Source organism: Agelaius tricolor, unplaced genomic scaffold, assembly GCF_023055355.1.
Source record: "Agelaius tricolor isolate 1412-34295 unplaced genomic scaffold, bAgeTri1.0.p SCAF_40, whole genome shotgun sequence".
Taxonomy (NCBI): domain Eukaryota; kingdom Metazoa; phylum Chordata; class Aves; order Passeriformes; family Icteridae; genus Agelaius; species Agelaius tricolor.
Window position 1 is genome coordinate 2,787,078 of NW_027269300.1, and position 60,948 is coordinate 2,848,025.

A 60,948-nucleotide genomic window follows, 5' to 3' on the forward strand; every position below is an offset into this window, starting at 1 on the left:
CTGTTAGCCTTGGGGACACACCAGTGGATGCTGTCAAACATTTTGCCAAAGTGGGAAAGAGTAAATGTGAACGATCACAAATTGGTGATTGATGCACTCAGTGCTGCACAAAATAATGTTTCCTTAGCCCTCAGCTGTATCCAAGCACAATTGTGGATGCAGTCAGTTTCTGCCTCAATTATAAGAGAAGGCGAGGAAGGCACTTTCCCCACAGAAATTCAGAAAATAATCTGGGACAATGCCAACGATTTTGAAAGAGAATTCCAGTCCTGGTGGAAACTGGTGAATTTTACCTATAATGCTATTTCAAATTCAGCTACTGCTTTTGTCTTGACCATACACAATGCCTCTGTACATCTAGTTTTTCCTGTTATTGCATTAGGAATAAACCATGACGGAGCTGTTCTCTATCCTATAGAACATAGGGGATGGGCCCGTCAGTTTGATGACACATGGCAAACTGTTGATTTGGAATCTTGTATTATCCGAGAACAACTGGGGTTCATCTGTGAAGGCAATGTAATTATAGCTCAAGATATCTGTTTAGACACGGAGCAAAACATCTGTCATTTTGAGATTCGTCCTAATGAGACTTCTAAAACAGTTCTTACATCCATAGGCAATGGATGTGCGTGTTTTAGAACTATTTGTGATTCTGTGCTTGTAGATGATATTGTGGTGGATACACAGAATCACTCCAACTTCTGTGCTTGTAACTTCACTAAGATTACAGGGTGTGATTTCGCTTATGAAGCTAAAGTCACCTCTCACCACCTATTACAATCCAACTACACACTGCTTCACAAGCTAATGCCCACCCCGATTGGGATGAACTTCACTCTAGTGAGACCACTGATGCTCCATCAAGACCTGATCCAAATCCTTGAGAAAATCAAGGAAAGCGGACAGAAAACCCTAGTGACTGTTCATCATGAGGTAGGAAAAATACACCGGGTTATAGAGAGGGTAAAGCAAGATGGCGAGCACAGGTGGTGGGATACCCTGTTCGGGTGGGCTCCTACTACCACAGGTGTCCTAAACAGTATATGCCATCCCATTGCTGTTCTTTTGATTCTGATTGTGCTTGGTTTTATTTTGTCAGCAGTTCTATTCGTTCTGAATTGGAATATGATGAAAAAGCTAAGGAAATTGGCATCTATAATTAGTGCACATAGCTTAACTGATGAGGAAACTCAGTTAACGCTTGCTAGTGTTAAAAACGCCAATCACTTGTTTCCAAAATTTTAAAAGTTTAATAGTAATAAAATGGTTATAAAAATAGTAATACAATTAGAGTAATAATAATTTGAACAAACAGAATTAGGACAATATGAGACAATAAAGACAAAGAGTTACGGACGTCCGGGTACCTTTTTCTGGGCAGCACAAGCCCGAAAAGGACCCCCGTTAACAAAGGATTAACCCTTAAAAACAATCCCCTGTTGCATATTCATACACTTCATATATGATGCATCAATTCCATTCAAATACAGGATTCTGTCTGGTCATCGTCAACTTCTTCCTCCAAATCCAATAGTGCCTTCGAGGCGGGAAGAAGTTGGTTTCTTCTGATAAGAGGGCCATAAATTTTTCTTCTCTGAAAGATTTAGGTGTCAGGTGGCTGCTATCTCGCTGCGAGTCCTTTCTTTTTAAAAAAGTATCCTACATAGCATAGTTTCTATTTTAACAATTTTTATAACCTAAAACTATATTTAACACAGTACTTAAGAAAACTAATACAGCATTACTTTCTAACACAACACATATAATATTCATTTTAATATTTGCGAAAAGGCAATCATAAAATACATGCATTTTTCACACTAGGAAGGAACTAAAAAGATTTAATGATCAAAACTGGTAAAAAAAATGGGGGATTGTAATAAGTAGCAATACATTTGTTCATTAATTAAATCAATAGCTAAAAAATTATACAATATCAAAGCAATAACTAAATAGCTAAAACTGCTTGATTCTTAAATGCGCAGCCACACATGGTTGCTTGGCTTGCAGGAATCCTATAGTGCTTTGGGAATTCCATGGTAAAGATATACCTTATAAGGGAAAGTTCACCCAGAGGTCACAGAGGAAGGCTGTAACAACAATCCTTAAACTCACAAGAATTGCTTAGGCTTGTAGGAATCCTATAGTGTTCTGAAAATTCCACTGTATAGGTATGCCTTATAAGGGAAAGTTCACCCAGCGGTTAAAACAGGAAGACTTGGAGCCTTCATCCCACGACCAGAAGGCAGAAAAAGACCCCCTAGCAACTGAACGAGCAAGTGCAAAAGACAGACCACGTCATCCCTGGACCTGGGAGAAGAAGGCAATAAAAGGCGAACCTTGGGGATAGGAACGGTGCGAGCCTAGAGGAGCGGAGACTCCCGGCCGCCCAGCGCTGAACTTTGCTTATTCTTGCTTGCATAATAATAATAATAAAAAATTAATAATTGTATGATCCTTAAATCCAGTGAACTCGTTTATCACACCCATGAAATGTTGCGTCTCACGCAAAGAAGAAAGAAGCCACAAGCCAACACTCTTCTTTATTGCTACACTGTTTTCTTTGGTTACTTCTCTAATAGGAATGACTTTGGGGTGTGATTTGTTTGTTTCTCTCTTTCGTTCCTTGGGGCGCGCGGCGGCTCCTCCGTTGGGTTCGCGGGGCAATGGAGGAACGGCCGCGAGCTCCGGCGGCTCCGCAGCAGCAGCAGCAGCAGCAGCAGCAGCAGCAGCAGCAGCAGCAGCAGTGCTTTTCTCAATCGATTTTCCGATCGACTTTTCCCTCCCTTCGCATCCCCTTCTCCCTCCCACTCACTATATTCCCGTCCCGTCCCGTGCCAGGCCGTGCCGTCCGTGTTCCGCCTCTCCCAGCCCGGCTGATGCCGCGTCCCGCAAGGCGCCCCTCGGCGGGGCCGCCCCGTGCCCGCCCCTGCCCGGCCCGCCGTGGTTCCGCCTCGGCCGGGCTCTCTCCGTACCGGCTGTGGCGCCGATGGAAGAGCCGCTTGCTCTGGTGCTGGCGGAGCATCGCGGTCTTTTGGCTCGGCCTGGCGCGGGCTCTGGCCCAGCCCCGGCCGAGGCCCCGGCCCCGAACGAAGCCCCTGCCGCGGTTCCGCCCGCAGCCGCTCCGCTGCCGCCCGGCTGCCGCCCCGTGGCCGAGAGCGTGGCCGGCAGCTTCCCCGCTCCGAGCTCCGCCGCTCGCCAGCTCGGCCGCCGGCCCCGAGCCGCCGCAGCCCGGGGCGGCTCGGCAAGCAGCAGCGCGCCGGGCGGGCGGGTGCCCCGGGCAGAAGAGCGGCAGCGCGGTGCCGCCCGCACGGGCGGAGAAGCCTCCCCTGGAGCAGCTCTACCGGCAGGGCCCGCTGCTGGGCAGCGGCGGCTGCGGCAGCGTTTACTCTGGGACCCGGCTCGCCGACGGCGCCCCGGTAAGAGACGGGGCCGGCTCGGAGGGCAGCGGCGGGTGGCGGGCGGCGGGCGACGAGCTCAGCCCGCCGCTCGCCTTGGCTCGCAGGTGGCCATCAAGCGAGTGTCCCGGGAGCGCATCTCGAAGTGGGTGCGGCTGGTGAGTGAGCGGGGCCAGCGGGAGGAGCCGGCAAGGCAGGGCCGGGCGGGGCTGAGGCGAGGCCCGGCAGGGCGGCAGCCGGAACGCTGCGAGGGCAGCGAGCGTGGAGTGAGCGGGGGCCGCGCAGCGCCCCGGGCCGGGCCATGGCGAGCCGCGGCGGGGCCGGGCAGGGGCTGCCCGAGGCGCGGCGCAGCATCGGCCCCGCTGACGGCATCGCGGTCCCCCCGCAGCGCAACGGCGCCCTTGTGCCCCTGGAGCTGGCGCTGCTGTGGATGGTGTCGCGGCCTGGCTTCCGCGGCGTCGTGCGGCTCCTGGACTGGTTCGAGGTGCCCGAGGGCTTCGCGCTGGTCATGGAGCGTCCGCAGCGCTGTCAGGACCTCTGGTACTTCCTGCACGAGCGGCGGTTCCTGATGGAGCCCGTGGCGCGGGGGCTGTTCCGCCAGGTGCTGGAGGCCGTGCGGCACTGCAGCAGCCGCGGCGTCCTGCACCGCGACATCAAGGCCGAGAACGTCCTCGTCGACCTGGCCACGGGCGAGGCCAAGCTCATCGACTTCGGCTGCGGCACGATCCTCCAGGACACGATCTACACCCGGATGTCAGGTGAGCCCAAGCCGGGGCCCAGCCGGGCAGCTGAGTTCCCCGCTTTGCTGGCAGAGGGGGAAGAGGGGGGAAGGAAGGAGGGGGAATCCTTCTTCAGCCAGCTGCAGCCAAGTTGCTTTTTGGCAGGGCAGGGGCTGGCTGTTGTGGAACGGGAGCTGGCTGGGAGGGAGGGAAGGAGGGCAGGAGGGAGCAGCATGGGCCTGATGAGCTGTGCCCGTGTCCCATAGGAACGCCGGAGTACAGCCCACCGGAGTGGATCCTCTTTGGCTGCTACCATGGCCAGCCAGCCACTATCTGGTCCCTGGGCATCCTGCTCTATGAGCTGGTCAGCGGGCACCTTCCTTTCCACACCAACGAGGACATCGTCCGGGGCCAGCTCGTCTTCCCACCCCGGGTGTCTCAAGGTGGGGATGGGCCTCCAAGGCACGAGGGGAAGAATGGGGATGGGAGGGGCAGCTGGCACATAAGCATCCTGCTCTTGCAGCTGGTGAGGAGGTGGATCTCCTGGGCTTAGCTGGAGGAGGTGGCACCAGTGCCTCTGTGCTGGTGTCCTCCGCAAGAGAGGATCAATAGGAAGCTTTTGGGTGCAGCTCTGAGCACTGCTGGTGTTGCCTGGGCACTGTGGAATGTGGGAGAGCATGGACAGGAGCCTTCTGGTTTCTCTCCGCAGAATGCCAGCACCTCATCAGGTGGTGTTTATCCATGGACCCCACACACAGGCCATGCTTGGAGGACCTTTTTGAGCATTCTTGGCTGCAGGAGCCCTGCCTGGCCCAGGAGACAGCAGAGATGCATCCCTGAGCACAGTAGGATCCAGGAGCCCAGCAAGCAGCAGCGGTACGCGTCTCGTGGCACTGGAAGAAAACCCCGGAGCGTTTCCCTGCGGCCGCGGCGCGGAGAGAGCGCAGCCGAGGAGATGCTGCTTCCACTGGTCCCCACGAGCTGTGGAGGGAGCGGCTCTGTGCTGCCCGTCCCATTGGAGAAGTGGTTGCAGTGCAGTGAAGGTGACACGGATTGGGACAGAGGAAACATCCCCCTGCAGCTCAATGGCATCGTGATGTCCCCACAAGCCAAGGCACAGCTGGCGTGTTCTTCTGGAGCACGACGTGGAGCTGGGAACACCATCCTGGAGCTGGCCGCTGGCGGGGCAGAGCCAATTGGTTTTGGCTGCGGCCCCTGCCTGAAGGACACGCTCTGCACTCCGATGAAATCAAGATGAGTCCCCAGCCGGCGCAGGGGCGGGGGGATGCTGGTGCTTCCAGGCACGGCAGGGCTCGGCCTGGCCACGTGCCGGAGGTTCCCTGCTCGGCGGCGCTGGGGAATATTAATTTTTCTGCCGGCTGCTGAGCTGCTTTTTGGCAGGACAGGGGACGGATATTGTGGAAGGGGGAGCCGGCTCCTGGCCTTGCTGACAGCTTCTGCTAGCCAGCCTGGCACGGGCTGGGGGTGGCAGGGGGGGGTGGGTTCTGAAGCCGTGCCCCAGCTGGTCTGCTCTGCAGGCCCTTGAGGAAGGGGTGCATTTACGGGCCGGAAAGGTGGGGATTTTCCCCACCCCTGGACAGGTTTAATTCTCACATGGAGTGGTCAGACCCTCCTCAGGCCTGTGAAACGGTGACAGGCTTTGTGCTTTTTCTTGTTTCCAGGTCTTGTTTTGAATTGACTTTCATGCAAGTGTTCTTTTGTTTTCCCAGGAGGATTACACCTGGTACCCAGACCGGACAGTGAAGCGCCTGCAGCGTCTGTGGAGCATGTCCAGTGCCAGCGCTGCCCCAGGGGCCACGGTCTGCAGGGACAGCCCCTTCCAGAAGGACGAGGACCTGGTTTGGGATCGGCTCCTCTCCTGGCAGCAGCTCTCCAGAGGTGGGCACCCGGCTCCACAGCTCGGCTGGCAGAAGGGCTCCGGGCAGACGGCAGCGGGCACACGGGCATCCCGCTCTTGCAGCTGCTGAGGAGGTTGCTGTGCCATGATTAAGCAGAGGAGGTGGAACGTGGCCTGCCACGCTGCCCTTCTCTAAAAACAGAGAATGGGTCGGGAGGTTTGGGCTCTGAGCAGAGCCAGCAGCCTGGCCCGGGCACAGGCCATGGCGGGACAGGGGGACAGGAGCCTGCTGCCACTGACCGTGGCTCTCTGGTTTCTCTCCGCAGGCTGCCAGCACCTCATGCCATGGGAACGGCACCGCTCGGCCTGCCAGCCTGGGAGGGCTGGAGGGCGGCCGGTGTTCATTTGCTGTCAAAATTAATTTGTTTGGGTTTTTTTTTGTCATCGTCATCATCAGAGCGTTTCTTTCCTCCTTTTCCAAGCTTTTGGCCTCCCTTTCTCCAGGGTAATCTTTTTGTGTCCTTCCTCAGCCTCTTGATGGTATTTGGCAGGGGGGGTTAAGCAACGTGAAAAATTCAATAACATCTCCTGTTGCCAACTGCAGCAGCTCCTTCAAGAGCCCCTTCCAGTGAGGTCTGCATGTGCCTTGCAAAAGGAAGTTCTTTGCAGCGATGGGGTTGTCGCCCTGCTGCAAAAGCTGGGAGGAAATCAGAAATGGCAAAATGCCAATTTGGCTCAACCACCACCCAGGTTCTTCATCTTTTCCCTCTGCTCCGTGATAGGCAGGCAGGGCTGGACTCCAGGAAGGTTCAAGTTCTTGGTGCTCCCTGGCATCAAAGTGATCAAGTAAACTCTTGTATGCAGGGACTACAACAGGGCTACTTGTCAGAACCCAGGAAATTCCTCTGGCTGCCCTGGAGGACTCGAGCCCCTGTCCAGGGGGCTCAGAGACCTTGGCACAGAGCCCAAGACCCCTGTGCCTTTGATTTAGCCCTTGGATAAAACGATTACCAATCTTATATGAGGAATTGCAAGCCATGAAAGTTTAAGTAGAATGAAAATGAATTTATCACAGGGTGAAAAATAGATTTTTGGGGTTTCTAGAATGGGGATTCAGGGGGCAAGATGGAGCAATCGGGGCGTGTCCAGCCTTTCTCCTCCTTCTTCTTCTTGGCCTCCAACTTCTGCTGTGATGTTGGCACTTTTAGATTGGTCTAGAGTAGAAGCTCACTGTCTAACATAGGTGATAGGTATTGGAAAATAATTGTAAATATCGTACATATAGTTTTTAGTATAAAAAGATAACACCGCCTCAGGGCAGGCAGAATGCCTCTGACTGTCTTGCTGAGCGAACCTCGTCAGGACAGGAGAAAGAATTTTATAGATAAGATACAAGAAACAACCTTGAGACCAAGAACAGAAGAGCTCTGACTCCTTCTTTGAGCACTGGGCTGGGAAGAGAGACTTTCTAACGTATATCAGGGTCACTCTGACCAGCTAGAGATCCCGAGATCTCCTAAGAAATATTTTTTGGGTCCTTTTAAATGTTGTTATTTTCTTATATATGTTCAGCTGTTCTAAGAAGTTACTTGCAAGGTCTCTAGGAGAAGATTTTTTATTAAATAAAGAAGGGGGAGTTGTGGGGGCCAGAGATCCAGCCAGAGAAGAGTTTGCTGTGCTCCCTGGAGGGCCAACTCCTGACTCACTGACTTTTAGTTAGGGTGAGCAAATATGACCCCCAGCTGCCTTTGCAACTTTATGTTGATCCCCCAGTACTCATTGGTCCTTCCCTTTGTGTTCCGCCCCTGAGCCCTTATCCCATTGGTTACCAGTTTTGTCCCGCCCCTTGCCTTCCCTATAGAATCCCGTTTTTCCCTGGTTCTGAGAGTTTCTGTCCCTGGCTCCCTATGCAGAGTGCCCTGCTCTTAATAAAGGCTTCTTCTCTGTGGAATGCCATGCAGAGCTCCAGCCTTTTTTCTCCGTGTCACCTAAAGAAGGAAGCTGAACATCACACGCTGGTCTGGGAGGAGGATGTGCCTGTGCCCCTGAGCTGTCCTTCTTAGGAGGCTCTTCAGGAAGGTTGTGGCACCCTTACCACGGCCACCCTGCCGCCACAGCAAGCAAGAGCCTCAGCAATGCCCTTGTTCCTAGAGGCTGTTCTTGTTCACTTGCTACTGATGAGTAATTTGGGATCACAGCCACCAGGACAGTCCTGGAAGCCCTGGAAGTTCCCTGCTGAAATACTCAGCATCAGTCAATTAACAATACAGAGTGCAATACACATACTCCAGCCACATGGCTCTGTCCCATCAGCTTCTCCGTGACTGGATGTGACATGTTTGGGGATTTCTGCTCTTTGGGCATTTGTTTCCTCTTGCATTTCATTGGATTGAGGCAGTTGTTGCATATAGATTTTATGGGCAATTTTTTTTCCTCCATAGGGAGAGTAGAAAAGAATACAGGGAGAGTAGAATAGAATACAGCACCATGCTTAATTGGTTTATTAAAATCAATGAGTTAGAAAGGAGTAAGCAGCTATGGAACTGAGGGAAAGGGAATATTAATGGACTATGATAAAACACTCCACAGAAAACACAATTATGCTAAAGAGTATCCTTCTCCTTTTGCAGAAAGGCCCCTCACCGAGGACATAACCAGGGTGGGACAGAAAGCTGCATCAAGAGCTTGTGGGGGGAAAGGGAGTTCTTTGTGTTGTAATGCCTGTGGAAATTCTGTGCAGTGACAGAGCTCTTGTAAGAGCTGTAAATTGGTACAATGCCTTCAGGCCTAAATTCAAGCTAGAAGCATGCTCCCAGAGCAGCAACCTTTCTGTCACTGCTCTTGGACTGCAGCTTCAGAAACAGGCAAAACAGACCTCAGCTTAGAAAATCTAAAAGCTCCTTTTCGGTTCCTTGATCAGATTCAGGATATACTAGATTGCCAAGCAGTATGGATTCTATTTGCCACCTGTATGCCAGTTGTCTTCTGTTAATTGGGCAGTTTTCCTTATCTCTTCCACAGCCAATCCTCCCTCCAGGGGTCATCTGCTGATAATGGGCTATTGAAAGTCACTGCATGGCTGATAAGAACTACAGCATCCCATTGGGAGATGCTCCGCCCAGAGGGAGGAGCCAAGCATTCCTACCCAAATATAATCTTGAAATTCTGGAACACCAGCACAGCTTCTCCACTGGATTTCCCAGAAGAACAGCAGCTGCCTCTTCCACTGGATCTTCAGAGGAAGACTACACCTTTCTACAGGATCCCTGCTCCAAGAGAACCACAACTGACACTCCAGGAGGGCTGCAGCCACAATTCCAATTGGACTGCTACCAACACCCTGACCCACAGGGTGTCAGGTTGTATTCTGACTCTGTCAGTGCTGTTTTGGTTTACTGCATTGTTTATTTTATCTTTTTATTTTCTTCCCTAATAAAGAACTGTTATTCCTGCTCCCATATTTTTACCTGAGAGCCCCCCTTAATTTAAAATTTATAACAATTCAGAAGGAAGGGATTTACATTTTTCCATTTCAAGAAAGGCTCCTGCCTTCCTTAGCAAACACCTGTCTTTCCAAACCAAGACAGAGGAGCCACCTGTGTTAGACATGTAAATACTTAAAAAAAGTAAAAGCCTCAAAAAGGCAAAACAGCTTGGTAATTTGTAGAAAGTAACTTTGATCAAAAATAAAATGTGTTAATAGATCGGTCTGAAGATGACATTCACAATTTTCCTGGTGATATTGTGCACTGTACTGTAACAGTGGATAGTAACTGGACATAGCCAGTAGGATAACTGGATATGCTTTTCAAACTTAGTATTCATTGAATTATTCATTGAATTCTCATCCTTCTGTACACTTCAGCTCTTCTGTAAACTTCAGAGACATTTTTTCACAAGCTTCTAACAAGTTACTCTGGATCCATAATTCCTGAGACCAAAGGGAGTCCAAATGCCAAGTGGGATTACTCTTTCTCAAAGCCTGGAGTCACACAGAATGAAGCAGTACTTAAATCACCGTGTGCATCCCATACACATAACAGTCCAGTTACTGACCATCTGCAATAATTTAAAAAAAAAATTACCTTCAAGAATAAGCTACAAATAATATCTTGAACCTGTTTAAATTCAGGGGTGGCATTACAATTGCCCTAAAAAATTCGAAGGGGACCTAGTGCTGTTGCAGTAATACAAGAGAACTGTAAGTGTGTATTACTAGTTGTTATTCATATTAGGTAAAAATGGATCAGCTCAGCTTTGCAAAGCAAGAAACAAGTCATGGAGAGTTGAAATGATGGAGTTGGGACAGTGTAGCCAGTCTGCTTTTTGTGAGAGATGCTCTTAAGCAGGGGCAGTAGTAATGTACTCATCTCCTGTAACTTTGCTCCTTGTGATCTACGATCCACCTCTCCATTTTTTTCTGCTTTTTTTTTTTTTTCTTTATTTCTTCAGCTGAGTACCAAAAGGAAACACAGAACTGCAATGTTGCTACCAAAATAATAGATCTTTTTTTCAAACTAAAAAATACATGGAGCTTTTAGAAAACACAACAGAAGTGTTGCAAAGCATAAACAATAGAAGATAGTGAAGAGTATTTTGACATTACACTACATCAGCCAAAGAAATGGATAGTAGGGCTTGAGGAACAAGGATAGAAATGAAGTTTTGTTAAAAGGGCTTATTTTGGTCTCTATGTGGTAACTGTCATCACCCTGCTCTGTAAATACTTCACAATCTATTTAAATTTTCCTAAGTTGTATTATTTTGCAATCAGCTATGATTTTTTAAATTTCTCCTGCACCCATAACTGAATGATCTGAGCACAATCTCCAAACAAGACAAATGGTAAAGTAGCAAAGGGCTGCAATAACTGAGCAGCCAACAGGATAAGCCACACTGGCATCTCTTTTGTTTCTTTTCCTCTTTGGTTTAAAATGCAACACATTTTCATTCCTTCTGATGACTCACCTCTGAAAGAAAAAGGCAGTAGCTGTTTTTGGCAGGGTAAGTTGCATTTGCAAATTGGCTCACCCTGTTGGCAGCAGAACTGCATTTTTTCTTATCAAAGCTGCTCATCAGCTTGAGTGGGGAGAAGGTGCAAAAGGATGAGAGAGGCTGGTGGAGCTCTGATGGTGTGAGGATCCAATGGTGCAAAGAGCTGGAAGGTGAAATCCCTTTTCTTGAGTTCAGGGTCATTAGGGAAAGGGAGGGTGTGCCTGAGAGCTCAGTTCTGTCAGCCATATTCACCTAGTAAAAGGTTTTTTTCCTGCACCTGTGTGTGTGGCCAATGCCAAGGGAGGGCAGCTCTTTCTCTTGTGGGGGCATTGCAGCCTCCAACTGCAGCCTATGCAACCTGAGCTGCATTGAAATGTGTTCTCCAGGGCTCCGTTTTGGGGCTGGTCCTGGTTAACATCTTTATTGATGATCTGGAGGTGGGCATTGAGAGCACCCTCAGTAAATTTGCAGATGCCCAGTTGGGTGGGAGTGTGGATCTGCTGGAGAACGGGAAGGCTCTGCAGTGAGACTTGGACAGACTCGATCAATGGGCCAAGGACAGGGGCGTGAGGTTCCACAAGGCCAAGTGGCACATCCTGCAGGTCCCCAGCCGCCTCAGGGTGAGCCAAAGTGTGCCCAAGGGGGCAAGAGGCCAATGGCACCTGGCCTGGATCAGCAGCAGTGTGGGCAGCAGGAGCAGGCAGCGCCTGCCCCTCTGTGCTGGGCACTGCTGAGGCCACACCTCGAGTGCTGTGTCCAGCTCTGGGCCCCTCAGGAAAAAGGACATTGAGGGGCTGAGTGTGGCCAGAGAAGGGCAGCAAGGCTCACAAAGGCTCTAGAAAACATGGCCCATGAGGAGTAGCTGAGGGAGCTGGGTTTGTTCAGTCTGGAGAAGAGGCTCAGGAGTGTTTATAAGCAAAAAATCTGCCAATTTTTTTTGTGAGAAAAAAGTTGCAAAAACTAGTCAGACCAGTGTTGCTGCTAAAGTGCTACCTGTTTGTTATGATAATTATGAGTCGTTGTCATTAATGGTTCTTCTTTCTGTATCAGTAAAGGCCCTGGCTAGGGCTAAGTTAATGGCTCTTCCACTGAGACAGTGAAGGGAGGGGACCTCCCCAGACAGTGAGGAGAAGGGATGAGAGGTAGGAAGGGGGCATGCAAAATAACCTCAGGACCAGCATGCCATGAGAGGCTACTACTCCAAACTTACTGAAAAGACCCCCAAAACAACGAGCCAATATAGAGTTGGGAAATTGGAGTGATGTCTGGACGTGGGGAACAGAGTTCTGAGCCTGCAGAGATGCTGAAAACCTTCGTTGCCCCTCACCCTGAGCAGAAAATCCTCTCAAACCGGGACCCAGAGAGAGAGAAAGAAGCTGTAGAGATCAACATCTGGGTCATGCCCAAAAGGCTCCCACAGGGGCTGGACCCCCAGCTCTGCCCCTAATGGAAAAAGCTGCGCAGATCCTCCTCCTCTGAGTCACCCTGGGAAAGACGATGGAGACTGCAGACCTGTTGAGCTTCCCAATCTTGAGCTGATCACTTTTAATAAAGGCATTATAAGCAGAAAAAGTCTCCTGCCCTGTTTATTTCAGCTGGGGTTTTGTCCGGGATAGCCACGCCAGAAGAGGACACCGGGAGTGGCCATCTTGGACCTCGAGGACAGCTGGCCATCAGGACCAGAGAGATCGGCTGGGGACCAGTGACGCTGAGGAGCTCCGGACTGGTGAGAAATCCGGTGGCGGGAGTAGGAGAGGAGCGAGTGTGTGTGTGAGTGAGACGAGGGCCAGACCCTCGGAGCGAGAGTGGACCCCTCAGTGCCGCGTTTCCGGACTCCTGCGAAGGGCCCGGCCGGGAACAGGGGAAGCGCATGGAATCAGCGTGAGTGAGTCGTCTCCTAAGGGGGAGAGAGGGCCCCCCCTCCGGGCGTGCGGAGGAAATAGTTGTATGAGTGCCACGCACCCCCAAAAGGCCTGACAGAGGGAAGTCAGGCAGATTGCAAGTCCCGAGGAGGGTTCGGGCAAGCTCACAAGCCCTGCAGGCAAATTCAGTCCTGACAAAGGGGTCAGGCACAAATCCCAGCGAAGGAAGCTGGGGTTTGTTTTTAAGTCCTGATACGGTGAGGCCTGACATTTGGAAGGTTAGGCAAACTAGAAATCAGGCAGTTGTTTTTCCTGACAGAGGGGAGTCAGGCATGAACCGGCTTCTTATGCCAGGGTTTTGTGTTTTCAAGTCCTGATAGATATAAGACCTGACATTAGTAAAGTTAGGCAATCTAGAGATCAGGCAGTTTCAGTGTAAAATCCTGAGCATCAGGAAAATAAATTTTTCTTGAGATTACCTGTCAGTAGAGGCACCTTTGGGATTTTTTTCTGTTGAGACCTGAAAAATGGGAGGGTGTAATAGTAAAAAGACAGGCAAGAGACTGAGGAATATACCTCCCAATAGCCCCTTGGGGGAACTGTTAGAGAAATGGCATTCTATAGAGGCCACAGAGGGATTAGATAAGGTGAAGATGATCCACTATTGTGTAGAAGTCTGGCCAGAATTAGAGGTGCAAGGAGGATGGCCTTGGTGTGGGACAAGGGACAAGTGGATGTGCCAACAACTGAGTCATTGTCTGACAGCTCGAGGAGATACCGATCCTGAGCAATTATTGTATGTAGCTTGCTGGTTAAAGAACGCTGTTGGGGATGAAGGGGTGCAAAGGTACAGAAGAAGAAAGAGGGGAATGAAGGAGAGGATGCTGGAATTGGTAAAAGATGGGACCCCCTGGATTATTTGCTTCCTGCCCCTCCACCTTATAATCCTCTTCCTCGGGCACCTCAAATGGCAGGTCCGGTTCTTCCCCCGGCTGCCATCTCATTACCGCCTGCTCAAATTCCTCCTTCTACCTCTTAGGCTTCCCCTATGGTAGGCCCAGTATCTCCCCTAGTAACCACTCCCTCACCACCCCCTTTGGCTCCTCCAGTTCCTTCTGCACCACCACAAGTGCCTGCCTACTCCACCTGCTGCATTCTCCACCCCTTTTCCAGCTCCACTTAATATGTACCCAAGCTCTTCTCCCCCTCCTATTGCTGTCCCTTTACCTCCTCCTAGCTGGGACACAAATGTCTCCTTGCCCAGTAAACAGCTATCACCAAATACACCTGCTGATCTGCAGAAAGTTCAGGGTAACCCTGATATCCCTCAAACTAGTAGCATGGTGCCTGAAGATGGGCTGTACTGTAGTACCAGATCCAAGACCTCCAAGGCAGAGAGACTTTTTCCCCTCAGAGAAGTTCCTATGGGAGGAGTAGTGGGAGGTGTTTGCTATGTGGATGCTCCTCTAACAGCTTCTGAGGTGAGAAGATTCAAGAAAGAGTTAGGGCATTTAGTTGAGGACCCAGTGGGCATAGGCAACCAAGTGGATCAATTCTTAGGCCCAAATATCTACACTTGGGGGGAGATGAATTCCATTCTAAATATATTCTTTTCCCCAGAAGAGGTCCAGATGATTAGGGCAGCTGGCATAAGAATTTGGGAGAAAGAGAACTGTCCCAAATGCCATCAGGTGAACAGAAATTGCCACTGACAGATCCCAGCTGGAACCCTAACCAGGAGGAAGGGAGGAAGGCCATGATGGAATATAGGTCTTTGATAATTCAGGGATCAAAGAGTCAGTTCCCAAAGGAAGTAATACCAAATTGGCATTTGAGGGGGCACAAGAGAAGGATGAAACTCCTGCTGCTTGGCTTAATCGCCCAAAGCGGAACTTCCAGTTGTACTCTAGAATAGACCCAGACACCACAGAAGGTCAAGTGCTACTAAAAGTCCAATTTGTTACCAAATCTTGGCCAGATATATGGAGAAAACTAGAAAAAATCAAAGATCTGCAAGAGAAGGACAGAAATGGGTTATTAAGAGAAGCATTGAAAAGTGTATTTAAGGAGAGACGAAGAAAAAGCAAAGGCCAAGGCCAAGGCCAAGATCATGGTTGCCGTAGCTGAAGAAAGTGTGGGGTGGGTGGGTCCACCACCAGGAGGAGGCAAAGATAGGCCAGGATTGTCAGGTACAAGAGAGATAGAGAGACCTCAAGTCCCTTTGAGTGAATGACACTGCTATTATTGTGGAGAGGCAGGAGACGTCAGGAAGTTTTGTAGAAAGTTCAGTCTCGATGAGGCAATAGTCAGGGAACAAGAAGCCTTGGAGAGGGTTCTTAGAGGTGATGATTAAAGGTGTCAGGGGATTTACACTTTAGGGGACCCGATGCAACATCTAGAAAAGCCCTTGGTAAACATTGAGGTGGGACCCCTAAATGAAGAATTTGAATTTTTGGTTGGATACAGGAGCAGATAAGTCCTGTTCTCAACAAAGTACCAAAAAGTATAGTAAAATACCCAAAAACATCTGAGGTTAGACAAAAACAGCTAGGTAGAAGGATATCCAATAGCACTAGGACTGGACAGTAGCACTAAACTTGTAATAAGTGATGTGAAAGTAAAAGGTACCTTATTGTTGTCTTGTTGTGTGTGTGAGAGTGAGTCACAAACAAAGTCAGCCTCAACTTCCCGGGCAGGTAGGAAGGGGGCAGTAGAAAGAGTGTGTGTGACCTGCAAACCAGACCAGTGTTCCCCGGCGTGTGAGGGGGCCGTAGCTGTAAGAGCGTGAGTGACACGCAGGCAGCCTCACAGGTGAACGGGTACCGGAGGCAGCCAGAGCCAGGGCCCTTCCAGAAGGCCCGGAGATACTGAGAGCTGGAGGCCAACCCCAAGGCGAGGGGGGGCCACAGGGACCCGTGATTTTCTGGCAATAAAGATCCACTTTGTGTCTTGAGGGTGTGAAGGAATGTGTGAAGGTGAATGAGAAATAAAAGTGAGTGAATGTAGACGAATTAATGTATAGGTAATGTGGATTGTGCATTGTAAGTTTTACCACATCTCCCTGGAGGGAGTATTGTGTTGAAAAGTAGTGTGGGGAAAAAGTTTGGTTTAGATGCAAGGGATTGAAAGAAAAGTGGTATTTAAACTGTTAGTGAAAGTGAGAAACAGAGGCAGGGGATGAATAGATAAGATCTTGAAAATTGAACAGAAACCCAGTAAGTTAGATGCCAAGAAAAATGGGAGAATAAAAGCATGCTAGAAAAGATACCCCCAAGACAGCCCTTTGGGAGTTAAGTTAGCTAACAGAAATACAACTCCTTGCAAAATACAGAGTAGGCAGAAATTGATGAGAGAAACATGCAAGCTATGGAAAAAGGGAAATTAACAAATTATACATAACATTAACCCAAGAAATTGGGTTTTGATAAAATCATAGTAGACCATTAATGCCTATATTTGAAAGCCCCTTTCAGGTACTCCTCATTGCTAATTCGACTGTGCGGACCAGAGGAAAACATTGGACCCACATCATCAGATTCCACACCACTCTCACCCCCTGGCACTGGACCAAGATTCAACATCAGTTTCACGCCCTGGCATTGGACCAGACTCCACACCACTCTCCCTCTGGGATTGGACCAGACTCCACACCACTCACCCTCTGGGACTGGACCAGACTCCACACCACTCTCCCTCTGGCATTGGGCCGGATTCAATGTCAGTTTCACCCCCTAGCACTGGACTGGATTCCACATGGCTCACCCCCTAACTCAGGACAGGAGTCAACCACATCATGAGTTAATTCACCTGAGTATACCATTATAAAAGGACCAAAAGACTTAAAGCTGACTCTCAAAAGGAAGAGCCCAAAAGACTGATGAACTGAATAAGAAAAGAGTTTGGTATCAGAACCATACCTTATCTTAAAGTGTTATAAGACAGTTCTGTGTTTAAAATAAGTTTGTAAAAAGTTAAAGACTGTTAATAAGTAATCCTGGTTAAGTTCCCCCAATTCAGTTCCAAAGACTCCAGGTTAATCCTCTACAGACCACTCCCCTAAGAGAAACCAAAATGAGTAGGGAACGGACCAAGAGAAGTTTAACCAGAGAAGTGGGTAGAAGGGACTCTAAAGAGCTTGGAAGCTTCTTCTTGGTAAAGTTCCCCAAGAGGCAAGGCCGGGTGGGCCGGTTGTGCCAGATGACCCACACCAGATTGTTGGGAAGAGCAGTAATGATGGCTCTAATTGCTGATGGTGCTCTGGGGAGCCCAAGAGAGCCGTGCAGTGAGTGCTACCAACCCCTCTATGAGGAGGAAGAAGTGAGCTCCTTGTCCAGAGTCCACACCAATTCTAACCTGAATTGTGATAACCTCCCCCTATGTATTGGGTAGTCCAGAATACCACCACTTTTAGGCAGCAACTCCTGGGAGAGTGCCCTGTAGGAGAAACCTGGTTGTGCTTGAATGTGATGCTACTGAAGCAAGCCTGGTACATCAGGTCAAAGAGAAAGAGACAGTACAAGCAATAAGAGAACAAGACCATTTAGAGATACCCCAAGATAAGAACCTATTCATAGATTCAGTGAAAAAAGTTAGCCACAAACTAAATTTAATTGATTGTCGAGTTTGTACCCAGATGACCAAAATTTGGCCATGGGAGAAGATTAATCTAAGGCTATTAGAAATCTGTAACTGGATACAGAATAACTCAGAATTTAGTATTAATTTAGTATTAAGGGGTACAGTACACCAGTAAAAAGAATGGTCTGAAAAAGGCATTTAGCAGTAAAGAACTCTGCTACCCGGTGGATCCCAAGAGATCCAAATAGATTTTGGTCTGTTGAAAGAAAATAAAAGAACAAGTATATATCTACCATGAAGCATATGAATTTTATGAGTATACTGAAGAAGGGATAAAGCCCTTTAGGGGAATGAAAGCCATTTCTAAATATTGGAAATGTCCAACAGAACCTAAGCATACATTTTGGGGGGGCCCCTAAACACCTGTTTTGGATCTGTGGTACTACAGCATACACTAAATTGCCAGGAGACTGGTCTGGCAGTTGCACCATTGGAATGATAAAACCAGCTTTCTTTTTATTACCCAAAGAATCTGGATCAAGTTTAGGAGTTCATATAGATGATGATTTAAGAAAAACCAAAAGGAGGAGGCAAAGTGCAATTGAAATTGGGGAAATCCAAAATTGTAAGAGCCAGGTTCGGACCCCAAGAAAAATTATCAAGACTTATGGCCCAGCCACCTGGGCTCAAGATGAGTCCTGGGCTTATTGGAACCTGATATCTATGTTAAACAGAATCATCAGGCTCCAGGCAGTATTAGAGATGAAGAGTGCAATCATTAGAAACATCTCAAATGAAATAAAAGAACTAGCATATGTAAGTAACCAAGAACAGACTCCTGCACTTGATTCCACTTGGTGGGATAACCTATGGACTTTCAAAGGAGATTGGTGGAAAAAGGTAGCTTTCTTCACTGTGTGTACACTTGCTGGTTTGCTCTTTTTATCATGCTTACTTCCCTGCTTAATTAAAAATGGTAATATCTTCCATGCAGACCAACCTAGGGATCTCTGAAGAAATTAACCTGAAGAAACCAGAAAAGGTAATAAAGTTAACAAAGGATTAACCCTTAAGAACAATAGCCCGTTGCATATTCATACACTTCATACATGATGCATAAATTCCATTCAAATACAGGATTCTGTCTGGTCATTGTCAACTTCTTCCTTCTAATCCCAACAGCGCCTTCAAGGTGGGAAGAAGTTCATTTCTTCTGATAAGAAGGCAATAAATTCTTTTCCTTGAAAGATTTAGGTGTCCTGTGGCTGCTGTCTGGTGTGAGTGCCTCATTCCTTTCTTAAAAAAAACCACTAACATAGTTCTTATTTTAAATGCCAAAGATACCTTCTAATTGCAAAACTACATTTATTATTAAAATGCCAATACAGCACTACTAATCAATACATCAAAATATATATTCATCACTACTAATCAATACATCAAAATACAGATGGTAAATATCTGTGTAGAGCCATATAATAGGCACTTTTCACAATTCCCTTCATTAATTAATTAATATCTATAGGCTATTTATTTCTTCCTCTTTATGCTAACAAGTTATATTTGTAGTCTTTTTGTCATCTTTTTTATCATATTTTTCTTCGATATAGTCAAGAGGGGGAACTTTGGGGTCCATGGAGACATTTCTGGGGCTCATTTGGGGCAGTTCTGGGTCTGGGGAGGGAATTCAGAGAGAACTTGAGGGTCTAGAGGACACTTGGGGGAGCCGGGTGGGCACTTGGAGGGGCACTCAGGGATTCTGAGGGACAGTTTGGGGTCCAGGGGGGCCCTTGGAGGTCAGGGAGGGGAATTTGGGGCCCTTCGGGGGCCGGGCGGGCCCTTGGGGGGCTCGAACAGGGCTCTCTGGGCCGCAGGGGCTGATGGGAGTTGTAGGCGCGGGTATCATACGGTTTAACAGTGCCGCGGAGCATCACGGGAGTTCTTGGCGCAGCTGCAATGGCTCTCGGAGGGGCGCGGGGCATGACGGGAGATGAAGTCCCGGCTGGAATGGCGCTGGACGTGCGCCGCAGAGCATGATGGGAGCTGTAGTCCTGAAAGTGGTTGGAACGCGGCGTTTGGGGGTCCGGGAAGGCTCTTGGGGGACACTTTTGCGTCCGAGCCGCGACTTGAGGTCCTCGGGGGAACGTAAACGGTTCGGGAGCCCTTGGGGGGAGTTCAGAGAGTTCTAACCGGCTCTTTAGGGCACGGGAACGGCAGGAGTTTTAGGCGCGGGACTGTGTTCTGAGGTGCTCTGGGGCCGCGGGGAATAAGAGGAGATGAATTTCCAGAAGTGGCTGTACCGGGCATCTGTGGGGTTGGGAGCACTCAGGGGGTACGGGGACGCTTTTGGTTCGTCCCGAATGGGCGCTGAGGGGGCACTGAGGGATCCTTCAGGGTCTGGGGGACACTTATGGGACAGATGGGGGCGGATCCCGGGGTTCTGTGAAGCGCGGGGCATGACGGGCGTTGCAGTCCCGGCTCCAATGGGGATCGATCGGGCCGCGGGGCATGATGAGAGTTGTAGGCAAAAAGACAAATGGCGGCCCCACCAGGCACCGCCCCCGAGACACCCATCCCGGTGCTGAATGGCTGCGGGCAGTGACAGGCGGGAGACTCAAAAATGGATATGGGAAGAGCCCATTCAACCTCTCCAGTCCCTCCCAGTACAGACCAGTTCATCCCCAGTACAACCCCGTTCATCCCAAGTAGAACCCAGTACAACCCCAGTGTCCCTCCAATCCCTCCCAGTACAGCCCAGTCCCTCCCAATACACCTGAGTCCATTCCCAGTCCCTCCCAGTTCCTCCCCAATGTCATCCACAGGATGCCCCAGTGTCTCCAAGTCTTCCCCACAATGTCCCCAGTCTCCCCAGTTTGCACCAGTAGTGCCCAGTATCACTCCCAGTATGTCCCAGTGTCTCCCACAGTGTTCCCAGTGTTCCCCAGTATGTCCCTGTCCTCCCCAGTGTTTCCAAGGACAGTTTAATTTCTCACGGTGGCCGTGGCAGCCAAACCCAGCAGTGGGGTCAGTGCAGTGCCCACGGCCACAGCCCCTTGCAGTGGCCCAGTGCAGCTTGGGCTGATGATCCACCCTCACAGCTGGCCCAGGGCAGCTCTGCAGTGGCTTTGGTGGCACCTGGGGCTGGCACACACCTTAGGAGTGTGTCTGTTTGCAGTGGGGAAACTCAGGAGTTTCAGATTGCTTCAAAAAACCCCAAAAAGTGGAAACCCCTCTTAGGCTGGGTACAGCCAGCTCTCCAAGCACAGCAGGTCCCAGGGGAGTGAGGACAGACAGGATGGGGCTGGGCAATGTGGAGCAAGGTTGTCCACACTGGGTCAGAGCTCCAGGCACAGCTTCTGTGAGCAGTCCAGAGCTGCTGAGGAGAGACCCTGGGTCAATATCAATCACAGAATGCTGCAACCACCTCTGCTCTAAAGAGAAATAAAATAAAAATACATCATTTAAAATAGGAATGTCTGTTTCTGACAAATTCTTTGAAATCTTTCTCCATTGCGGGGCTACAAAAACTTTAATGACCCTCTCAGGGCTTTGGTGTTGTTTACATCAGACTCAATCCCTGAGAGTGTCTTCAAAAAACTTCTCGAGAACTCAAAGATAAATTTAGACTCCAAAGTTCCTTGAAGTTTTAATGGCTCCCACTAAGGGACACGAGTGGGGAAGTGTCCCCAGGTTCCAGTTAGAGCAGAACACTGGAGGCAGTGATGACAGCTGGGGACAAACAAGGCCAAGGTGTCTCTGGTGCTGAGCAAAGCTGGATGTGTTTGAGGAATGCCAAGGGCCAAGGCCTGAGCCCCAAGGCCTGGCCAGGCAGATCCTGTCCCTCCCTCCTTGCTCAGGGCTCTTGCCGGGATGGGCTCTGGCATGTGGGGATGTGCAATGCCAAGGGCAGGAGCATGGGGCGGCCCCTGCCAGGCTGCTGAGCAGGGACAAGGAGGCCATGAGGCCCCAGGCCTGCAAGGGTCACTTGTCTCCTGCTCCTGCCTCAGGCCCAGGCCCAGCAGCCATGGCCAAAGTGCTGCCCCAGTTGGCTCTGGCAGGGCTGTCTTGCAGCTGCTGCCCATGCCTGTGCCCTGTGCAGCCCAGGCTGTCCTACGGTGTCCCTGCCCTGCGCCTCCGTCCCTGCAGGCTGTCGGCATCCCCCGGCTGCCCCACCTGGCTGGGCCCTTCCTTTGCTGACAGCTCTGCCTCCTGCCTGCCTCTGCCTGCCCACACAAAGCCTGGGGCTGATACCAAAAGGGTTCATTCCATTTTTACCCTGCCTGGGAACTTTCAGCACAGGAACAAGGCATGCAGGGGCTGCTTTCCCAGCAAGGATGGTTGGAAGAGAAGAAGACGACATCTGGCTCAAGGGTGCAGGGATAGAGAAAACAAGGAGTGAATCTGGGAACTTGGCGTGGGTTTTATGGAAACGGATAAATTGTAATTTGCATTTAGTGACTGTGTATTAGCAACACACTGGTAGAATTACATTTCCACATAAGGTTAGGAGTTATCCCATGTTGGAACTCACGTCTTGATAAATGATACCTTCTCAAACACCAAATAAGTGTTATGGAGCCTTATTCTGATATTTTGGACATTTGGTGACAGCAGAGGCTGACAGAACCAAGGAGTCAGCTGTGACACTGTGGAACCCCATGGAACAAAGGGTCCATTGTGATGCACTGGAACCCCATGGAACCAAAAGTCCATTGTATCAGAGCAAGGCCTCATGGAAACAAGGAGACCATTGCTGACAGTGTGGAAGCTCCTGGAGCCATGGGGTCATTGTTACAGTGTGGGGCTGCATGGAACCAATGGTCCATTGTGACACTGCAGAACCTTCTGGAATCAAGGGGATCATGTTATGCTCTGGAACCTCATGGAACAAAGGATCCATGATGACACTGCAGTGCTCAGACCATTGTTGACAGTGTGAAAGCTCCTGGAACCAAAAGTCCATTGTGACACAGCAAGGCCTCGTGGAACCAAGGGTCCCTTGTGGCTCTGTGGGGCTTCCCAGAACCAAGGAGACCATTGGGACACTGTGGGGCCTCATGGAACCACCTGGCACTGTGACACAGCGGGGCCACACGGAGCCAAGGGGCCACTGAGACACTGAGGAACCTCATGGAACCAAAGGTCCATTGTTACACTGTGGAACCAATGAGACCATGGTGACACCATGGTGCCCCATGGAACCAAGGAGCCATTCTGATTCTGCTTTGCCTCATGGAGCCAAGGGGCCACCATGACACTGCAGGGCCTTGTGGAACTAAGGCAGCCTTGTGACACAGCGGGGCCCTTGGAACCAAGGGTCCATTGGGAGATTGCAGGGCCTCATGGAACCATGGAGAACATTATGGCCCTTCAGAACCCATTGGAACCAAGGAACCATTGTGACACTGCAGGGCCTCGTGGAATCAAGGGGACCACAGTGACACTGTGGGGCTCCATGGGACAAAGGGGCCATTCTGACACTGTGGAAACAAGGAGACCATTGCTCTGCTATGGGACATCATGGAACCATGGAGGCCATTGTGACACAGCAAAGCCTCATGGAACCAAGGGCACAATAGTGACACTGTGGGGCTCCATGGGACCAAGGGGGGATTCTTAAAGTGCAGGACCAAGGAGACCACTGTGACACTATGGGGCATCATGGAACCAAAATCCATTTTGACACAGGAGGGTCTCATGGAACCATGGAGGCCATTTTCACACTTTGAGGCCTGATGAAACCAAAGGGCCATTGTGGCACTTTGTGTCCCCATGGAACCAAGGAGTCCATTGTGACACTATGAGGCCCTGTTGGGCCAAAGGGCAATTGTGGCCCTGTGTGGCACCACAGATCCAAGGGACCATTGTGACCCTACAGGGCCCCATGGAACTAAGGATTCATGGAAAAATGTGGGACTCATGGAACCAAAGGTCCATTGTGACATTGTGGGGCCTCATGGAACTAAGGGGGGACAATTGTGACGCTGTGGGTCCCAGTGGAAGCAAGGGGCCAATGTGACACAGCTGGGCTTCATGGAGCCAAGGGTCCACTGTGATCCTGAGGAGCCCAAAAGAACCAAGGGGCCATTTTGACACTGTGCAGCTGTGGAGACCCTGAGAGGCTTCCCTGGCTTAGGGAGACACAAGAAGCTTCCCTCAAAAGCTGTTTGACCCCATTGGCTCCTTCCCCTTGTCCCATGTCCCTCAGCCACTCCCTCTTCATTCCCCATTGGCCCCATCTTTGTACTGCCCCCATGGCACTGATCAGCCCCTTCCTCTGGAGATACAGGAACCTGGACTCCCCTCAGGAGTCCTGCCTTGTGACCCTGAACATCTCACTGCACGGCTGAATCAAACATCTGTGGGTACCATGCAAAGGCCCTTTGTGCTTCCCTACCCTGGGATTTATTAGCAGCTATTCCAGCTGCAACAATGGTCCATCATGGCAGTGTGGATTCAAGGACACCATGGTGACACTGTGGGACCTCATGGATCCAAGGGGCCATTGTGACACTGAAGAACTTCATGGAACCCAGGGTCCATTGTGACACAGCAGGGCCTCATTGGAACAAAGGAACCATTGCTGACAGTACAGAAACTCATGGAACCAAGGGGCCCTGGTGACACAGCAGGGCCACATGGAACCCAGGAGACCAGTGACATTTAGGGACCTCATGGAACCAGGGTCCATTATGGCACTGCAGAAACAAGGAGACCATTGTTGATGCTATCAAAGCTCACGGAACCAAGCAGGCATTGTGACACTCCAGGGCCTCATTGAACCAGGCAGACCATTGTGACACCACAGAACCTCATGGCACTGAGGGTTTATCGTGACACAGCAGGGCCCATGGAGCCAATTGTCCATTGTGACAATGTGGAACCAAGGAGATCATTGTGACATCATGGAACCTTGTGGAACCAAGGAGACCATTGTGACATCATGGAACCTCAGGGAACCAAGGAGACCATTGTGACATCATGGAACCTCTGGAACCAAGGGTCCATTGTTACAGTCCAGAACCAAGGAGACAATTGTGACAGTACAGAATCTCATGGACCAAGATTCCATTGTTATACACTGGGGCTTCATGGAACCAAGGACCCATTGTGACACAGCAGGGCCACATGGAACCAATGGTCCTTGGAGATACTGCAGATCCAAGGAGACCATGGTGATGCTGTGGAACCTCATGGAACCAAGGGGCCATTGTGACACTCTGGGGCCCCATGGAACCAAATATTCATGGTGACACAGCGGGGCTGCTTGTGACCAATTGTCCATTGTGACCCTGCAGATCCAAGAGACCTGGGTGACACTGTGGCAGTTGATGGAACCAAGGGGCTCTTGTGACACACCAAGGCCTCGTGGAACCAAGGAGAGCATTGTGGCAGTGCAGAACCAAGGAGGCCATTTTGACAGTACGGAACCCAATGGAACCAAGGGGCCATTGTGAAACTGTGGGGCATAATGGAGCCAAGGACACCACTGATACTGAAATCCACTGGATAGAAACTTCTGAAGAGAGTTTGGAGTATTTGAAAGCAGGTATTATTTATTACAGCATGGTGGTCACTTGGGCCATCCTTCCTCCATTGGAGTGCACTGAGCATTGAATGAACAGAGTTTTTATCACACACACTCATTATGTATCCATTAGCTATCCCCATGTCTTTGAGTTTATTTGACATAGTTGCACCCCTTATCACAAGTCCTTACATGGTTCTTTGGGCTCTGTCTTCAACATCCAGTGTCCTTTTCAGGTGGGTGTTCCTAACCCCCCTTTGAGTAAGGGCAATATTATTGTTCTGCATAACTTGTGTTTTGTCAGCCTTGCAGAGCTGAGCTGGCATCCTGCTTGCATTTTGTGTGGCTTCTGTTTGCCAAAGGCACATCCTCAATCAGTTTCTCCAAGGCTGTGCTGTTCTGTTCTACTGTCCTTGACAAGAGTAAATGTTGTTCAGTTCTCCTGTCCTTGTCTCAGTGCTCACCCCACATGAGGCGTCTGCAACCCCCCCAACCGATGGGCCCGGGGTGGGCAAGTGTTCCTGGGGAACAGGGATGGGAGAGCTGGGCTGGACTGACCCAAGGGATGTTCCACTCTATGTCACACCATGATCAGCAATCACCTGAGAGTGATTCCCTACCCCCCAAAGAGGGGGGTAGGGAATAATTTATTTTTAAGACATTTTTCTTTCAATACAACACCAACACATACAGAATCTTCTCCTGCCACAAGGTGGTCAATCATTTTCTGCTGATAGGAGATTTCCTGAGGATTTGCTTTTCTTCTGTAAGTGGGTCTTGCTGTGCCTTTGTTTTGATTGAGTTTGGAGGTTTTTTTCATTGGATTTGGGTTTTTCCGTATTGAACTGCCTTTCTTCTGGTGCATGAGTTTTTTCTGGCCTTTCTTGTGGCTTGCTTGGCACCTGACAGCAAGACAAATCTACCCAACTCTGTCATCTTGCCCAATTATGTATTGCAGTCAGCATTAACTAGATGAGTTCAGTCACAGACTCCCTGCAATTTGGCAGCATCCATAAAGGAATTGAAAGTTCATTTCATGCCATTGTAGAGACAATAGAAATATTCCACAGTGGTGGTCAAGGGCTGGTCACTGAGGGATGTCACCAGGGCGTGGCTGCCAAGAGGACTCTGTACCATGGATGACATTTGACCCTCACTGTTCAGCCAAATTCCCACCCAGCCCATGTTCCACTCCTTCAGCCCAGCTCTCTCCAGTCTGGCTATGAGGAGATCCCAGCAGACCCTGTCCCAGGCCTGGCTGAAGTCTGGGCACACAACATCCCCTTCTTTTCCCTCCCACGTGGGTTCTGCAGTGCCTGCCCTGTCCTGCCAGTGCCTGGAATGGCTGCAGGAGGATTTGCCACATCCCCTTCCCTGCTGAGCCTGAGCAGGCTGGGACTCTCCCAGTCCCCCTCCCTGCCCCGTTTGCAGACTGGTTCCATGTCTGCCCTTCCCAAGTGCCCAGGACCCTCTGGGATGGCTCTGGCCTTTCCAAGGGGTTTGAGAGAGGTCCCACAGTGACACTGACCAGCCTTCTCAACAGCCCCCACACCAAAGGCCTTTTCCACATCCCTCAGTTCCAGGTCAGTGCCCAGAACACAGCACAGCCCTGTCCAGGTCCTCGGGGTGGTTCAGCAGGGAGGCGGCTCTGATTTCTCCCCACAGACCCTCACTCTATCCAATGTCTCTCTGTGCAGTCCATGGCTGCCCTGAGCATTTTTCCCTGGAGCCTCCCTGCCTGGGATATTTCTCTCCATGCAGTCCTAACCACAACCCAGCAAAGAATTCAGGTGTTTTCCCAGAGGATGTTACTCTCAGAGTGAAGTGGCCTCAAGGCACTGTTTGTGCCACTGGAATTGTGCCACCCCCGGGTGCTGCTGATGGTGTTTGTGCTCACTGGGGTTCATCTCCCCACACACACACACCATGCACTGCTGAGATCTCCTCAGCACAGAGCAAACATGGCCTGCTGGCCTGGTCCCTTGGTGTCCCTCCGTGCAGGGACAAACAACCTCCTGCAGGTGGGGAGAGGCCAGTGCTGGCAATGGTGGCTGCAGGGGCTGCTGTGGGACAATTGCCCTGGGCCACCTTCCCAGGCTGTCCCAGGACAAAGACACAGCCCAGGCCCTGCTCTGCTGCTGCCTCAGGTCCATGCCAGGAGCTCTGGCTGTGCCAGGACACTGCTGTGAGCCCCCCCTGCACACTCCCCCCTGCCCCAGGCCCTGGGCTTTGCTGGGCCAGGGCATTCCTGGAGCACATTGCTGACAGCAGCTCTGGAGGAGAGCAAAGCCTCCCTGCCCTGCCCTGCCCTCAGGAGATGCCCTTTGCTGATGGAGCTGCTGTGCTGGAGCCCAGCTGTGTCCCAGCAGTGCCCATGGCCTGGCCCTGCCTGTGGCCACAGCAGGGACACGCAGCAGGACAGGGACCAAGCTGCCAGAGCACTCCGGCCTTACAGCCACAGCAGGGCTGGCAAGGACAGGGTGGAGCTGGGCAGAGCAGATGGGGGAAGAGCCAGGGCCATTGTCCCTGGCTGTGCTGCTGTGCTGGGAGCCTCTTCCCTCCACCTCTGCTCACAGGCACTGCCCCTGCAGGGACAGAGAAGGGCTGAGGAAATGCCTTGGACAGACAAGTCAGGGCAGGCACTTCTTTTTATTTAAATGCCAAGAGAAAAAGCCTCTTGCAAGTGTTTGTATTTCAAAAGAAAGGTAGATATTAATGTAGAAATGCTAAGAGTAATTCTGCAGTATTTTGTAAAAAACCACAACAACAGTAGAAAAAAGTTACCAAATAAAAATGGACAAATAGGGGGAAAAAGGCTGAGATTGTTACATTCTGAAGGCTCTGCAGCAGAAAATGTTTCAGAAATGCTTCTGAAAATACAGTCTCATCAATTTTCTCAGGGCATCCTTGAGCTCCTGGTTCCTCAGGCTGTAGATGAGGGGGTTCAGGGCTGGAGCCACCACCGAGTACAGAACTGACACTGCCAGATCTAGGGGTGGGGAGGAGATGGATGAGGGCTTCAGGTAAGCAAAAATGGCAGTGCTGACAAAGAGGGAGACCACAGCCAGGTGAGGGAGGCAGGTGGAAAAGGCTTTGTGCCGTCCCTGCTCAGAGGGGATCCTCAGCACAACCCAGAATATATGCACATATGAGATAATAATGAACACGAAACAACAAAAACCTAAAGAAATGGAAAACACAAGAAGCCCAAGTTCCCTGAGGTAGGATTTGGAGCAGGAGAGCTTGAGGATCTGTGGGATTTCACAGAAGAACTGGCCCAGGGCATTGCCATGGCACAGGGGCAGGGAAAATGTATTGGCTGTGTGCAGCAGAGCATTGAGAAAGGCACTGGCCCAGGCAGCTGCTGCCATGTGGGCACAAGCTCTGCTGCCCAGGAGGGTCCTGTAGTGCAGGGGTTTGCAGATGGACACGTAGCAGTTGTAGCACATGATGGTCAGGAGGAAATACTCTGTTGAAAAGAAAAACACAAACAGAAAGAGCTGTGCAGCACATGCTGAGTAGGAGATGGTGCTGGTGTCCCAGAGGGAATTGTGCATGGCTTTGGGGACAGTGGTGCAGATGGAGCCCAGGTCGCTGAGGGCCAGGTTGAGCAGGAAGAAGAACATGGGCGTGTGCAGGTGGTGGCCGCAGGCTACGGCGCTGATGATGAGGCCGTTGCCCAGGAGGGCAGCCAGGGAGATGCCCAGCAAGAGGCAGAAGTGCAGGAGCTGCAGCTGCCGTGTGTCTGCCAATGCCAGCAGGAGGAAGTGCCTGATGGAGCTGCTGCTGGACATTTGCTGTGTCTGGGCATTTCAACCTGCAGAAGGAGGAAAGACAGGGCAATGGAGGGGAGATTTCTCACAGAATTATCAAAGCCCTTTCTCATAGAGTCTTTCCTGCCACTGAACACCTCGCCCTGTCCATGTCTCAAATATCTTCCTTCAGCTCTGTTGCTGGAGCCCTGATTGCTGCTGGCCAATGTTGTGTCAGGAACTGGACCTTCAGCTGCAGAACAATTGGGAGTCAGCCCTGACCCCCAGTCAGTGCAGGGGAACAATGAGGGCAGGGGCCAGTCCTGGTAGTGGGACTTGAATAAAATATGTTCAGCTAAGGCAGAGAAGCTGACTGGGGGAAGCGATGGGGATTGCTGAAGGCAGAACGAGAGATTCTGCTGCACTGTGGAAGAACAGAGAGTCCAGGGAGGCAGGAGGGTTGTCTGAGGCTTAGTGCAGACTTAGGGGAGCTGCTCTGTCCCTCTCTCCTGTTCCAGCTGCCCTGCACTTGCACCTTTCTGAAATCCAGTCCCGTGTTACCCTGGACAGCCAGGAGACTCTGCAGAGAGCAGAGGGATCCCTGGCACACAAAGTGGCTCCTGCCTTTCCCAGAGTCAGGAGACTGGGCTCATTGCCAGCCTCCCAGGCTGCCCTGCCCAGAGCTCCCCGGGCACAGGGAGCTGGGACACCCCATTGCTGTGCTCAGCCTGCACAGGAGGAGCCCAAGGGCTGGGCCTGGCCCTGCAGCTGGAACTGCCATTCCAGAGAGCCCCTCAGCAATGCCAGCAGCACCTGGGCAAGGCAAGGGGAGAGAGAGCCAGGCCTGAGGAAAAGCCTTTCCCTGCCCAGCCCTGCCCAGCCCCTGCCAGGCAGCAGCAGGGCAGGACAGTGGCCCTCAGGCCCTGGTCAGCAGGGAATGAATGGGCACATGGCTGGAGAGATGCCCTTCATCTCTGGAGCTGCTCTGCCGGCCCAGGAGGGACTGAGGGCCCCGAGCCCCCGGGCTGAGGGCTGTGCTGGCTGCGAGGGGACACAAGAGCTGTGCTGCTCAGGGCAGTGTCTGCCCTGCAGGGCAGGCCCGGCAGGTGCCACATCTGCCCTGCAGCAGGGCTGCCCTCAGCACTGCCTCCCTGCCTCCCTGCCCACGGCTCTGCTGCTGGAGCTGTCCCAGCCCCAGCTGCTCCTGTGGCCCCGGGCTCCTTCCCTGCCAGAGCTGCCAGAGCCCAGCCCAGGCCCTGGGCCAGCCCTGCCCTGCAGCTGCTCGGCCCTGCAGGGATTAAAGAACAGCTCCCCCAGCCTGGGCACCATGGAAAGGTGATGCTACATGGATCTGGAGGCTGGGCAGGTACAGGCACTTGCTGAGGCTCCCAGGAATCCTCAGGTGATGGTTTAAGAGTCTCAGCCCCTGCTCTCCTATGCACAGATGAGTTTCCATTGCCACCCAGCTGTGCCAGGGAAAAGTGGGAGCACAGATTCAGGAAAGCAGAGACCCAAGCAGGAAACTCCTGCCCTGAATGAGCTCATGACAAGTCCCCTCAGAAGGGGCGTCCTGCTCTGGAGCACATCCTCCTCCTCCTCCTCCTCCTCCTCCTGCTCCTGCTCCTGTGCCACAGAGAAACTGAGAGAGTCCTCCTGACACATCCCCCAGGCTCTGGGGTGTGCTGGCTTCAGGAGATCCCTCCAGGAGCACAGGGGACATTGCCCTGCACCCACACACTCACCATGCACAGGGCTGTGAAGATCTTTCCCCAGGTGAAGTCTCAGCTCAATGTCTTCCCAATCCTGATTGCCTTCAGCCTGTCTCTGCCTGGCTCCTGTGCCCTCAGTGCCTGCAGGCAGAGCCCTCAGCCCTGCTGGGCTGGGAGAGGAGCTGGCCCTGGAAGAGCTGTTCCTTTAAAGCTCAGCAGCACAGACACAGCACAAGGACTTTAATGAGCCTCTGGGGATTTGGTGTTGTTTACATCAGACTCAGTCCCTGAGAGAGTCTTCAGAAAACTTCTCAAGAACTCAAAATTAAAACAAAACAATGAAGTTTCTTGAAGTTTTAATGGGTCCCACTTGAGGGGCACGACTGGGAACATGTCCCCAGGTTCCAGGTAGAGCAGAACACTGGAGGCAGTGATGACAGCTGGGGACAAACAAGGCCAAGGTGTCTCTGGTGCTGAGCAAAGCTGGATGTGTTTGAGGAATGCCAAGGGCCAAGGCCTGAGCCCCAGGGCCTGGCCAGGCAGATGCTGTCCCTCCCTCCTTGCTCAGGGCTCTTGCCGGGATGGGCACTGGCATGTGGGGATGTGCAATGCCAAGGGCAGGAGCATGGGGCAGCCCCTGCCAGGCTGCTGAGCAGGGACAAGGAGGCCGTGAGGCCCCAGGCCTGCAAAGGTCACTTGTCTCCTGCTCCTGCCTCAGGCCCAGGCCCAGCAGCCATGGCCAAAGTGCTGCCCAAGTTGGCTCTGGCAGGGCTGTCTTGCAGCTGCTGCCCATGCCTGTGCCCTGTGCAGCCCAGGCTGTCCTACAGTGTCCCTGCCCTGCGCCTCTGTCCCTGCAGGCTGTCGGCATCCCCCGGCAGCCCCACCTGGCTGGGCCCTTCCTTTGCTGGCAGCTCTGCCTCCTGCCTGCCTCTGCCTGCCCACACAAAGCCTGGGGCTGATACCAAAAGGGTTCATTCCATTTTTACCCTGCCTGGGAACTTTCAGCACAGGAACAAGGCATGCAGGGGTTGCTTTCCCTGCAAGGATGGTTGGAAGAGAAGAAGAAGACATCTGGCTCAAGGGTGCAGGGGTAGTGAAAACAAGGAGCGAATCTGGGAACTTGGGGTGGGTTTTATGGAAATGGGTAATTTGTAATTGGCATTTAGTGACTGTATATAAGCAACACACTGGTAGAATTACATGTCCCTGTAAGGTAAGGAATTATCCCATGTTGGACCTTAGGCCTGAATAAATGATACCTTCTCAAACACCAAATTAGTGTTATGGAGTCCTATTCTGATATTTTGGACATTTGGTGACAGCAGAGGCTGACAGATCCAAGGAGTCAGCTGTGACACTGTGGAACCCCATGGAACAAAGGGTCCATTGTGATGCAGTGGAACCCCATGCAACCAAAAGTCCATTGTATCAGAGCAAGGCCTCATGGAAACAAGGAGACCATTGCTGACAGTGTGGAAGCTCCTGGAGCCATGCGGTCATTGTTACAGTGTGGGGCTGCATGGAACCAATGGTCCATTGTGACACTGCAGAACCTTCTGGAATCAAGGGGATCATGTTATGCTCTGGAACCTCATGGAACAAAGGATCCATGGTGACACTGCAGTGCTCAGACCATTGTTGACAGTGTGAAAGCTCCTGGAACCAAAGTCCATTGTGACACAGCAAGGCCTCCTGGAACCAAGGGTCCCTTGTGGCTCTGTGGGGCTTCCCAGAACCAAGGAGACCATTTGGACACTGTGGGGCCTCATGGAACCACCTGGCACTGTGACACACCGGGGCCACACGGAGCCAAGGGGCCACTGAGACCCTGAGGAACCTCATGGAACCAAAGGTCCATTGTTACACTGTGGAACCAATGAGACCATGGTGACACCATGGTGCCCCATGGAACCAAGGAGCCATTCTGATTCTGCTTTGCCTCATGGAGCCAAGGGGCCACCATGACACTGCAGGGCCTTGTGGAACTAAGGCAGCCTTGTGACACTGCAGGGCCCTTGGAACCAAGGGTCCATTGGGAGATTGCAGGGCCTCATGGAACCATGGAGAACATTCTGACCCTTCAGAACCCATTGGAACCGAGGGGCCATTGTGACACTGCAGGGCCTCGTGGAATCAAGGGGACCACAGTGACACTGTGGGGCTCCATGGGACAAAGGGGCCATTCTGACACTGTGGAACCAAGGAGACCATTGCTCTGCTATGGGACATCATGGAACCATGGAGGCCATTGTGACACAGCAAGGCCTCATGGAACCAAGGGCACAATAGTGACACTGTGGGGCTCCATGGGACCAAGGGGGGATTCTTAAAGTGCAGGACCAAGGAGACCACTGTGACACTATGGGGCATCATGGAACCAAAATCCATTTTGACACAGGAGGGTCTCATGGAACCATGGAGGCCATTTTCACACTTTGAGGCCTGATGAAACCAAAGGGCCATTGTGGCACTTTGTGTCCCCATGAAACCAAGGAGTCCATTGTGACACTATGAGGTCCTGTTGGGCCAAAGGGCAATTGTGGCCCTGTGTGGCACCACAGATCCAAGGGACCATTGTGACCCTACAGGGCCCCATGGAACTAAGGATTCATGGAACAGTGTGGGACTCATGGAACCAAAGGTCCATTGTGACATTGTGGGGCCTCATGGAACTAAGGGGGGACAATTGTGACGCTGTGGGTCCCAGTGGAAGCAAGGGGCCTGTGTGACACAGCTGGGCCTCATGGAGCCAAGGGTCCACTGTGATCCTGAGGAGCCCAAAAGAACCAAGGGGCCATTTTGACACTGTGCAGCTGTGGAGACCCTGAGAGGCTTCCCTGGCTTAGGGAGACACAAGAAGCTTCCCTCAAAAGCTGTTTGACCCCATTGGCTCCTTCCCCTTGTCCCATGTCCCTCAGCCACTCCCTCTTCATTCCCCATTGGCCCCATCTTTGTACTGCCCCCATGGCACTGATCAGCCCCTGCCTCTGGAGATACAGGAACCTGGACTCCCCTCAGGAGTCCTGCCTTGTGACCCTGAACATCTCACTCCACGGCTGAATCAAACATCTGTGGGTACCATGCAAAGGCCCTTTGTGCTTCCCTACCCTGGGCTTTATTAGCAGCTATTCCAGCTGCAACAATGGTCCATCATGGCAGTGTGGATTCAAGGACACCATGGTGACACTGTGGGACCTCATGGATCCAAGGGGCCATTGTGACACTGAAGAACTTCATGGAACCCAGGGTCCATTGGGACACAGCAGGGCCTCATTGGAACAAAGGAACCATTGCTGACAGTACAGAAACTCATGGAACCAAGGGGCCCTGGTGACACAGCAGGGCCACATGGAACCCAGGAGACCAGTGACAATTAGGGACCTCATGGAACCAGGGTCCATTATGGCACTGCAGAAACAAGGAGACCATTGTTGATGCTATCAAAGCTCACGGAACCAAGCAGGCATTGTGACACTCCAGGGCCTCATTGAACCAGGCAGACCATTGTGACACCACAGAACCTCATGGCACTGAGGGTTTATCGTGACACAGCAGGGCCCATGGAGCCGATTGTCCATTGTGACAATGTGGAACCAAGGAGACCATTGTGACATCATGGAACCTTGTGGAACCAAGGAGACCATTGTGACATCATGGAACCTCAGGGAACCAAGGAGACCATTGTGACATCATGGAACCTCTGGAACCAAGGGTCCATTGTTACAGTCCAGAACCAAGGAGACCATTGTGACAGTACAGAACCTCACAGGACCAAGATTCCATTGTTATGCACTGGGGCTTCATGGAACCAAGGAACCACTGTGACACAGCAGGGCCACGTGGAACCAATGGTCCTTGGAGATACTGCAGATCCAAGGAGACCATGGTGATGCTGTGGAACATCATGGAACCAAGGGGACATTGTGACACTGGGGAACCTCTTGGAATCAAGGCAACCGTGTTACATTGTGGAACCTCATGGAACCAAGGGTACATTGTGACACTGCAGGGCCTCATTGGAACCAAGGACATGGTTGATAGGACAGAAGCTCGTGGAAACTATGGGACATTGTGACACTGCAGAGCCTCATGCAACCAAGGAGACCCTTGTGACATCGAGGAGGCTTATGGAACCAAGCAGCCATTTTCACACCACAGAACCCAGGAGACCATTGTAACATCATGGAACCTCGTGGAACCAAGGGTCCATTGTTACAGTCAAGAACAAAGGACACCATTGTGACAGTACAAAACCTCATGGAAATGAGGGGCCATTGTTATACAGCAAGGCGTCATGAAATCAAAGGGCTGTTGTGACACTCTGGGGCCCCGTGGAACCAAATATTCATGGTGACACAGCGGGGCTGCTTGTGACCAATTGTCCATTGTGACCCTGCAGATCCAAGAGACCAGGGTGACACTGTGGCAGTTGATGGAACCAAGGAACTGTTGTGACACACCAAGGCCTCGTGGAGCCAAGGAGAGCATTGTGGCAGTGCAGAACCAAGGAGGCCATTTTGACAGTACGGAACCCAATGGAACCAAGGGTCCATTGTTCTACAGCAGGGCCTCATGGAACCAAGGGGCCATTGTGAAACTGTGGGGCATAATGGAGCCAAGGACACCACTGATACTGAAATCTACTGGATAGAAAATCCTGAACAGTTTTGAGTATTTGAAAGCAGGTATTCTTTATTACAGCATGGTGGTCACTTGGGCCATCCTTCCTCCACTGGAGTTCACTGAGCATTGAATGAACAGGGTTTTTATCACACACACCCATTATGTATCCATTAGCTAACCCCACTTCCTTTGAGTTTATTTGACATAGTTGCACCCCTTATCACAAGTCCTTTTATGGTTCTTTGCGGTCTGTCTTCAACATCCAGTGTCCTTTTTAGGTGGCTGTTCCTTGACCCCCACTTTTGAGTAAGGGCAATATTATTGTTCTGCATAACTTGTGTTTTGTCAGCCTTGCAGAGCTGAGCTGGCATCCTGCTTGCATTTTGTGTGGCTTCTGTTTACCAGAGGCACATCCTCAATCAGTTTCTCCAAGGCTGTGCTGTTCTGTTCTACTGTCCTTGACAAGAGTAAATGTTGTTCTGTTCTCCTGTCCTTGTCTCAGTGCTTGCCCCACATGAGGCGTCTGCAACCCCCCCAAACGATGGGTCTGGGGTGGGCAAGTGTTCCTGGGGAACAGGGATGGGACAGCTGGGCTGGACTGACCCAAGGGATGTTCCACTCCATGTCACACCATGATCAGCAATCACCTGAGAGAAGTGGGGGGCAAGGAGGGTACGGGATTAATTTCTTTTTTAAGACATTTTTTCTTTGAAAACAGCACCTACACATACAGAATCCTCTCCTGCCATAGGGTAGTAAAACATTTTCTGCTGATAGGTGATTTCCTGTGGATTTTCTTTTCTTCCGTGGCTTTTTCTTTTTGTGGTTGGTTTGTTTGTGGTGTTTTTGTGTTGTTGTGGGTGGGTCTTGCTTTAGTTTTTTGATTGGGTTTGGGATTTTTTTTTGTCAGGTTAGGGTTTTCCCTATTGAACTGACTTTCTTCTGATGCATGAGTTTTTTCTGATGTTTCTTGAGGCTTTTTTGGCACCTGATGGCAAGGCAAATTTACCCAACTCAGTCATCTTGCCCAATTACATTTTGCAGTCACCACTGACTCTGTGAGTTTGGTCACAGGCTCCCTGCAATTTGGCAGCATCCATAAAGGAATTGAAAGTGCATTTCATGCCATTTTAGAGACAATAGAAATATTCCACACTGGTGGGCTGTCACCTTGGTTTTTTAAGATTTTCTAAGCCTTCTGATGTTGACATTCTTGTAGTGAACTTTCTCACACACTTTCTGTAAATAACTCATTGTTTTGCATTCCTTTATGGAGGAAGAGAGAGTTGATGGACTGTTGGTTCGACCAGTGGCATTGGAGAGGTGCCACTGTCATCCTCCAATCCACTGTAACTTTTAGAAAACTATAAATGTTAGAGTCAGAAAATAAACTGCCCTTTTTTTCCTTCACCTTGTGAATGGTGGTGAGCTTGTGTTTTTTTGTGTCCTATAGCGACAGTGGTCAAGGGCTGGTCACTGAGGGATGTCACCAGGGCGTGGCTGCCAAGAGGACTCTGTATCATGGATGACATTTGACCCTCACTGTTCAGCCAAATTCCCACCCAGCCCATGTTCCACTCCTTCAGCCCAGCTCTCTCCAGTCTGGCTCTGAGGAGACCACAGCAGACCCTGTCCCAGGCCTGGCTGAAGTCTGGGCACACAACATCCCCTTCTTTTCCCTCCCACGTGGGTTCTGCAGTGCCTGCCCTGTCCTGCCAGTGCCTGGAATGGCTGCAGGAGGATTTGCCACATCCCCTTCCCTGCTGAGCCTGACCAGGCTGGGACTCTCCCAGTCCCCCTCCCTGCCCCGTTTGCAGACTGGTTCCATGTCTGCCCTTCCCAAGTGCCCAGGACCCTCTGGGATGGCTCTGGCCTTTCCAAGGGGTTTGAGAGAGGTCCCACAGTGACACTGACCAGCCTTCTCAACAGCCCTTACACCAAAGGCCTTTTCCACATCCCTCAGTTCCAGGTCAGTGCCCAGAACACAGCACAGCCCTGTCAGGTCCTCGGGGTGGTTCAGAAGGGAGGCGGCTCTGATTTCTCCCCACAGACCCTCACTCTATCCAATGTCTCTCTCTGCAGTCCATGGCTGCCCTGAGCATTTTTTCCTGGAGCGTCCCTGCCTGGGATATTTCTCTCCATGCAGTCCTAACCACAACCCAGCAAAGAATCCAGGTGTTTTCCCAGAGGATGTTACTCTCAGAGTGAAGTGGCCTCAAGGCACGGTTTGAGCTACTGGAATTGTGCCACCCCCGGGTGCTGCTGATGGTGTTTGTGCTCACTGGGGTTCATCTCCCCACACACACACCATGCACTGCTGAGATCTCCTCAGCACAGAGCAAACATGGCCTGCTGGCCTGGTCCCTTGGTGTCCCTCCATGCAGGGACAAACAACCTCCTGCAGGTGGGGAGAGGCCAGTGCTGGCAATGGTGGCTGCAGGGGCTGCTGTGGGACAATTGCCCTGGGCCACCTTCCCAGGCTGTCCCAGAACAAAGACACAGCCCAGGCCCTGCTCTGCTGCTGCCTCAGGTCCATGCCAGGAGCTCTGGCTGGGCCAGGACACTGCTGTGAGCCCCCCCTGCACACTCCCCCCTGCCCCAGGCCCTGGGCTTTGCTGGGCCAGGGCATTCCTGGAGCACATTGCTGACAGCAGCTCTGGAGGAGAGCAAAGCCTCCCTGCCCTGCCCTCAGGAGATGCCCTTTGCTGATGGAGCTGCTGTGCTGGAGCCCAGCTGTGTCCCAGCAGTGCCCATGGCCTGGCCCTGCCTGTGGCCACAGCAGGGACGCGCAGCAGGACAGGGACCAAGCTGCCAGAGCACTCCGGCCTTACAGCCACAGCAGGGCTGGCAAGGACAGGGTGGAGCTAGGCAGAGCAGCTCTGAACGGACCAATCCCTGCTGCTCCCTGGCCGTGCTGCTCTGCTGGGACTCTTTCCCCTTCTCCCCTCTAACTTCATGCTGGGCTCAGAGTTGGGATTCCAGAAAAAACAGGCACTGCAAGGTAGTTTATTTTCTTCAAATGTAGTGATAGCCCAAACCCTGGTTTACAGAGCTTCTAGGTCAAATTCAAGAGGCAGACAGTGAATTTCATGGGGGTGATTAAAAAATTTCTTTTAGAATAATTATTAACAGAAAGCCCCATTGAAAACTACCAAAGAACTGGGAAGGGCTATTTGGCCTGTCATGAGTTGCAATCCGAAAACTATGCAGAAGAAAACGGGAAGTTGGTTGCTACAGAAATCATCTGGTCATCATTTTCCTCAGGGCATCCTTGAGCTCCTGGTTCCTCAGGCTGTAGATGAGGGGGTTCAGGGCTGGAGGCACCACCGAGTACAGAACTGACACTGCCAGATCTAGGGATGGGGAGGAGATGGATGAGGGCTTCAGGTAAGCAAAAATGGCAGTGCTGACAAAGAGGGAGACCACAGCCAGGTGAGGGAGGCAGGTGGAAAAGGCTTTGTGCCGTCCCTGCTCAGAGGGGATCCTCAGCACAGCCCTGAAGATCTGCACATAGGAGAAAACCATGAACACAAAACAGCCAGAAACTACACAGACACCAACCACAACAAGCCCAAGTTCCCTGAGGCTGGAGTGTGAGCAGGAGAGCTTGAGGATCTGGGGAATTTCACAGAAGAACTGGCCCAGGGCATTGCCATGGCACAGGGGCAGGGAAAATGTATTGGCTGTGTTCAACAGAGCATTGAGAAAGGCACTGGCCCAGGCAGCTGCTGCCATGTGGGCACAAGCTCTGCTGCCCAGCAGGGTCCCGTAGTGCAGGGGTTTGCAGATGGACACGTAGCAGTCGTAGCACATGATGGTCAGGAGGAAATACTCTGCTGACATAAAGAAAAGAAAAAAAAAAACCTGTGCAGCACATGCTGAGTAGGAGATGGTGCTGGTGTCCCAGAGGGAATTGTGCATGGCTTTGGGGACAGTGGTGCAGATGGAGCCCAGGTCACTGAGGGCCAGGTTGAGCAGGAAGAAGAACATGGGCGTGTGCAGGTGGTGGCCGCAGGCTACGGCGCTGATGATGAGGCCGTTGCCCAGGAGGGCAGCCAGGGAGATGCCCAGCAAGAGGCAGAAGTGCAGGAGCTGCAGCTGCCGCGTGTCTGCCAATGCCAGCAGGAGGAAGTGCCTGATGGAGCTGCTGTTGGACATTCCTTCACTCTGGGCATAGTGAACTGTTCAAAGACAACACGGACAATTTGGACAAAGTACCTTGCGTCAATCCTATGCTATTTTCTTACGCAAGCAGTCAAAAATGCAATGCTTCTCTTTCTTTGCGGAAACTTCATTTACCTTTTTTTTTTTTTTTTTTTTTTTTTTTTTTTTTTTTTTTTGTTGAGTGTAAGTTTGGTTTGCTAAGTAACTTGTGCTTTTTAGAAGGGACAGAAGTCCTCTTCTTAGCATTCTCTCAGGCTGAACACTGGGGAGTCCAGAGGGAAAACAGGGCTCCAGTGCCCCACTGCAGTCAGGCCTGCTGGTCCCACACAGGTGCCCTATGCTCATTTCACCTCCCTCTAGCACAGGATGAAGAAATTTAAAAGTGCATTTAAAAATAATGTGGCCTTTTTGAAGACTCCAGTTTCAAAATCAATCTCTCCAACTCTTCTCTCTTTCCCTGTGCAGCTGGACAAAGAGGGATGCCAAGGGTTGGTCTGGCTCTCTGCTGCCTGGAGTTGTGCCTGCTGGGAGCTGTTTCTCTCTATCCAAGCCTTGTCCCTGCCAGTGCTGCCAGAGCCCAGCCCAGCCCTGGGGGCTCAGCTCTGCCCTGCAGACCCCTCCCAGCACAGGGCACTGCCCAGGGGCATCTCCCTGGCAGCAGGGCCTTAAGGGCAGGCCAGACAAACAGAGATGCTGCAAGCCAAGGTGCTGCTGCTGCTGTCTGTAGGGAGAGGAGGCTGAGGAGGCACTTTCTGAGGGAGATCTGAGGCCCATCTGCTGATGCCCAGGCTGACAGTGCAGGAGGCTCAGGGACACAGCCAAAGCTGACAGCCCCTTTCCCTTCCCTTTAGGAGAAAGCTGAGAGCAGCCCTGGCCATGCAGCACCATCTCCAGAGCAGGAGGAATCTGCCCTGATGGGGGTGGCTCCTTGCACCTGGAACTTCTCCCCTGCAGCGTCCATGGGGAGCTGCCAGGCAGGCTGAGAGCTGCCCCTGGCAGGTGGCACATGCCCTGGGCTGGCCAAGAGCCCTGAGGGCTGCAGGAGCTGCTCTGCAGGACAGCCCTGGGCAGCCCTGGCTGCAGCCCCAGCTTCAGCCCCTGCAGCCGTCCCTGGCAGCAGGAGCCGTCCTGCCCTGTCCCTCTGACAGTGCCCAGGGCAGCCCCGCTCTGCAGCACATCCTCCTCCTCCTCCTCCTGCTCCTCCTCCTGCTCCTCCTGTGCCACAGAGAAACTGGGAGAGTCCTCCTGACACATCCCCCAGGCTCTGGGATCTGCTGGCTTCAGGAGATCCCTCCAGGAGCACAGGGGACATTGCCCTGCACCCACACACTCACCATGCACAGGGCTGTGAAGATCTTTCCCCAGGTGAAGTCTCAGCTCAATGTCTTCCCAATCCTGATTGCCTTCAGCCTGTCTCTGCCTGGCTCCTGTGCCCTCAGTGCCTGCAGGCAGAGCCCTCAGCCCTGCTGGGCTGGGAGAGGAGCTGGCCCTGGAAGAGCTGTTCCTTTAAAGCTCAGCAGCACAGACACAGCACAAGGACTTTAATGAGCCTCTTGGGGATTTCGTGTTGTTTACATCAGACTCAGTCCCTGAGAGAGTCTTCAGAAAACTTCTCAAGAACTCAAAGGTAAATTGAAACTCCAAAAGTTTCTTGAAGTTTTAATGGGTTCCACTGAGGGACAGGACTGAGAAAGTGTCCCCAGGTTCCAGTTAGAGCAGAACCCTGGAGGCAGTGATGACAGCTGGGGACAAACAAGGCCAAGGTGTCTCTGGTGCTGAGCAAAGCTGGATGTGTTTGAGGAATGCCAAGGGCCAAGGCCTGAGCCCCAGGGCCTGGCCAGGCAGATCCTGTCCCTCCCTCCTTGCTCAGGGCTCTTGCCGGGATGGGCTCTGGAATGTGGGGATGTGCAATGCCAAGGGCAGGAGCATGGGGCGGCCCCTGCCAGGCTGCTGAGCAGGGACAAGGAGGCCATGAGGCCCCAGGCCTGCAAGGGTCACTTGTCTCCTGCTCCTGCCTCAGTGCTTTCCTTTTTATGGAAAAGAACCATCCCTCCTTCCCAGGAACCCATGCTGGGAAAACAGGACTCCCATACAACTAACCAATATCATTAAGCTGAAGCCATTGATTGTTTACATTATGCACTTATTTATGCATTCTAACTCTACTGCATACACTGATCACGCATCTCTTCATTGGTGCCTCTCTCTTGTCCTTGTGTTCTGCACTCACTTCTCTGGGTATGTGATTGGTTACAGTCCAGGTGGTTCACAGCCCTCTGTTATCTTGTTCTTGTGGTCTTGGTATTCTGTTTCTTAGCATTTTCTTTCTTCATTTAGCACAGTTTATGTCTTAGTAACCTTGGTGAATTCCAGAGGGCTCTGATGAGAAGAACTACAAGCAATATGGCTGGAGCACAGTGTGGCCTAAGTTTTTCAGATACATTGCTACAACTCCCCCTTCTTCTTCTTGCACCAACCAAACCCTTTTCACTGTATTTTCTACCAAGTGGGTCTCCAATATCACTATGCATGGAATAGCTCAAAGCAATATAATAATAACTACTAGTAACAACAAAGCTCCCTTTAAGGTATCTTTCAATCATCCAGTTATTCCCCATCCCTCAAACCATTCATCCAAGCCCCAATCATTCAGAGTCAATTTCTTCATGTTGTCTTGTAGTTGTTTGAGTTTCCTGTGGATGGATGTAGACTGGCCAGAGAGATTCATACAACACATTCCTTCAAAATCCTCACACCTGTGCCCATGTGCTAACAGCAAAAAATCTATAGCAGCTCTATTTTGCAGTGTGCCATGTCTAATACCATCTACATCAGTGAGCATTTGATTTACAATAGCTGAACTTGTGTTCAGTGTGGGAATCCACAAAATCAGAGGGTTTTTGGGAAAGCTGCAAAGGCAGGCCTCAGAGACAGCAGGACTGTGATTAGAGCTAAGCAGTAGCCATGAGATTGGTCAGCAGAAAAATTATTGAAAAAGTAGAAAAGCAAGGACAAATAGAACAATGGTCTATGTATTAACGCTTGTCTAGAAAAACTCTCTAAGCTACAGAAGAGTTTTTCTAGCAAGAGATTAGGAAGTTTGAAGCTTAATAATGGAGCTCTGTGCATTGTGTTTTAAGGCTTACAAGCAGGTATTGTATTCAAAATAAGCAAGCATTGTTTTAACCAAAGGTACCTGTGCTTATCGTGGTTGGATAGAACTACTGTCAATATGCCTTTGCTTTGTGGGATTGGTCAAAAAACTTGTAAAGTAAGTTGTAACATTGCGTTCTTTGTCTGCTGCCGAGGACACGAGCTGCTGGCATCTTCCCATTGTCATAACCATGTAATGAGACTGATGCTGGAAAATAAAACAGCTCAAGGCACGTTCCACAGCAGCCCCGTCCCGTTTGTGATTTGTACATAGCCCCTGGCTCTCTCTATACAAGACAGACTGTGCAAAGTACTTTATGCTATGAATTTCATGAATTGCTCTCAAAAAGAACCAAACCCCCTGTCTTAAGGCACTTTCATAACAACATGTACACACACCTCAAAGAAAGACCTCCAGTACTTGACCAGAATCATGAATCTAAAATTATTGAAGGGCCACACCCTCTCATTATGTGGGGGAGAGGATATGCTTGTGTTTCTACAGATACAGGACCCTGGTGGATTCTCAATCTCTAATGCAGACACACCCCTGCCTTTTCCACCATCCCTCTACCAGTGACCCTTTATCCCTACCCCCTCCCTCTTTCCCCTCTTGAAACTGCTCCTTTTTCCCTCCCTCAAACTTCCCTTAAAAAAGAGAAGGGTGTGATTGGGAGGAGTTGGGAAGAACTATAGGTGGAACTTAAAAATATTTAAGAATGTCTTAAATTAAGTCAACTAATGTGTGTTTTTACCATACACAAGTGAAAACTACCCAGTGGGAAAGAAGAAGTATGATTCTTTCTGTGACACCCTCCAGGGCACCCCACAGCAGTACCAGTGCCATCCTTGTCATCGTCTTTATCAGCGCCCTCATCTGTGTCCAAGTGACTACCAGCTGGATCGTCCCTCAGCCAAAACAAAACATCTGGGTCACTTTGGCAAAGCCATTAAAGCAAGACAATCTTTGCATGGCCATTGGAAGCGTAGACAGTCCGCTCTTAACATGCCTGGTGGGAGTCCCCCTGTCACCAAACGACCGCCCGTATGTAGGTAAGAAACCCAACCCCATGGACACCTGGGACGAGTGGATGAAGATCCTCCCACACCATGTCTCCACAGGACTTGCTTTTCCAGGCCCAGGATGGTGTTCTGGGCAGTGGTGTGAGGTACAGGGTCGGTCTCCAGCCATCCCGTGGTGGCTTCCACCATGGTCAGCACGTAGCGCTTGCCCTGGCGTGTCTGGGGCAGTGGGATGGAGTCAATCTGCCAGGCCTCCCCGTACTTGTACTTGGACCCCCGCCCACCGTACCACAGGGGCTTCACCTGCTGGGCCTGCTTGATGGCAGCACACGTCTCACAGTCATGGATAACCTGAGAAATACTTCCATGGTTAGATCCACCCCTCGGGCTCATGCCCACTTACAGGTGGCATCTCTGCCCTGATCACCTGAGGTATCATGGGCCCATTGAGCTGGGAACAACTCCCCCTTATGTTGCCAATCTAAGTCTATCTTTGGCACCTCTATCTTTGCAGCCTGACCTACCTGCTCGTTGTTTTGGTGTTCCTCACTAGCCCAACTCTTGGGGACATGGGCATCTACGTGGCAGACTTTCACAGGTAGCTTCTCCAACCAAGAAGCAATGTCTTTCCATTCATCAGCAGCCCAGATTGATTTTCCTCTATGCTGCCAGTTGGACTTTTTCCACCTTTCCAGCCAACCTCACAGATCATTGGCTACCATCCATGAATCAATATAAAAGGTATCGTGTTGGCCCCTTGTCTCTTTCAGCAATGTCCAGGGCCATCTGAATGGCTTTGAGTTCAGTAAATTGACTTGATCCACCTTCTCCTTTGGTAGCTTGTGCAATCTGTCATGTGGGGCTCCATACAGCTGCTTTCCATTTCCAGTTCATCCCTACAATGTGTCAGGAACCGTCAGTGAAAAGAGCGTAGCGTGTTTGCTCTGCTGGTAGTTGGTTGTACGGTGGAGCTTCCTCAGCCCGTGTCACTTGTACCTGCTCCTCTTTGTCAGTGAGACCAAAGTTTTCGCCTTCCAGCCAGTTTGTATTCATCTCCAAAATCCCAAGGCGATTCAGGTTTCCAATACAGGCACGCTGTGTGATCAGAGCAATCCATTTGCCCCATGTGGTGTCAGTGCTGTGGTGGGTACAGAGAACCTTTCTTTTAAACATCCGCCCCAGCACCAGTAGTCGGGGTGCCAGGAGGAGTTGTGCTTCTGTGCCAATCACCTCCGAGGTCCCTTGAACTCCTTCATAGGCAGCCAAGATTTCCTTCTCAGTGGGAGTGTAGTTGGCTTTGGATCCTCTGTAACTTGGGCTCCAGAATCCCAGTGATCGGCCTTGAGTCTCCCCAGGCACCTTCTGCCAAAGGCTCCAGGACAAGCCATTGTTCCTGGCTGCAGAGTAGAGCACGTTCTTCACCTCTGCTCCTGTCCTGGCTGGGCCAAGGGCTACTGCATGAGCGATCTCCTGCTTGATCTGAGTAAAGGCTGGTTGCTGTTCAGGGCCCCAGTGGAACTCGTTCTTCTTGCAGGTGACCAGGTGGAGAGGGCTCACAATCTGGCTGTACTCAGGAATGTGCATTCTCCAAAAACCTATGGCTAAGAAAGCTTGTGTTTCCTTCTTGCTGGTCGGTGGAGACATTGTTGTGATCTTACTGATGAACTCAGTGGGAATCTGACACCATCCATCTTGCCACTTCACTCCCAGAAGCTGGATCTCCCAGGCAGGTCCCTTGACTTTGCTCTTCTTGATGGTGAAGCCAGCTTCCAGCAGAATCTGGATGATGCTCTCTCCTTTCTCAAACACTTCCATTGCCATGTTCCCCCACACAATGATGTCCTCGATGTACTGCAGGTGTTCTGGAGCCTCACCCTTTTCCAGCGCAGCCTGGATCAGTCCATGGCAGATGGTGGGGCTGTGCTTCCACCCCTGGGGCAGTCGGTTCCAGGTGTACTGCACGCCCCTCCAGGTGAAAGGAAACTGAGGCCTGCATTCTGCTGCCAGAGGAATGGAGAAAAACACGTTAGCAATGTCTATAGTGGCAAAGCACTTTGCTGCCTTGGACTCCAGCTTGTACTGGAGCTCCAGCATGTCCGGCACAGCAGCGCTCAGCGGTGGAGTCACTTCATTCAAGGCACGATAGCCCACAGTCAATCTCCATTCTCTGTCAGATTGTGCACAGGCCAGATGGGACTGTTGAAGGGTGAGTGAGATTTGCTGAGCACCCCTTGGCTCTCCAGCTCACGGATCATTCTGTGGATGGAGATCATGGCATCTCAATTCGTTGCTATTTCACCATGACTTGGCATTTCCTATCTTTAAGCCTCTTCCCTCCACAGAGCCCTAGCAGGCTCGGAGCCTGCTACAGATCACGGCATCTCAATTTGTTCAACACTGCCAGTGGTGCACCGTCGAGGTGACAATTGGTACTCGTTGCTCTTCCACCCTCAGGAGTCCTACTGCAGATGAGTGTTCTGATAGTACAGGCAAGGTGTTCAACTGCTTAATGTTCTCTGCCTCTACCGCAGCTATTCCAAAAGCCCACCCGAGTCCCTTGGGGTGTTTGTGAAGCCATTCTGGAAGAAGTCTATGCCCAGAATACACGGGGCCTCTGGGCCAGTCACAATAGGATGTTTCTGCCACTCCTTCCCAGTCAGGCTCACCTGGGCTCCCAACAGGGTCAATTGCTGTCATCCCCCCGTCACCCCAGCAATGGAAACAGGTTCTGCCCCCCCAGGTCCCGATGGCATTAGGGTACACTGCACACCAGTATCAACTAAGGCGTTGTATTTTTGTGGCTCTGATGTGCCATGCCATCGGATCCACACCATCCAGAAAATCCGGTTTTGCTGTGCCTCTCCCTGGCTAGAGGCAGGACCCCCCTAGCCCTGGTTATTATTTCTTTCCTGGGCATACATGGTAGAGGTTCCTTCAAGGGGATCTGACAGATCACACCTGGCAGCTCGGTCATGGGAGGTTGGGGCTGCCTTCACTTTAGTGGAACTCCCTCAGTTAGTGTTTCCCTCCTTGAGCTGATGCACCCGTGCTGCCAGGAGAGAAGTGGATTTCCCATCCCATCTTCCCATGTCTTCCCCATGGTCACGCAGGAAGAACTACAGGTTGGCTCATTGGGTGTACCCTCTCTCTCTAGCTGGGGGATGTTGGGCTCTGACTTTGGGGCCTGTAACCTGCACTGGTGCCAAATTGATCTTCCTCACCTCCTCCTTCATCTCTCTCATTGTAGGAAACATATGTTTGTGCTGTTCTTGTGAGCCAGCGAAGGCTTCCTGAAGATCAGGAAAGCCCCGTATCTCTCTGGAGGAAGGTACCAAGGCTATCACCATGACACCATGGAGAAAGAGAGAGAGTTAGAAGATAGGGACTTTAGTTGGCTCTCAGAGTGACATGGCTCCTTGTTCACCTGCTGAGAACTTTGTTTCTTTCTTATGACCAATGGGCAGTGAATGTGTCCGTTAAGTAAATGTAAATATCTTGACAGAGTATAACAGCAACATGTTGCTATAATAAATCTCTCGTGCACCCTTCTGATGGAGTCGTGGTACTTTGTGCTGTGTCGTGCTCCATATCGACATCTGGTGGCCCTGCCATGATTGCAACAGGACTGTAAAAAAGGAAAGACAATAAAGAGAAGTTGTTGAAAGGTACCCTAAAAACGAGTGAAGGCAGCAAGGACGCTGCGGAGGTGCGGACCTAATTCCGACGTCTGATTCGAGGTAAGGGATTGGGAAAAATAATGGGAAATAATTTATTAAATGAGGAAAAGGCTGTTTTGTCCACGTGGAAGGCTTCATTGCAAAGGAAAAATGTTCAAGCTTCTGATTATGCTCGTGGTAGTTTACTGACATGGTGTAAATCACAGGACTTTGAAGATGATGCCGGCATTGCCTTCAGTGTCCGGGCATGGGAAAAGGTTGGGAAGAGACTATGGGAAGAGATATCTAAGGGGTATAAGACAGTTGTTGATTTGGCTGCTACCTGAAGACTGTTGTATGAGGCGTTGAAGGTGTAATATATGTTATGAAATAATTCATGCTTATAGAGAGAACGTATTTTATAAGACTGTGAAATCCAAACAAGTCTCTGACCACCAGCAGCCCAGAGGCAGACGTCTACTTGGAATCTCAAGGTTCCTGAAGGCAGCAGGAGAACAATACCCAGTTAACTTATGAATAGACGTGTCCAACGCGATGATTGCTGCTATCCTGAGTGATCGGAAGACACCCGAGGACGATCATTGCCCAACTGACACAATCGATTGAGATAGCAGAAGTTGCCAGAAAAATACATCTGAATAGACGACTTCCCCGGACGCAATTAACGCCGGCTATTGACCAGGAAACAGCGATTGTCCAGCTCTGCACAGTGAAAGAAACTGTCTGGAATATGCAGTTACAAAAGAAATCAGGACTGCTCTGCCTCAGGCATAACAAACTGTATAAAACAGCCCCGCAAGAAGTGGTGCTCCTGAACAGGGGAAGGTCTGATGCGACAGAGGTCAGATCCAGGTTCACCCAGCGCCGACCCTGAGCTTGACACTTTCTCTTTGGCTCTGGGGTTTTTGAGGACCGTATTTTGGTCATGGAAAAAAAAAATAAAATCTTTTTCACATTTTGATAAATTTGGCTTTTTGATTGGTCATTTATAACAAAGGAACGGAAAGCAGAACAAGATAGAGGGGAGGAATTGGAGGAAGAGGAATGAGAGCAAGAAACTGAAGTAGAGGAACAGGAGGAAGTTGAGGCTGAGCCTGTCCATGTATCTCCCCCTGAAGAGCCTGCTGCAGTTGCTGGGGAGGTTCCCCCAGGGTTTGCTATCGTGAGAATCAAACGGCAGGCTGAGACTGCTCCTAGGTACTCATCTCCAACAGACTGCTGAGTGTATGTTAAACCTGTGTTCAACTGCTCAGCAGTTGGTTGAACTGAGTACCAAACCAAAGAATCTTGGGCCTGCACAGCAATTAGCCAAAATGAAGTTCCAGAAGAAGCCAAGTGAAAAACAGGCTGGGTCATTGGCCCTTCTGTCTCTCCCTGGGCCGTTTGCTCCCCTGCTCCCCTCTCACCCTCCCGTGGATCAGTTGCTCCCCACCACCCCCAGCTTTCCCTTGAGCCCTCTGCCCCTCCTCTGCCCTCCTTCGAGTCCTCTGCCTCCACTCCAGCCCCAGTTGAGCCATCTGGCCTGCCCCTCCCTCCTGAACTGGTTGAACAAAAGCAATTTTTAACATTGTGTCCTTCTTTCTCTAGTGATAGTTCTGACCGTGAACTGCCAGTTATAAGTACACCTAAAAAGACGCAGGAATCTGTTTCTGTTGGATCTTGGAGCAGATCCAGGCCTGCTGTTTCTTGGACTCTGCCTCCCTGCCAGGTGGCTGTGCCTCCTTGACACCCTTTGCAATTCTGGGAGCATGTGAGAATGAAAGCAGCTGAAGTGGGAGATTGGAATTTGTTAGAGAAAATAGGTCCACCTAAAAGGATGGAGATGGCTTCTGCTGCTTCTGGTGGGCCTGTGGCTTTTCCTGTTTTCAAAGCTGTTCCTAATTCGGGACAAGAAGATAGCCATCAGGTTTTTGCATGGAGGGATCTCCAGTCAAAAGTAGATCAGTATGGTGTTAACTCTTTGCAGGTGATGCAAGTGATTCGTGTTCTAAATGCTGATGTACTTGCACCTTATGATATTGTTCACCTTGCTACGATTCTGTTTCAGCCAGTGCAGTATGGTGTGTTTCAAGCTACCTGGAAACAAATGGCTGAAAGAGCAGCATTGGACAATGTGCAGTTACCTCAGCAGGATCCACGTCATGCTGTGGGAGCTGATGCCTTGCTGGGCAATGGACCATTCTCTAACCCGGATTTGCAGGCAAGATGGGACCCCCTGGTTCTGGCAGAGGCCCAGCAGCTGGGTATGAGTGTCCCCATGATATTTTCTGAAAAATCCTCTTTGCCCAGGATTTTCTCCTGGGAAGCTGAGAAGCCTCAGAGAGGAAGGAAAACAATAAGTATCTGATTGATGCTCCTGTGTTTGCTGCTTTGGAATGTGGCTTGAACATTGGTTACCAACAGGCGAATGTTTGATTGGTTCCATGTGAATTGTTTTAATTTAATGACCAATCATGGTCCAGCTGTGTTGAGGCTCTGAGGAGTCATGGGGTTTTATCATCATTCTTTTCTAGCCTTCTTATGTATCCTTTCTCTATAGTTTAGTATAGTTTTAGTATATAATTTCTTTTCATAAAATATAATGTCATAAAATAATAAATCAGCCCTCTGAGAACATGGAGTCAAATTCTCATCTCTCACCTCGTCCTGGGGACCTCACAAACACCACACATGAGTGCTTTTCTCCAAACAATGGAAATGGCAGCTCCTAAACCAAGGTTTATTACCATCCAGCAAGGGGTGAAGGAACCTTTTCTGCAGTTTGTGGAGAGGGTTGCTGCAGCCCTTGAGAAGCAAGTAGAAGATGATTAAGTTGAGGCAAATGTTATGCAGACAGCCTGGGACAACGCAAACAAAGATTGCAGGTGAATTATTGATTCTTTAGCGGGAGATCCCCCACTGTCTGATCTTGTAGTTGCTTGCTCAAAGGTTGGTTCGGTTGAGCATAAAATGGCTGCTTTGGCTGAAGTCATGAAGTCTTCACCCAGATGTTCTGCTTGTGAAGAATCGGGGCATGTGAAGACACAATGCCCTCAAACTGCTGGACGATGTGTACACTCCAGTTGGTTTGGTTATCGCCCCGGAGAAAGTTCAAAGGCAGATGCCTTGGAAATATTTGGGGTTGATAATCACCAATACACAAATTGTGCCTCAACCTGTAAAATTGGACATTGATATTAAAACTGCTGTTGACGTACAGAAATTGGTTGGTGCAATAGGTTGGCTTAGGCCATACTTGGGGATAACCAATCATCAACTGCAACCTTTGTATGACTTACTATCCTGGATAACTTCCTCTACCAATGAGAGACATTTGACTGCTGCAGCAAAAAAGGCTGTAGAAGTTGTTGAATTGTCCTTGACATCTAAATTTGTTGCCAGGACAGAGTTTCTCTTGGTGTGCAATTATTTATTTTGAGAGATGATGAAATACCATGCCGATTCTTGGGTCAATGGAATGATAAATGGGAAGACAAATTGCATATTTTGGAGTGGATGTTTTTTGTCTTTCAGGTCCCGAAAAACAGCTCCAGGCCTGTATGAGCTTTTTGCAGACATCATTATCAAAGGTCGCAGACGCTGCCATGAGATCTTAGGCCGTGCTCCTGTAACTATTGTCATACTGGCACAACAATGGTATTTTGAGTGGTGTTTTCAAAACAATCGTGAGTTGCAATCTGCCTTATCTTCCTTTACAGGTCAAATAGCATATCATTTACCTTCTCATCCTATTTTGGATTTCACTAAGAAGATTCCCTTTCAGGGGAAACAATTTTGCTCTTCTGTGCCAATGGAAGGTGCCACAGTTTTTACAGATCGATCAGGGAAAACTGGAAAAATTGCTGTAGCCTGGAAGAAGAATGACTGCTGGGAATATGAAGCAATGGTTCAACAAGGGTCTTTTAATTACTTGAACTTTGTGTCGTACTTTTGGCCTTTACCTTATTTCCTAATTCCATCAATACAGTTGCTGATTCTGTTTATGTTGCTAATTTAGTGAAACAGTTGGATCAAGCTGTGTTGTATAATGTAAAGGAGAAACCATTATTTGTTATGTTGTTAAAATTGTGGATTGTTATTTGTAATCGAATGCATTCTTATTTTATTATGCATATCCATAGCCATACATTGCTACCTGGATTCTTTGTTGAAGGTAGCGCCTATGTGGATTCCCTTGTGGCTGCCTCAGCAGTAAAAACGGTGCCTAATGTGTTACAGCAAGCTGTTCTACCTCACCAATTTTTTCATCAGGGTGCTCAGGCACTACGGCAGCAATTTAAGTTATCACACAGCAAAGCAAAGTCAATTATTTCTTCTTGCCCTGATTGTCATATGGCTCATGTTTCACAATATTACGGCACTAATCCTAGAGGCTTACTCCCTTTGCAAGAATGGCAAACAGATGTTACAAAAATGCCTGAATTTGGCAGTCTAAAGTATGTTCATGTTACAATTGACGCTTTTTCTCATGCCATGGTTGCTTCAGCATTGGCAGGTGAAACAGCTCGGGGTGTTATTCGTCATTTTTGCCACGCCTTTTCCATCTTCGGCGTTCCATCACATGTAAAGACAGATAATGGCCCGGCGTATGTTTCAAAGAAATTGCAAGTGTTTTTTAGTGCCTGGGGTGTTGATCATTCCACTGGTATTCGACAGGCCAAGCAATTATTGAACGTGCTCATGGTGTGTTGAAATGACAGGTACAAAAAAAAAGGGGGAATGCAGAGGGAGTCGCCTCAAGTGAGATTAGATAAAACCATTTATGTCTTAAACTTTCTACATCCTTTACCTGACTTAGAATTGTCTCCTATATTCTATCATTTTTTGTCTTTGAATTCAAAACAGCCAAACTTTCAGCAAGGTATTAATGTATGGGTAGAAGATTTAATCACAGGAAAGTGGACTGGCCCAGTAGAATTAGTAACATGGAGAAGAGGATATGCATGAGTTTTAACAGGAAATGGCTCTCGTTGGGTCTCTGCCCGTTGTGTTAAACCTTATTTGGAGCACACAGGAAAGGACAGCATGGGTGGTTCTACAGCAGAAGCAAAATGAGTAGGCACTTGCATTGGTTATTAGGTGGATGGAAGCATGGACCCTCAAGGAATGTGCGGTAAAGATGGTAATTCGAGACAGAGTAAAGGCAGTTATAGGCTTACCCTGAAAATACAAAATTTAAGTTAGTGGGTGTTACTTTTGCTTCTTTTCCTTGAATTCTCTTGCAGAGAGGTTGGTAGTACTGAGAAATGTGTCTTGTACCATTTCCTTTTGCAGGGCACAGACAATGCCAAAAATAGGGGAATTTGATGTACCTAAGGGAGAAGTGTTGCCTTTGCAGAGGGGTTGAATTAGTAGCTGAACTCCAAACTTTGAGCAACTAGGTTGGTTGCCCATTATGATAGCAGCAACCAGTTGTAAAGTTGAGTGGATGCTACTTGGTCCTAAGTGGTGACTAGGCAGATGACTTGGTCTCTGACTCTGTGTGGGTGAAAGTTATTTGACTAGAGGTGAAGGTGTCATTCTGCTACGAATGTGTCATCGGGAAATTGCAAGGTCTGTAATGGTATTTGAGGATCTATTTTTTATGTGCCTTGTTTGTATATGAATGTTAAGACTGTGAGGGTGTGTGTTGTGGATTGGGTAGAAGTTGGTTAGTTGTAAGTGAATGAAGAATGGATCCTCTGTCTGCTTGGATTTTTGCAAGGGCCCTGCAGAAGTCCTTAGCAGTTGTTTTTGTGGGTCAAATACAAAAAGGGCGACTTGTAGGAAAGACATTTTGGTGCTGTTGCTGTAAGCCAGGGAAGGCTTCCTGAAGATAAGGAAAGCCCCATATCTCTCTGGAGGAAGGTACCAAGGCTATCAGCATGGCAACGTGAAGAAAGAGAGAAAGTTACAAGATATGGACTTTAGTTGGCTCACAGAGTGACGCGGCTCCTTTTCACCTATTGAGAACTTTGTTTATTTTTCATGACCAATGGGCAGTGTATGTGTTTGTTAAGTAAATTTAATAATCTTGTAAAGCTGTAAAGGCAACCTGTTGCTTTAATGAATCTCTCTTATACAGCCTTCTGATCTGAGTCCTGGTGCTTGTGCCATGTCGTGCTCTATAGCGACACCTCATCTCCTCTTTAGGTCCTTGATCACAGCAGAGACAGGAGCCTGCATGGGGCCATTGATCACACTCTCACAGTTTCTAAGCTTGTTGGTGACAGAGCCCACCGTCTCTCAGTTGTTATCAGCATTAATCATTGCAGTGAAGGTGGTGTATTGAGATGGCCCCAGATTTGCCAGACTCCACAGCATTTTTCCTGTGCACTGACCTTGTCAGGGTCATTATCATGCTGTCCATCCCTCCCAAAGAGTACCTCCAACACTGCCACTTCTCTCAGCTGTTGGATCCCTTCCTCGAGGATCTTCCAGCACATTCTATGGTGCTGCTCCTGCATTCTCTTCCTGGGGACAAACCTCTCTCTGACACTCAATAAAAGCTGCTCCCAGAGACAAAGGGACCCTGGCTCCCTTACAAAAATCTGATTCACACCTGAGTCCTGGGTCAAGGGTCCCAAATTCCTTGCTTCACCACCATCCAGTTTCAGGCCTGTACCCATAAGGTCCCAGACCCGGAGTAACCAGGTTGTATAAGCCTCACGTCCCCGTCGTACAATGTCTTTGTGCAGATTATGGAGACTTTTGTACATCAGGGACTCGGTGATGATCTCAACCACTGGCTCCCCTGTGGGTTGTGAGGGGCCTCCATTTTTACCCTTATCTAGGGTGATCTGATTTCATCTTAGACCTCCTTGTTTCCACAGGGGTGACTGCTGCTGGCTGTGACTGCCCTTGCAGTTCAGCTGGAACCTGGACGGTTGTAACATCTGTGGGTTCACTGCTGCACCATCAGACTCTCCCTCTTTGGGGCAGGGGGAGGGTTTCTCACCAGCTGGGGAAATGTGCTCCTTCAGCATCTGGCCCATCTCCTTCACCAGAGCCCCCACCCAGTCTGGGTGGTTCATTTCTGAGCTGGGCTGTGGGGCAGGGTCAGGCTCTGGGGCAGCAGCATCCCTTGTCTCTGGGATAGGTGCCAGGGTGGTTATCCAGGTTAATCTTCCCTTATCTCTGAATGCTAAATAGAACAGGCCTATCAGCAACACCAACCACTGTAAGATAACATTAGCATTTAGAGTGGATCTGAGCCCTTTGAAAACTGGTGGGGCAGACCCAAAGAGCTGGGTGAAGGGTTGGGAGAAAATTTCCCCTGGTGTCATTTCCTCACAGTAAGTACCATTATTAAAGTAATCCCAAAAACATACAGTTAGTGTGTGATAGCTCTGAATCCATGTGCCTGCATTCCAGCGGAAGTTAAAGATCCATGAATTCCTCACCTTATTGTGATATATGTTATGGAATAATTCGTGCCTGTGTAAAATATACATGAAATAAGTTGTGCTTGTACAAAAAATTCTTAAAGATTTAAAACCACAAGCCACAGCCGGGGAAAAGATTGCTTCACAAATTGAGAAATCACAGATGGCAGTGGAGACAAAAAACTGATTAGCAAACAAAAAGACCTGGCTCTGTGCAGAGATGGCCCTTTCCCAGGACAGTCCAGAGGCACCCAAGTGATGAATACTCAGTAAGAATCTATGATCAAGACAGTCAGAGTCTTCAAGGGTGTGCATCCCAATGCCAGGTTCCCATAACTCGACGATCAGCATTCATCACTTCCCAGAAACAGTTTTGTCCAGCCCAGCACAGAGAAAAGTAAACTAGGTAAATATGTGAAGCGACAGAAGGAATAGGAGCAACTCTGCCCCAGGTGGAAAAATCTGTATAAAACCAACGCGAAGGAGGCAACATTTGTGAGCAGAGGGGATCCAAAGTGATAGAGTTTAGATCACCCAGCGCCGATCCCAGGCTCGAAGCTGCCCCTTTGATTGTGGCTATCGGAGACCGAATCTTGGTTGCAAAATAAAAAAAACCTTTTTTATTGATTATTGATTGGCTTTATCATTTATTACTTATAATATTATTAAGCCATAAAACAAACTGGATTGCTGGGGAAGATGAAACAGGAAAGCCTTATAAATATGATTGTCTGGCAAAAGATTTTGAGAATATGGAAAGTATAAGCGAGATTGAAATGAAAGCAAGCTTTGAGATACATCAGTTACTGAACAACTTGAAAACAATGGTATGGCCAGCTGAAGGTAATCCCTTTTTGATCAAACAATTCCCTCTGCTTGCAGACAGCTCCAAGGGTCAGAGCAGACCCCACTAGCTTGGCAGAAGGGGTCCAAAGAGGAGTTTTTAGGGTTTAAAATGTAACACAGTGTGGTAATGTAATGATTCTTATAGGCTGTATGTAAATGCTATAGGATTTGTATCTTGTACTAGATTGGTTAGTGAGAATTAGCATATTCAGCACAGAAGATGATTTATTGTATTGTAACGAGAACCTCGCCCTCTCATCCTCTCTCTCTCTCTCTCTCATCTCTTACCACGCTCTTGCCTTCTCTCTCTTTACCACTCTCTTTACTTCTCTTGGGCCTGCTCCAGCTTCGTCTGGCAGCTCCCAGCAGGGCCCTGCACCCAGGCCTTTGCAATAAACTGCACGTTCCACACCCTGGCTTCAGAGATCTCTCCAGATCCCTTGGAAGGTGAGACCACCTGGAGACCAGAGGAGACCAGCTGGAGCTGCAGGCACAGCTGATGATTGGCACAGCTGAGCCTGGGGAAGCTCCCATAGCTCCTGGCTGCTCCCTCCCTGTTGACAGCTCCCTCTCTCCAGCCCTCAGTTCCTGCCTGTGGTAGTTGGTGTTTTACAGTTGTTTTAATACAAAAGATAGATTTCCTGTGTTAGTCAGTTATAATGGTTTCTCCCATATGCCCCATTTTGTTCCCCCTAATGGTTCAGTCCTAAGTTGTTCACCACAAAGTTTTCTGCCACTTGTGTGCCCATCAGTGTGTCAGTCTCCCTGCTCCTCCCCTCATTCCCTTAGAAGCCCTTGTCAATCTCAGTTGTGCTACCCCTTACTCTTGTCAGTCTCTGTAGTCACTCCCCTTGTATTCTCAAATGTTCTGTGTCAGTTAGCTTTGTCTCGATGGCTGATTGCTTTGTGAGGCTTCTTCCCTCCCCTGAATGATCCTTACTGGAGTTGCTGAGTGATCTGTTCCTCCCCTAAGATCCCCTCATTGGGTGAGAGTTGTATCCACCCCTTGCACGATCCCCTCTTTAAAAATGCTAGTCGGACCCATTTGCTTTGTGACTTGCACCTGACTCCTTTTGGGAGTAAACCTTCCTTGGAAACTCAGACAAGTGATCCTTCCATGTTTCCTTTGCCTCTGATTTCTCGTGCCGTGCTCCTGCTGTGTCACCCACGCCGTAGCGATTACCGCCACCCTGGACGGTCTCGGCAGAGATCAGGGGCGGCCACTCTGGAGTGTGCCCTCGGCCAGCAAGGGTGTGCCAGCCAGAGAACCTCCATCCCATGGCTGCAGAGCCCTTCCACACCTGCCCGTCCCCTTTCTTCCCTTCCAGCTCATCCCTTTGCTTTGCCTTCCATTAATAAACAGTTTGGCTTCTTCGCTTTACCTGCATCTCTGTGGAGCTGGAGCGATGCAGATCCAGGGCCCTGGGACACTCAGGCCCCTCCTACTGTTCTCCTCCACACCGTGTTTTGTGCAGAGACACAGAGGAACGAGAGCAGATGAGGCTGGACAGATCCCTGTGCTGAAGGTCCAGTTCCACAACACTGTGGAGTTAGAGATGTTGCTGGGCACCCTGGAGCCCCTGGACATTGGAAGAGCCAACCCGAGGATGCTCTGAACCCAGCTGTGAGGGATTCCATGGCAAGCATCCATGGAGGGCAAAGGAGCTTGGAATGCTAGAAGGTTTAAGGAACAGCTTCCTGAAAGCACAGCAGTGCTCCATCCCTGCCCTGGATCAGGAAGAGGGCAGAACCAGAGACCATCTGGGCTTAACAGAGAGCTTTGGGTGTGCCTAAGAGCAAATGAAGCAGCAGCACAGTGCCCGAGACTCGGACGCGCGACCGTGCCCGTGCCCGGAGCGCTGTCAGGCAGTGCCGGGATCCCGGGTGTGGTTCTGGTCCCCACAACCGAGGAATGGCAGCACCTGCAGCAGGGTGTGTTCCCTCCCTTTGGACAGAGGTGTGAGCAGGAGCATCTCTGTCCAGCCATGAGCCCCAAAGCTCTCTTTGAGAGCTGTGAATTAAAAGGCCTTTACGCACACACTTATTACATCTTCCCTGTCTGCTGTGCTTCAACTCTTGGCAATGTGCATTTGCCTCCTGCTTGGTGGAAGCTGCTGTGGCCCAGGGCTGGCACAGAGCTGGGCTGTGTGGGCCAGGCAGCGTGGAGAGCCTTGGCTGATCTTGGTGTGTCCCTGGCCTCAGAAAAGGCTTGGAAGGTTTGCCTCCCAAGGTATCCTGCTCATTGGCTCTCCCTGTGCATCTTGGAGAGAGCAAGGTGGGCATTTCTGGCAGCTGGGCATCAGCAGGCCTCAAAATGGGGGCGTGTTGTGGAGCGAGCCCAGCTGAGATACCTGAGAGGAGCCCAGTGCTCCTTGCTCCCCTCTGCTGACACATGAGCTGTCTGGTTTTGGGACGGTCCTGGCTGTGTCAGGGGTGCTACGTGGACACGAGACAGCCGGTCCTGTCCTGCTGGGTCCCAGCAGTGCCTTGCAGCAGCCCTGCATCCACGTCAGGATGCTGGCTAAGAGAGGTCCTAGAAGCTGAGGCAGCTGATTTTAAGCTTGTGCAGGTGCCTACAGGTCAAGGGCAATGGTGTTCCCTCGGGATATAGCAGTCCTGAGGGCTCTCCCTCATTCAAAGAAATCAGTAGACAAATGCATTGTCTGCCAAAAGCCCTTTTATTGACTTGGCAGGAGGACAGGTGTCTGCACCCCACTAAAATGTGTCTCTGCCATGTATAAATTTCAGTGGGTTGATGCAGGAATTGTATCAAAAATACCATCCATTTTTAAACTGCTGAGATGATTTGATAGGCAAGGGGTTAGAAGTACATTGTGTCAGATCCCTAGACTTTAAGCTGATGTCCAGGCACTGGCCAGGAGCGCTCTCGATGCCCTAAAGCAGCACAAAGTCTTCCTCATGGCTTCCCTGCACTGGGCTGATTCCCCACTTGCCCTTAGTTCTTCTGGCAGACTATGTCTAAAGCTTTTGCCAAGTCACTGTCTTGTCAAGTTAGGCCTGCCAGGTTTCTCTTATGCTAGCTGGTGCTAAGGACTTATGTCTGTCTGTGCTAAGCACTTGTTTACTAATGTGAATTGCTTGTGCTTACTTATGTCAAACCAAGGCCTTGTTCCATTGCCAAAGGTGCCTGAGGCCCCCTGCTCCTTGTGGCACCAGTTGCTTTCCTGTGGGATGTTCTGCCTCCCCGGAGAGTAAAGAGGGAGCTGGAGAAAGAGCTGGCCAGGCTGCTCTGGATCCTTTCCCAGCAGCCCTGGCTGAGTGGAGCAGTCCGAGCTGAGCGCAGAGGTGCCCATGGAACAGCCGTGCCCAGGAAGGCTCGGTGGGAAGGGTGATCCAGGAACCACAGGCCTGGCAGCCTGAGCTGCCACCGGGGAAGGCCTTGGAGCAGATCCTCCTGAGTGCCAGCCCACGGCACGTGCAGGGAGCCAGGGCGTCTGCTGGAGGCTGGGAAAGCTCTGCAGAGGGACAGGGACAGCTGGGGGTCCTGGTGGGGTGTTGAGGGCTTCTGTGCGGGAGTTTGGGGGGTTGGTGTTGGTGGGTGTTGGAGAAGGCATTGTCTGGAAGGTGAGAGGTCTAGGCTGGAATTTGAGTCAGTTTGAAGGCAGCATCTGTGCTTTGGCACAGCTTTGGTAACAGAGGGCAGAAGGAATATCTGTGACTTTTACTCTTCATGGTCCAGATTCTCCTGCAGGGAACAAGAGGGGAGAGCTGTACTTTACTGGCCACTTAGATATCTGTACCAGGGGGAGGATTAGCCCCTTTGCCATCTACTCATTTACTTGGGCTACTTTTGTAACACTGAGTGGACTTGAATTTCTTGAGAGCTTTTATTCCTTAAGAGAATTAGGATATTATCATCCCTTCATAAGAAACTGTTTGCAAACCAAAGAATGGCCTTTTGTTTGCCTCTGTGTAGTGTTATGTTCTGTAAAGTGACTCTCAGTGGATGATGTTAAGGCAAATGGGTTGCTGCTTTGAGATGGGAAGCAAAATTCCAACTCTTCACCTTCTCAGGCCATCCCAATGAATTTGGGAAGTTTGCAACTTTTTGGAACTACTGGAGTTGAGCAATGGGAAGTAAAACTTTCCTGAACTGAGGATTCTTAAATGCCAGGTTCTTCTGTGCCTTCGCCACTAAGGTGTTTTTGTGCTGAAGGAAATGACTTCAATGAGAAAATAATTTTAGCATGGAGTAAGAGACCAAGTGTTGCCAGCAGTTGCTCCAGGTGCTGCTGCCAACAGCCCCTGCAGGAAGGAGCACAGCCCCCAATGCACATGGGCTTTGGCTCCCTGTGGCACAGAAGCCCCCCGGGGGCACAGGTCTCTGGGGCAGGAGATGGGCACCAGCGCTGCCAGGGCTCGGGGGTGGCAGCTCTGCTTGAGCAGGGACTCTGCCACAGCTGCTGACGTCAGCGCTGCCCGGGCCCCAGGGCTCAGAGCAGCATTCGTGCCCTGGCCCACACGTTCCCTGTCCATGTCACACCCGTGGGTTTAGGATGGCCACCAGCTGGGACATGTCCCAAGGAGGCCGTGCCAGCTTCTGTGGAAGGTCCTGTGCCCTTCCCAGCGTGGCTCCATCGGCAGCCCTGGGGCTCCTTCTGCTGCCCTGAGCCTGCAGAGCAGGGCAGAGTTTGCTGATGCTTTGAGCCCTTGCTAAAGATCCTGTGCGGGCTGTCTTAGACACCTGGGGCCAGGGATTCCTTCCAAGCTGGGCCACTTTGGGTGGGCTGGGGGCGGCCCCAGGGCAGAAGGCAGTGTGTGCAAGGGCCCTGGCTGGCACGCTGCAGCACAGTCACTGTGCCATGGAACGGAACCCGGTGACCAAGGCCCCTTTGTGACACGTGGGAAATAGAAGCTTGCCCGGCTACTGGGAACAGGCCAAGGGGCACAACGGGACAGAGCGGTGCCATCAGGAGCCCCCGCACAGCGCACTCGTTCCTGTCTGACCCGCAGCCTTTCCCAGGCGTTATTCCTGCAGCTGAGCTCGAGGCCAGACCACAGGACTTGGTGACCCGTGGCCTTGCCGAGGCTTCTCTTCTGCAGGTGCTCTCGAGGGCAGAGCGTGGCACTTGGTGCCCCAGAGGCATCTCCCATCCCCGCCACCAGTGCCCTCGAGGCCCGACCACAATCCTTGACAGGGATCTCCTGTCCTTGTGGCAGGAGCCCTGGAGACCAGAGTGCAGGACTTGCTGTCCTGTAGCCTTCCCCAGGCTTCTGTCTTGAAGGTGCCTTCCAGGCACGACTGCAGGACTTGCTGACTCGGAGCTTTTCCCAGGCATCTCTCCTGCAAGTAGCTACAAATCCAGCCACTAACATGGAGCAGAGACCCCTGAGAGCGCCCAAGGTGGCCTGGGGGGTAGAAGAGGAGGAAGAAGGCCCTGCAGCTGCCCCAGCACAGGAAACCAAAGAGGTGGTGCCGTTTGAGCTGCCGCAGGAGGGTGAGTGCCAGAGCTGGGCCACAGGGTGGGTGCCTGCAGCCAGCTTGGCATCTTTGCATCCCATCCCATCCCATCCCATCCCATCCCATGCCATCCCATCCCATCCCCTGGGCCATGCCCATGGACAGGACGGAAGAGGGGCCGGGCAGACGCCCCGCAGGGGCCGTGCTCCATGCCCTGGGGCATCCCGGGGCTCTCCCTGCCTGGGGAGCGCAGGGCTGGGCCGTGTTCTCCGGC

General features: G+C 50.7%; 2 protein-coding genes across 2 annotated transcripts; both read right to left on the reverse strand.

Annotated features, from left to right (window-relative positions):
* Nucleotides 1-27,799: 27,799 nt before the first annotated feature.
* On the reverse strand, nt 27,800-28,735 carry LOC139603685 (olfactory receptor 14A16-like). Its single transcript, XM_071454574.1, has one exon. The coding sequence runs from the start codon at nt 28,733-28,735 to the stop codon at nt 27,800-27,802; it is 936 nt and encodes a 311-aa protein (XP_071310675.1).
* A 9,394-nt stretch (nt 28,736-38,129) lies between these two features.
* On the reverse strand, nt 38,130-39,183 carry LOC139603696 (olfactory receptor 14J1-like). Its single transcript, XM_071454583.1, has one exon. The coding sequence runs from the start codon at nt 39,181-39,183 to the stop codon at nt 38,266-38,268; it is 918 nt and encodes a 305-aa protein (XP_071310684.1). The 3' UTR covers nt 38,130-38,265.
* Nucleotides 39,184-60,948: the final 21,765 nt, after the last annotated feature.

What these genes read in the sequence shown, in the direction of transcription:
- LOC139603696 (XM_071454583.1), bottom strand. Translation starts at nt 39,183, where the DNA reads ATGTCCAACAGCAGCTCCATCAGGCACTTCCTCCTGCTGGCATTGGCA.
- LOC139603685 (XM_071454574.1), bottom strand. Translation starts at nt 28,735, where the DNA reads ATGTCCAGCAGCAGCTCCATCAGGCACTTCCTCCTGCTGGCATTGGCA.